This window comes from Mustela putorius, unplaced genomic scaffold (assembly GCF_011764305.1).
Source record: "Mustela putorius furo isolate JIRA1106 unplaced genomic scaffold, ASM1176430v1.1 tig00537227_pilon_pilon_pilon, whole genome shotgun sequence".
Taxonomy (NCBI): Eukaryota; Metazoa; Chordata; class Mammalia; order Carnivora; family Mustelidae; genus Mustela; species Mustela putorius.
In genome coordinates, this window is record NW_025422368.1 from 7114883 (window position 1) to 7186971 (window position 72089).

At 39.0% G+C, this 72089-nt stretch overlaps 1 protein-coding gene and 2 pseudogenes across 1 annotated transcript; all 3 read left to right on the plus strand.

Annotated features, from left to right (window-relative positions):
• The first annotated feature begins 2747 nt into the window (after positions 1–2747).
• On the plus strand, positions 2748–3653 carry LOC101676530 (annotated as a pseudogene).
• Positions 3654–12073: 8420 nt separating this feature from the next.
• LOC101676818 (olfactory receptor 8S1-like) lies at positions 12074–12985 on the plus strand. Its single transcript, XM_004781960.1, has one exon. The coding sequence runs from the start codon at positions 12074–12076 to the stop codon at positions 12983–12985; it is 912 nt and encodes a 303-aa protein (XP_004782017.1).
• A 564-nt stretch (positions 12986–13549) lies between these two features.
• On the plus strand, positions 13550–53985 carry LOC101677122 (annotated as a pseudogene).
• Positions 53986–72089: the final 18104 nt, after the last annotated feature.

The window sequence follows — 72089 nt, forward strand, 5'->3', positions numbered from 1 at the left end:
CAATCCATGTCCTCCTTAACACCCATCAGCACGCTCATCAATCCCCCCATTCTCTTCCCTTCTAAAACTCTCTGTTTGCTTCCCAGAGTCGATAGTCTCTCATGGTTCATTTCCTACTCAGATTTTCCCCCCTTCATTTTCCCCTTCTCCTAATACTCTCCACGCAATTCTTTATGTTCCACAAATAAGTGAAACCATATGATAGTTGACTTTCTCTGTTTGAATTATTTCACTTAGCCTAATCTCCTCCAGTCCCAACCTAGTTGAAGCAAAAGTCCTGGCACCACTTTAATTTTGCCCAAGGAATTATAGCAGCTGCAAGTCAACACAGAATGGGGAAAACTACATACAGAGAGGCCACTAATAAGGCTCTGGAGTCATTGAATGCTAGATGATGACTCCAACGCATAAATACTGTAGGAGGTTATTAAAAAAGGAAATTTTATAAGAATGAGGAGACAAAAGAGTAACAAAACATGTTAGGGAGAAATCTGGGAGACCACCCTGTGCTCAGAATCATGTTTAGAATAAACCAGAAGAATCAATAGACTTTAAAAAAAATTTCTTTTCAGTGTTTTAGAATTCATTGTTTGTGCACCACACCCAGTGCTCCATGCAATACATACCCTCTATAATGTCCATCACCAGGTTCACCCAACCTCCCATGCCCCCCCTTCCAAAATCTTCAGTTTGTTTCTCAGAGTCCACTGTCTCTCACAGTTTGTCTCCACCTCTGATTTCCCCCAACTCACTTCTCCTCTCCATCTCCCCATGTCCTCCATGTTATTCCTTTTGATCCACAAATAAGTGAAACCATATGATAATTGAGTCTCTCTGCTTGACTTATTTCACGCAGCATAATTTCCTCCAGTCCTGTCCATGTTGATACAATAGTTAAGTATTCATCCTTTCTGAAGGAGGCATAACATTCCATTGTATATATGGACCATATCTTCTTTATCCGTTTGTCTGTTGAAGGGCATCTTGGTTCTTTCCACAGTTTGGTGACTGTGGCCATTGCTGCTATGAACATTGGGGTACATATGGCCCTTCTTTTCACTACATCTTTATCTTTGGGATGAATACCCAATAGTGCAATTGCAGGGTCATAGGGAAGCTCTATTTTTAATTTCTTAAGGAATCTCCATACTGTTTTCCAAAGTGGCTGCACTAAGCATTCCCACCAGCAGCATAAGAGAGCTCCCCTCTCTCCACATCCTCTCCAGCACATGTTGTTTACTGTCTTGTTAATTTTGGCCATTCTAAAAGTGGAAAAAAGACAGTCTCATTCTAACAGTGTAAAAAAGACAGGAATAAATGGTGCTAGGAAAATTGGACAGCTATGTGTAAAAGAATGAAACTCAACCATTCTCATATACCATACACAAAGATAAATTCAAAATGGATAAAAGACCTCAATGTAAGGCAGGAGTCCATCAGAATCCTAGAGGAGAACATAGGCAGTAACCTCTTCTACATCGACCACAGCAACTTCTTTCAAGATATGTCTCCAAAGGCAAAGGAAAACAAAAGGGAAAATGAACTTTTGGGACATCATCAAGATCAAAAGCTTCTGCACAGTGAAGGAAACAGTCAACAGGAAGAAACTGAGGGTTTTGGAGGGGAAGGGGGTGGGAGGTTGGGTGACCTCGGTGGTGGGTATTATGGAGGGCACATATTGCATGGAGCACTGGGTGTGGTGCATAAACAATGAATTCTGGAACACTGAAAAGAAATTTAAAAAATAAATAAATAAAAATAAAACTAATCATGTAGTATGTGTTGGATAATTGAATTTAAATTAAAAAAAAATTATTTCAGAGCAAAAAATAAAAAGCATGTTGCCCATAAAGACTTCATGGACCACCAACATGGACCCCCAAGTGCCTGTGTGACCTCACAGTAACCCACATTTCTCATGTAGTTCACCTTGATGGAGCATATTCCTTATTTAAGCAATGAGGAGTTCATGGGATTTTCTTCCCTCCATAAAAATTACCCAGGATGTGAATAGACTCGTGGTAAAGACTGTGGTTTGTTTTTTTTTTTTTTTTTTTTTTTAATAATCTCTCTACCATCTTGTCACCACCCACATGATTGAGAACAGCTCAGCATGTAATTGAATGTTCAGTGAAGCTTCCTGTTTTTTTTTTTTTTTTTTTACTAAAGATGGCCTCTGTCTCCTTGTCTCCCCACACTTCTCCCCCCCCCAAAAAAAAGTTTTTAAAAATTATTAAATATTTGAATGTTTCTGGCAAAAGAAAAAAAAAACAGGCTTAAACTTTACCCCCTCTTTGTTCACCAGGTCATCCAGAGATAATTGATTATATTTGTGCCATAACTCTGTCCTATACATTATGTTTTACAGCTTTATTCTGCTTCTTTACATGTCTCTCTGCCCCTATTAAATTTTAAGCCCTTTGAGGGCAGGAATCATGTCTCAAGCAACTTTGTATCTTCAGGATCTGGTACAGTGCCCAGCACTTGGATGCTTATTAAATATTTCCTGAATAAATGGGTATTAAAATTCAAAGAAGTAATTACAGAGGAAGTACTTTGGAATGCTGCATGCCAAGAGAATTGAAGTAGTAATGGGGGTTATCCAAAGGGAAACTTCTTGACCTCATAGTTTTTTTATTATACCTTTAAGCTGGAAGTCACATTTTTTTTTTAAATTAGAGAGACAGTCTTATTCATCTGAGAGGACAATTGCATTATGTTTCTTTCCAGGGCCAGCATCTTTAGTCATGAAAAATGTCACCATCATTACCAAGTTTGTCCTCATAAGATGGTCCAGAAATCCTCAGATCCAGACCATGTTTTTTGCAGTGTTCCTGGTGATTTACCTCTTGACCCTGATGGGAAACCTGATGATGATCCTGGTGATCAGAAATGATTCTCATCTTAAAACACCCATGTATTTCTTCCTAGGTCACCTGTCTTTTCTAGATCTTTGCCTTTCTTCAGTAACCATGCCCAAGATGTTGCAGAATTTATTAACTCAAAGAAAACCCTTATCTACATGGGGCTGTGTGACCCTGAGTTTCTTTCTCATATTCTCTGGGAGCACAGAGGCCTGCCTGTTGTCTATGGCCTGTGACCACTATGCAGTCATTTGCCACCCTCTCCTCTACAGTGTGGTTATAATACGCCTCTGTGTGTTGGAATGATAATTGTAGCATGGGCAGTGGGGTTCCTAAACTCCTTGCCAAACACTCTTTTAACCTACAGTTTACATTTCTGTGGCCCCAGTGTCATACCTCACTTTTGTTGTGATCTTCCTTCACTCTTCCCTCTGTCCTGCAGTGATCCTACTGCCAACGAAGCCCTTGCTGGGTCATGTGCTTTGTTCAGATTTGTGACACTTCCCCTGATACTCTTCTCTTATTCTAGAATCATCTCTTCCATCCTAGTCATCCATTCTTCTGGGGCTCAAGGCAAAGCCTTCTCTACCTGTTCTTCCCACCTCACTGTGGTGCTTTTGTATTATGCCACAGCCTTATTCAGATACATAACCCTCCTCTCAGGCTCCAAGTTGGAACAAGTGGTCTCTGTTCCATACAATGTGATCACATCTTTGCTGAACTCCCTCATCTACAGCCTCAAGAACCCAGAAGGTGAAAGCAGCTCTACATAAAATGTTTAAGCAATAACTGTGTCTCTCTTTATATAAAAGATTCATACTGTATTTGGTTTGAAGACAATGAAAAAATGGGTGATGAAATATATTGATAATGGCTAACCTGATCACTTCAAAAATTTTTTCATTTGATGAAATAACCTCTTGGGTCTTGGTAATAGAGATTTAAGTGTGTGATTGCTTATTTTATTGTATTTGGCAAGAAAATTTAGTGAAGACTGAGAAATAAGTATTAGGATGGAGTAGTGTAGACAGACTAGGTCCAAATCTGTTTGTTTTGTTAAAGAGTTTTAGTATTATAGAGCTCAAAGTCGTGCATGTGTGTGTGTGTATGTGTGTGTGTTTAAAGATAAGAGTGTGAAACACATTTTAAAGTGGAAACTAGTTGCTAATTAAAGATGATATTGAATGAAGCTTTTTGTCCACCTAACCCAGAGTAATCTAAAAGATTGATATGCCTAGTTGCCAGAAAGCAAAGATAGAGATTGATGAGGACCTGCCCTAGACCATTCAAAAGAAAAAAAATTGTTCAGGTTTGCTGGTGGTGACCAATGTCTGGAATGAGATCAAGATGTTTGGCAACTAGAATAGAGAGACCTTGTTGGAATTCAAACTGGTAAATGTCTATGCTGCTCAAAATGATGTTTTCACTCAACCCTGAGGATATCAAGCCAGTTAATTCATTCAGTATCTGATGGTCTCACTCAGCCAAACCCGATCTGAGTCTACTTCTCATTGTTCCTTTGACATATATTCAAGCAAATAAACTATCTTCTTGTCACAAAAGATTCATGGGGTGGATGGCTCACAACCCAAAGTGTAGGCTGACTCATATGACCTCTTTAATGAAATGTTTAATATGAAACATTGTGTTTCTGCCCTTATAAGAATCAACCAAAACTAAGGTGAGTTTTTTTTTTGGCATTTTCTTAACTTCTTACAAATCAAAATAACAAATATTGTTGGTTTGTTTCACATTTTCATTATTAACTTTTAATCTTAAATATATAATAAATTCTATAAAAATTAGGAGAAATGTATAGCAGATGAACAAGAGAAGTATTTTATAATTTTTAGAGATGTAAATATGTAAAAATCATTTTTAAGAAAAATATACTTCAAAATGAAGTATATTATGGATAATGGTTTATATCAATAATTATTGCCCCTTGCATCAGTTATTCTAAAGATTGATATAATCTGATTTTGTCAAGGAAAACAGTGTTTAGTACAGAGCTTATGTAGTCTACCAGGTACCTCATGTGGAACACGGTTCTCCTTAAGTGATCTAAATTTGAGATATGGTAGGAATAGAATGAACATGACTTAATGACTTTTTAAATAAAGAAATAGTTAGTAATAACATCATTGTGCTCCCCCACCCTGACTTTTTAAATATTCTTAAGAGAAACTTTCCAAAGTGTACATATTTGGATATAGTTTATGGGCATAACAGGAAGGGCATCCTTATCCAGTTCAAACCCTAATAAAAGATAAAGTGAAATCACATAAACTGATGTAAACATGATGCAACCATTCTCTTCCTGGCCTGCATCTTTGAGAGATGGATTCACAGACCAATCTATGCTCAATCTCCCTTCCCTTAGAAGACTGAGATAGTTATTGGCATTCATGTACATGTGTGCTTGCAATTATGTGTGCTTGCTCCTTTATTTTCAATTCTTACTGCAGACCCTTATAGATCCATAGTGGAATAAAATCCAGAGTGGACTTCTCCACTCACCTCCCATATATACTTTATATGTATGAATTGTGTTGGTGAAAGCATGGCTTACACTCAAGCTGTAATCCCTTATCTTCTCACATTTCCACTCCTATCTTTGTGCTATAAGTACTTTATGATCTTGATTTATATTACCCATATGCTTGCATAAATATTTGCATTAATTTACAGCCAAACCAACAGAATATTAGAGTGTCTGACAATGTTTATTTGCCAGGCCTGAGAACAGTTTTTAAATTATATTTTAATCTTTATCAATTTGTTGGCATAAAATGCTACTTCTTTCATATATTTGCATTTATTTTTCATCATAAATAATATTTAACATTTCTCAAACAATTGTTAAACATTGGTATTTCCTCTTTTTTATTATTAGCATACCATTTTTCTGTTTGTTACTGCATTCATAGTATTTTTTTATTTGAATGGTGTATTTAAATAAGTTCAGATTGAACTCATTATTTAAGCTAATGGCACCATAATTCATCCAAAACCTGAGAATCATCTTTTGATTCCTTTTTTCTCTTTCTCCTCAACACATAAACAGATCCCATTTGTTCTGTTTTCAAATATATCCTGAATCTGGACACATCTCATCACCTCCACCTCTACCAACCTAGCTTAAGCCATCATTTTCTCCCACCTAGATTCAGGACTGGTATTCAAAATAGTTAATAACCAGAAGGTAAGAGTACAGAACAATTAAAATGGATTCCCAACAGATAAAAATGGATTTTGGTTTTGTTGTCTGTCATGAATACTAGCTGAATATTAGCTAGTAATAAGGCAATAACTTCCTAACTAGTCTCACTGCTTCTATTACTGTCCCTTAAAGCTACAAAGAAACCAGACAGATCAACTTTTTAGAAAAATCATAAAACAGATTATATCATTCCCATTAGAGGTAAAGAAGAAAAATCTATAGCTTCCTACCACATTTAAAATTCACACTTCCTTGATCTACAAGACTTACCAAATTTGGCTTTTGTGGGCTTGGTGACCTAATTTCTCTCATTTCTCCCTCCTTTACTATACTCCAATCACACTGACCCTCTTACTGTTTCTCAAAGACTCCAGATTTCTCCCCATCCAAGAGTTTTGCACTTGCTCTTTCCTCTACTGACACATTTTTCTCTGTATATTCACACGGCTTATTCCTTCTCTTTATGTAGGTCTTCCTCAAGAGTATTCTTCTCACAGAATTATTTCCTGAATACGCTATATTAAATATTCTACCCTCCCCCATTCTACCATGCATCACCAACTAACAATATTTATGTACATTTGTATTTACATTCTGTCCTCCCCAATATAATGTAAGCACCTTGAGAGCAGAGATTTCATTTGTACTTTATGCATCTGAAACAATATCTACCACATAGGAGACAATCAAAACTACTTCATGGGATTTCCATGACTAACTGTATGGAGTAACTGATGCCAGCTTTGTCCTTCTACCCATAAATAACAAGAAAAATGAACAAAATATCCGGGAAAAAAAAAGATCCCTTACTGGAAAACAGAAAGCTTAGGACTTTGAGTCCTGAGATACAGGAAACAGATAAGGTGAGTCCTACCTTTCCCACTGGAGGCACTTTTTAAACCATGATACAAGAGAAGAAAAAAAAAAAAAAACAGACAATGGCAGTGTTGCTGAGTTTAGGAGACACAGATTGAGTTCAAGAAGAACAAAGAGTGGGATTTGTGGGGTAGAGCTAGAAAGAAGAGATACATAGATGAAGAATTCCAGAAATTTGAATATAAATCTCCATGAGCCTTTGTTTCATATCATGCTGTGCATGAATCATTAATGAAATTGAAGTAGGTGAAGTAAGCACCACTACTGCAGGAGGCTGTGAAAACAACTCTAGTAGGAGATTCCACATGACTGAGAGCTACTAAGTAATGACCATCCAGAGTCCAAGAACCACATCAAACACTTGAGAATATAAGGGCCCATAAAAAGGTCACACTTTAGAAGTAGGGTTCTCCTAGTCTGCACAAGAATTAATACTAATTCTTCCCAAACTCTTCTAAGAAGCAGAACAAGAGGGAACACTTCCTATCTGATTCTATTAGGCCAGTATTACCTTGATACCAAAACCAGACAAAGACATCACAAGAAAACTGCAGACACCTAGGGAAAATGCTTAGGTAATGTTAAACTTAATGGTGAAAGATTAAATACTTTGCCTCTAAAATAAAGAACAAGAAAAGAATGTCCATTCTTGCCACATTTATTCAACATTGTCCTGGAGGGTTTGGCTGAGACTACTATGCAAGAATAAGGAATAAAAGGAATCCAGAAAGGGAAGGAGGAAGTAAAACTATGTTCATTTCCAGATGACATAATGATGTACATAGAAAAACTTAAGGGGGGTTGTATGGGTGGCTCAGTTGGTTAAGTGTTCTACTCTTGATTGCAGTTCAGGTCATGATCTCAGGGTCCCACATCTGGTTCTATGCTCCATGCATAGTCTGCTTAAGATTGTTTGTCCCTCTCCCCCTCCCCCTGCTTGCTTGCTTTCTCTCTAAAATCATCCTAATCATCATTGCCACTATCATCATCATCATCATCATCATCATCCCTGGACCTGGAGATCATGGCCTGGGCAAAGGCAGATGCTTAACCATCTGAGACATCCAAGTGTCCCTCAGTCACTTTCCTTCAAATACTTGTACTTTTTAATCTAGCAATACTAAATTTAATATAGCCATATCAAATTTATTTTGTGAAAAGTTAGTTTATGTATTAATAAACAAATAAGTAAATTGTAATGCTATATGTAATACTTCTAAACCTGATATCCCTAAACAAAGTGAATTGATATTTACATGTTTATGCTATGTTTATGCAATGTGATTACTTGTAGTCATCCATTATCAACTGGTGCCCTACAGCTTATAAGAAAGGTATCCATCACTAATGGAAACCACTCTTCCTCCTAATCTTATCCTATTGAGGAAGAATTCCAGACTCCTTCTAAAGTAAGGCCTTAATAAAAGGTTGTTTTCTTGATGGCTCAAAAAAAAAATCACTTCTTCTCCCCAACTTTTTCTTAACTATGCACAGTCCAGAGATGACATGTTTAGTAAACTCTAGAAAATGAGGACTGAAATGTAATGTCTCTTACATCCCAGTATCAGTAGAAAAATTCATATTGGTTGTAGAAGTCACTAGCAACATGAGAGAAAAGGAAAGGTGGATACAGAATTCGGAATGTTGTGGAATGAAAAGTAAAAATGCTTGGCAGGTAATATAGTGAAGTTAGACTTTCAGTAGAAGTGGCTGTGGGAGAAGTAGAGTAGTAAGTAATGAGATGTAAAATCAGTTCACCCCCAGTGAAAAATGAGGGTCAACTGGATACTTTTAAATATGAGGCATATTTTAATATGTTTGTATTCTTAGTACAAATGAGTAATAGAAAGAAACTGATGATAGGGTGGCTCAGTTGGTTGAGCAACCAACTCTTGATTTTGGCTCAGGTCATGATCTCAGGGTCCTGGGATCGAGCCCCATGTCAGGCTCTGAGTTCAGTGTGGAGTCTGCTTGTCCCTCTCCCACTACTCCTCCCCCAGTTTGCATCCACTCCCTCTATATATATCTCAAATAAATAAATAATCTTAAAAAAGGAAAGAGAAAGAAAGAAAGAGAAAGAAACAAATGACAAAAACAGATAATTGGCATAGTTGAAGGAGAAGAACCCAGAGGCTCAGGATGAAATGGGTGTTAAAATACACATACAGGTGTTAGTCTTGGATCCAAGGCAGATACATCTACTAAAGAAAGGTCAGAGAAATACATTTGTAAATGGGAAATCAAGAAAATTAAGAGTTCCTGCCTCATAGCTCTAATTGCTCTTGCAAGGCCATGTGAGGAGAATGTGATGGAAAAAAACATTACACATCTGAAGACAATAGAGTTTGGAATATATCCAAAAGAGAAAAGGGAAAGTTAGACTTTACATGAGTATGTAGGGGTGTATGTGTGTGTCTGTGTGTGTATATGTGTGTGTCTGTGTGTGTATATGTGTGTGTATGTGTGTGTGCGTGCATGCTAGCAGGCACACTCATGCCTCTCTGTGCACCTACTCATATAGCTAAGGTTGAGAAAACCTAAACTGAATTTTATTTGTCAGATTCTGCATCATGCCTTGTGCTCCTCCTGGAAATGTTTCTGTACCCTTACATCCAAATTACAGCCAACCTTTCAAAGTCAGCACAAGATCTCAAATGACTCTGATACTGCCCCATGGGCAGTGAACAGGTTCCCTGGTGTATTTCCTCATGTTCACCTCCCAGGGTTATCTTGGCAAAGAGATAGCCAAAGAAAATCAGGCTGGAGAAATATAAGACTCCTACATACTGGTCAGGAGCTTTTCTCAGGACTCAGGTAGGTTACTACAGAAAGACTGACAGGAACTGGTGGCTTTTAGCAAGGCCCAGAAAGTCCCAGTGCAGAGAATGCCAGCCCTTTAGGTGTGTGATCCTAGAAAATATCAGGTTATAAAATTGACTTTGCCCAAGACCTAGATAAAGCACTGTCTCGTCCCACTTGCCTAACTGTGTGAAATCCCAATTTTCATAGGTTTGCATAAGTGGGAGGAATCCTGACCTCATGGTATTGAAAAAGAAGCAAAATCAAGCATAAGAGAAATATCTTGTCTAAAGTAAATAAGTAGACCAATTTATTCCCCCCTAGGTGTAGAATCTTGTGAGATGTTGATTTATGTGCACTTCTGTTCATATGGGATCTGTCTCCTCTATTCATGTTCCTGGTTCCTGACACTAAAGCAGGCCTTCTTTTGGCATGGAGGAGCTGTCAAGGGGGCATTTAGATGGAAAACAGGACGGCATTCTCCCACATGGGTGTTATATGTAAACAATGAATCTTATAGCACTATATCAAAAACTAATGATGTATGGTGACTAACATAATACAATTTTTAAAAAATGGCAGGAGTAAAGGAAACAGAAGGAGTCCTTCTCCTTCCCTCTTACCTTTCACTAGAGTTCCAAGATCTTATGGCTTTAGGGATAGCAAGAGATCATTAAGCTATATTCCTTGTCTCTAAACAAGAATAATGGGCAGAGAGGACAGACTGGTAGTTCAGTCTCTTAGAAAGTTTCAGAGGTAGATTTCTACCAATAATGCCATTGCTATGATTAAAAAGTTTTATGATTGAGAAGTTTTCTTGATCTTAATAGCAATGCCACTAGCCATTAATATTCCCAAAAAAGGGCAAGGCTCACCCACTTCTTTCTATCCCTTCTTTTAGTAGTCAGTTCCTTTCCATGAAAGCTCCTCAGAATGGTTTCTTCAGAAATTTGTCTTTAACTACTGAAAAACCTTTTTAATAAGTTCATGTCAACCACATGAGACAGATCAAATTGTTCCATTTTGAACATGTGAAAAATTGTCCTTCAGAAGGGTTAAATGACTTGCTCAAGTTCACATAGCTCTCAGGTCCAGCTTTTTAATTTTAAGCATAGTGCTATATTTAAGACACAGCTATATAGTCCTCTAAGCATATTTTAAATGACTCAAAAAATATGTTAAGAGTACTTTAAATGACTCAAAAAATATGTCATCCCTCTGCTGGCTGTGTTGTGTTGGAAAGAGCACAAGACTAAGAACAGAGTGTTCTGTTTAATTCTTGTTCTGCTGATAAATTGCAAAGCAGAGAAAGTCACCTCATCTTTGTGAGCCTTCATATCCCTACTCTGAGATGCTATGAGAACTTGACCTCCTGGGCTTGAGGACAGAGAAAGCTTTCCTGGGGCATGTCCACCCATTCCCACAAACATTTCTCCAGCTTTGCCAGTACGGACTTGAATAGGCAGGGTACCCCTGAAGGATCTTGAAATGTTTGGAAAGTCCCATACAACCCCTACTAGCATTTTCTAAGTCCCTTTCCACATCTTTATCCAAAACTCAGACTGTCTACAATAGATAGTCAGTTCTGTAGTTTTTGGCTTTGTAATCCAAACCTAAATATAAAAAGACTTGCAACTAAATGTCTGTTTTCTGGAACAGTTGCATTTGAAGCATGCTGTTTATTTGTTTTCATAAGTATACTCTCAAGGGTCAAATAATGTAATTTGATTTAGGTTCCCAGATGTTTGCTATATTCACTGACAAAATTAATGAGATCAGTTAGGAAGGGCCAAGGGGCAGAAATCTTTAACATTACTGTTAATAGTTGCCTAGAGCTGTTCTAACGAAGTACCAAACACTGGCTTAAAACAATAGAATTTTATTGTCTCACAGTTCTAGAGGCTGTTACTCTGAAATCAAGGTGTCAGTAGGACTACTTCCTCCTGAAACTTGTATGGAAGAATCCTTCCCTGCCTCTTCCTCACTTATGGTGGTGGCTGTTAATCATTGGCATTCCTTGGCTTGCAGCTGCATCACTCCAATCTGTGCTTGTTTTATCACATGACTGTCTTCCCTTTGTGTGTGTGTTTTCACATGGTGCTCTCCTCTTTCTTGGAGAGGAAGGGATACAGTTCAACCCATAGCAGTCACAACTGGAAACACTCAACTTGTTTACTTTTTATATTTTTAAGCTGAAAGGAGTATTTCTTGAAAAGTTTTAGGGTGTGGGAGTGATATTCTGATTACTAGAAACTACTCGGATTCTGTAATACAGTTGATTCCTTTCTAGGAATGGAATTTATAAACGACCATGAACAACTTCACTTTCTTCACTGAGTTCATCCTCCTTGGGCTGTCTGCTAACTACCACCTCCAGACTCTGCTCTTTGTGCTGTTCCTGGGCATTTACCTCCTGACCCTGATGGGGAATCTGGTGATGATCCTGGTGATCAGAGGGGATTCTCACCTCCACATCCCCATGTATTTTTTCCTTGGACACCTGTCCTTCCTAGATATCTGCTTCTCTTCAGTTACTATGCCCAAAATGCTACAGAACTTCCTATCTCAGAAGAAAAGCATCTCAGTGTGGGGCTGTATCACCCAGAGTTTCTTTTTTCTTCTCTCTGGGTGTGCTGAAGCCAGTCTTCTCTCTGCCATGGCCTATGACCGCTATGCTGCCATCTGCCATCCCCTGCTCTACACCATGGTCATGAACAAGCCTCTCTGCATGGTAATGGTTAGTGCAGCATGGGTAATGGGTTTTCTGAACTCACTAGTAAATAATCTTTTTGTCCACAAGTTACGTTTCTGTGGGTCCAACATTATCTCCCATTTCTGTTGTGAGCTACCCTCACTCTTCCCTCTGTCATGTACTGATCCCACTGCCAACAAATTCCTTCTGTCAGGGTCCAGTGCATTTCTGGGACTGCTGACACTTCCCCTGATCCTCTTTTCTTACTCCAAAATCATTTCTGCCATTCTGAACATCCGCTCCTCTGAGGGCCAAGCCAAAGCCTTCTCTACCTGCTCCTCCCACCTCACTGTGGTGCTCTTGTTCTATGGGACAGCTCTATTCAGGTACATCAGCCCTGCCTCAGGCTCAGTGTTGGAACGAGTGGTCTCCATTCAGTACAGTGTGATCACATCCTTGCTGAACCCCCTCATCTACAGCCTCAAGAACCAGGAGGTGAAAGCAGCTCTGCAGAGGATGCTGAGGCAGTGAATGTGCTCCTCAGATTGGGGGGGGGGGGTTCTATGTGTAGTATTCAGTCAGAGAATGGGGAAGATAGATCTTCAGAAATACCTTGAGAGGATAAAACATTTGAGGTCAGTGGTTCTCAAACTGTCATCTACAAACCAGCAGAATCAACATTATCTGTGAGCTGGCAAGAAAGGCAGATTCTTGGGCCCAATCACTAATCTACTGAATCAACAGTAGAGCTCACAACCTATGTTTCAATTAGTCAGCCAGGTGAGTGTGAGAAAAAATGTTCTAGGGCAACTAATGTTTGATAAAACTGTGTTTGGTGAAAGATACAGTTCTGACATCTCAAAATGAAGAATCTCTTAAATGAGAGAGTTGATCTGTCAGGTAGTCAAGATGAGAATATTTGACTGTGTGATATGATCACATCCTCTGCAAGACTGTAAAAGAGAAAAATAAAAACCTACATTATTTTAAGACATTGAAAAGAGGGAAAGTGCTGGACTGTCTACTGAAGGCTGACCAGCCCATTCCTCCTATTGCCATTTGGAAGCTAAAAGATTCTCAGGAAGCCAGCACGGCATGAAGCCAAGGGACAGACGTTCCAGAACAGTGGCTCCCAAGCTTCCTTCACCTTACCTGAGAGCACTTGAGGCCATCAAACAGCCAGTGTGCCTGGGTAGTGGTCACTAGTTTGTCTTCGGAAGTAAAGATAGCCTGAGGCTAATGGCAGGAGTAACAGACAGGATGAGATAGCAGTTCCTGTGCAAGCACTTTCTCTAAGAGCCTCTGCTTCCTCACCTGGTTGCCTGGGCTATGCTGTCAGGAGCCCGGGGGCTGAGTTCTTGCTTCTGTATGTTTTGTCACAAGACTACCTTTATTTTTATCTTTCACCTAAGAAATAGAGCATTCCCAGAGCCTTAGAAGCTCCATATGTAGCCCCTTCATCTCACCCTTTTTCTCTCTCCAGGTGTAACCCCTGTACTGAATTGCACAATACTCATTCCACTGCTTTTATCCCTAAATAATTTTTTTAGTTTTACCTGTTCTTGAAATTTGTATGAGTAGAATCATACTGTAAGCTTTTTTCTATGACTTGCTTCTTTCACTTAACATTATTTATTCTGTGTTTTTAGGTATGTCTTTGTAAGCAGCACAGGGCTGCATTTTGATTATTTTATTCAGTCTCTTTAATTGTTGATTAAAAGAGTTTAATCAACAATTATTACACTAATTATTCGTGTGTTCAGATCCATTTCTTTCTTTTTTTTCTTTTCAACATAACAGAATTCACTGTTTATGCACCACACCCAATGCCCCATGCAATACGTACCCTCCATAATACCCTCCACCTGGCTCCTGCACCCTCCCACCCCCCAGCCCTTCAAAACCCTCAGATTCTTTTTCAGAGTCCATAGTCTCTCATGGTTCACCTCCCCCTTGCAATTTCCCTCAACTCCCTTCTCTCCATCTCCCCATGTCCTCCATGTTATTTGTTATGCTCCACAAATAAGTGAAACCATATGATAATTGACTCTCTCTGCTTGACTTATTTCACTCAGCATAATCTCTTCCAGTCCCGTCCATGTTGCTACAAAAGTTGGGTATTCATCCTTTCTGATGGAGGCATAATACTCCATAGTGTATAAGGACCACATCTTCCTTATCTATTCGTCTGTTGAAGGGCATCTTGGTTCTTTCCACAGTTTGGTGACCATGGCCATTGCTGCTATAAACATTGGGGTATAGATGGCCCTTCTCACTACATCTGTATCTTTGGGGTAAATACCCAGGAGTGCAACTGCAGGGTCATAGGGAAGCTCTATTTTTAATTTCTTAAGCAATCTCCACACTGTTCTCCAAAGTGGCTGCACCAACTTGCATTCCCACCAACAGTGTAGGAGGGTTCCCCTTTCTCCACATCCTCTCCAACACACATTGTTTCCTGTCTTGCTAATTTTGGCCATTCTAACTGGTGTAAGGTGATATCTCAATGTGGTTTTAATTTGAATCTCCCTAATGGCTAGTGATGATGAACATTTTTTCATGTGTCTGATAGCCATTTGTATGTCTTCATTGGAGAAGTGTCTGTTCATGTCTTCTGCCCATTTTTTGACATGATTATCTGTTTTGTGTGTGTTGAGTTTGAGAAATTCTTTATAGATCGTGGATATCAACCTTTTGTCTGTACTGTCATTTGCAAATATCTTCTCCCATTCTGTGGGTTTCCTCTTTGTTTTCTTGACTGTTTCCTTGGCTGTGCAGAAGCTTTTGATCTTGATGAAGTCCCAAAAGTTCATCTTTGCTTTTGTTTCCTTTGCTGTTGGAGACATTTCTTGAAAGAAGTTGCTGTGGCTGATATTGAGGAGGTTACTGCCTATGTTCTCCTCTATATTCTGACGGATTCCTGTCTCACGTTGAGTTCTTTTATCCATTTTGAGTTTATCTTTGTGTACGGTGTAAGAGAATGGTCGAGTTTCATTTTTCTACATATAACTGTCCAGTTTTCCCAGCACCATTTATTGAAGAAACTGTCTTTTTTCCACTGTATATTTTTTCCTGCTTTGTCAAAGATTATTTGAACCATAGAGTTGAGGGTCCATATCTGGGTTCTCTACTGTGTTCCACTGGTCTATGTGTCTGTTTTTATGTTAGTACCATGCTGTCTTGATGATCACAGCTTTGTAGTAAAGCTTGAAATCAGGTAATGTGATGCCCCCAGTTTTGTTTTTCTTTTTCAACATTTCCATAGCGATTCAGGGTCTCTTCTGATTCCATACAAATTTTAGGATTATTTGCTCCAGCTCTTTGAAAAATACCCGTGGAATTTTGATCGGAATGGCATTAAAGGTATAGATTGCTCTAGGCAGTATAGACATTTTAACAATGTTTATTCTTCTGTTCAGATCCATTTCTATGTGCCCCATAGAACTGTAACTTCCTTCCTCTTATTTCTCACTAATTTTCCCTTTCCATTTTTTCCTCTGCTTATCTGGTTTTTTTTAAGATTTTACTTATTCTTTATTTACCTGAGAGAGACTGAAAAAGAGAGAGAGAGAGGAAGAGAGAGAGAGAACTTGCACGCGCACAAGCAGGGGAAGTGGCAGGCAGAGAGAAAAAGAAAAGCAGGCTTTCTGCTGAGCAAAGTGCCTGATAAGGGATTCAATCCCAGGACCCTAGGATCGTGACCTGAGCCAAAGGCAGATTTTTAACCAACTGAGTAACCCAGGCATTCTTGCTTGTCTATTTTTGATGCTATCCTAAAGTTAGTACCTTTCTAACTAAAGTTTCCATCTAATTATCTAAAGTTATTATCTTTATCCTCTTCCAAAACAATATAAAGATCATAAAATACTTTAAGAAACAACATCCCAAATTTATATGCCACTTAAATCCAGTATTTTAGTTCTTTCCTTTTCCCCCACAAATTAGACATTATCATTACTATATTATTTAATCAATCAATTTTTATTTAGATTTACCCAGGTGAGACATTGGCTCATCATGTCTTTTTTAAAAAAATAATATGGTTGTTATTTATATAGTATTTACAGTATGCTGAGGAAACTTGATTTATGGAAAGTATATTTATGAAGGTATAATTATAGACAAAATGCAAGATTATATATAGCATTATAATGATATTTCATAACTTATAGGACAAATACAGAAAATTTCAAATGTTTTGTATTTTCCCTATACATTCTATAGATCACTATACTTTACTAAATTACAGAAAACTTTGTATTACAGTGTAAAATTAGAGGTTATTTATATCAATATTGCCCTTGCATGCCAACAAAACATCTTATAATAGAATTACCAACTACAAATATTGAATTCTCTGATAAAATTTATCATGACTTTGAGGATTGTTTTATTAAACTATAGCACTTGGGATCTTTTATTAAACCATAATACTTGGAATCTTTTATAGAAGGGACTGAAAATATTTTACAAATATTGAATATCATTTTGAGTATCAGTAACAAATTACACATTAATAATTGATTCCATTGGTGTACCCACCAGCCCACTTGCTCTTGAAACCTTAATGAAATGCAGGCAAGTTTACCATGTCTTTTTGCATCTTTCATTGTGATCATTTTCTCATGTCCATATCTGATCCTTTAGAATTCTCTGTGTCAGTCTTTTTGTGATGAATTGTTTTTGTTTGCATGAAAATTACTTTATTTCTTGGAAGGTAATTTTTCTGGCCATGAAATTCTAAATTGTAGCTTAAGTTAAGTTCTATTTTTGTAGAAAGGTTATCTATTTCCTTCAGTTACCTTTGAGTTAGCCCCACTTTAAATTAAATTCTCTGCTTGAGGTGTTTCAGACCACACACACAGACAGCATGAACTCAGACTTCACACTTGTCTGAGCACCAGCTGTAGTTATGAATTTGCAGGAAATATCCCTTTCCCTCTTTACCCAACTCCAATGTCAAAAGGGCCAATTTTCTCATGGCTCCATCCCCATGGCAGATTATTTCTTATTTATGTTCACACTGATATTTTAGCCCCTTATTTCTAACAATTATATAATTCTTGCTATGTACCAGGCATTCTAAGACCTTTATGTATATTAACTAATTTAATGCTCTGAACAACTCTATGAGACAGATACTATTATTTTCATAGATACTGTTATTTTCCTCATTTTACAAACTTAGAAACTTATACACCAAGAGGAAAAGTGACTTTCCCAAAGTGAGTGGGAGAGCTGGGATTTAAACCCAGGTAGTTTAGGTACAGAGTCCATGCTCACATGCTAGGCAATGTTGCTTCTAGGATTTATTCCAATGAATGTTTGTCAAATTCACTATTGGAGTTCTCTTACTGGAATTATTTCTATTAGGATTCTCCTATTAAACTCCCTAGCCTCGCTGGTTTCTAGATTTAACTCTTACTCTCTGTATCAAGCTGGTTAGAGTACTTGTTTAACTCCTAGGATTTCTTTTTTCACTTCATTTGTGAGCTCTGAAGAGCCAAAACTGTCATCTTGATAACCCATTAAGTTTTTTAAATTTAGTATGTTAATTATTCAAGCAAAGAATACTGTGAGACAATTAATCAGTTATAATGGTCAGAAGTAGAAGTCACCTCCTTAGTCAACAGATCTTGATAACTTTCATGTCCACCAGGCCAACCCAATTTCTGATCCAAGCCTCTCCTAATTTCCAAACTTGCTATCAACATCTTGAGTATTTTATGCTTTATTAAGATATATCATTGTGTTTTCAAAAAGTTTTTTTCAATATAATGTAGAAGTTAATAACTGCATTATATTGAGACATGATGCTCATAATAATGATTTAAAAAATAAAGAATGGGGTTGCCTGGATGGCTCAGTTGGTTAAGTGGCTGCCTTTGTTTGGCTCAGGTCATGATCTCAGGGTCCTGGGATGAAGCCCTGCATCAGGCTCCCTGCTGGGTGGAATGCCTGCTTCTCCCTCTCCCACTCTCTTGCTTGTGTTTCCTCTCTCACTATTTCTCTGTCAAATAAATAAATAAATAAAATCTTCTTTGAAGAATAATGGTGGAATTTTGATCTTAATAGCATTAAAAGTATAGATTGCTCTAGGCAGTATAGACATTTTAACAATCTATACTTTTAATGCTATTACGATCAAAATTCCACCGGTATTCTTCAAAGAGCTGGAGCAAATAATCCTAAAATTTGTATGGAATTAGAAGAGACCCCGAATCGCTAAGGAAATATTGAAAAACAAAAATAAAACTGGGGGCATCACGTTACCTGATTTCAAGCTTTACTACAAAGCTGTGATCACCAAGACAGCATGGTACTGGCATAAAAACAGACACATAGACCAGTGGAACAGAGTAGAGAGCCCAGATATGGACCCTCAACTCTATGGTCAAATAATCTTCGACAAAACAGGAAAAAATATACAGTGGAAAAAAGACAGTCTCTTCAATAAATGGTGCGGGGAAAACTGGGCAGCTATATGTAGAAGAATGAAAGTCGACCATTCTCTTACACCATACACAAAGATAAACTCAAAATGGATAAAAGACCTCAATGTGAGACAGGAATCCATCAGAATCCTAGAGGAGAATATAGGCAGTAATCTCTTCGATATCAGCCACAGCAACTTCTTTCAAGATATGTCTCCAAAGGCAAAGGAAACAAAAGCAAAGATGAACTTTTGGGACTTCATCAAGATCAAAAGCTTCTGCACAGCCAAGGAAACAGTCAAGAAAACAAAGAGGAAACCCACAGAATGGGAGAAGATATTTGCAAATGACAGTACAGACAAAAGGTTGATATCAAGGATCTATAAAGAACTTCTCAAACTTAACACACACAAAACAGACAATCTTATCAAAAAATGGGCAGAAGATATGGACAGATACTTCTCCAAAGAAGACATACAAATGGCTATCAGACACATGAAAAAATGTTCATCATCACTAGCCATCAGGGATATTCTAATTAAAACCACATTGAGATATCACCTTACACCAGTTAGAATGGCCAAAATTAGCAAGACAGGAAACAACATGTGTTGGAGAGGATGTGGAGAAAGGGGATCCCTCTTCCACTGTTGGTGGGAATGCAAGTTGGTGCAGCCACTTTGGAGAACAGTGTGGAGATTTCTCAAGAAATTAAAAATAGAACTTCCGGGCGCCTGGGTGGCTCAGTGGGTTAAGCCGCTGCCTTCGGCTCAGGTCATGATCTCAGGGTCCTGGGATAGAGTCCCGCATCGGGCTCTTTGCTCAGCAGGGAGCCTGCTTCCTCCTCTCTCTCTCTCTCTGCCTGTGTCTCTGCCTACTTGTGATCTCTCTCTGTCAAATAAATAAATAAAATCTTTGAAAAAAAAAATAGAACTTCCCTATGACCCTGCCATTGCACTACTGGGTATTGACCCCAAAGATACAGATGTAGTGAAAAGAAGGGCCATCTGTACCCCAATGTTCATAGCAGCAATGGCCATGGTCGCCAAACTGTGGAAAGAACCAAGATGCCCTTCAACGGATGAATGGATAAGGAAGATGTGGTCCATATACACTATGGAGTATTGTGCCTCCATCAGAAAGGACGAATACCCAACTTTTGTAGCAACATGGACGGGACTGGAAGAGATTATGCTGAGTGAAATCAGTCAAGCAGAGAGAGTCAATTATCATATGGTTTCACTTATTTGTGGAGCATAACAAATAGTATGGAGGACATGGGGAGTTAGAGAGAAGGGGGTTGGGGTAAATTGGAAGGGGAGGTGAATCATGAGAGACTAGGGACTCTGAAAAACAATCTGAGGGGTTTGAAGTGGCGGGGGGGTGGGAGGTCGGGGTACCAGGTGGTGGGTATTATAGAGGGCACAGATTGCATGGAGCACTGGGTGTGGTGAAAAAATAATGATACTGTTATGCTGAAAATAAATAAATGGAAAAAAATCTTTTCTAAAAAATTTAAAAAGTTAAAAAAAACACAAAAATGTACTTTGGAGTAAGCTCCTGGTTTATTTTGGAAGTAGCAAACTGTCTGATTACTTCAGAGAAAAAGGGTCTTGGTAAAGAACACAACCAGCCACAGGTCTCATTTAGAATATCTGGTTTCCCTAGAACTTCATCTTTAAGAAGTTAACGTCTCAGGGGCGCCTGGGTGGCTCAGTGGGTTAAGTCGCTGCCTTCGGCTCAGGTCATGATCTCAGGGTCCTGGGATCGAGTCCCACATCGGGCTCTCTGCTGAATTAAGATACTTGGTGACCTATTAAATCTCATGAACAAAGGAAAAGCAAGAATATGATTTCATTTGATTTGGGTTAATATGAATTATTTCAAAATTATCGAACAATTAGAATTTTTGTAAGGTTTTTCAATTATAAATAATTGTAACCAACATCTTTGTGCCTAAACACTGGTCTTCATTTTCAGTTGTTTCATTAGGAAAGTAGATTCACCTGTTCAAACTGTATTAATGTGCCATCCTTACTGCTCCTGGCCATTCCAGGGCTTGAAAGATGGAGTCATAACCAAAAATATCTGTAGAAGGAGACTCACTTTCATCAGCTACTATTGGATGTTTGTTCCCTTCCTCATGACCCGCCTTTATTTGTGGGGAAACCCCAGGGGTATTTATTTGTTTTTTAATCATATCTTCTCAATTTCCATGAACTGCCAAGAGCACATGCAAGGGAAATACTGAATGGCCCTAAACAATATCACTGATGCCTGTGACTGGAAAGAATTGGGTGTGGTGTATAAACAATGAATCTTGGAAAACTGAAAAAAAAAAAAAAGAACAGATATTTTTGCAACATTTTGCAACAGTCAGGATTTGGATCTAGGAAAATGAACCCTCTATTCGCTGAGATTTTCTACTTGGGAAACATGTGACTTTTCTTCACACTGATTATGTTCCTTCTTCAGGATTAATCTTTTTTTTTTTAACAGATAATGTAAATGAAATATCTTTTCCTATTATATCTTTTAAAGTATTACTGGCAAAGAGAATATATAATAATGAAAATTATGATGTACATGCCACATATATGATATTTATTATATATTGACAAGTAAATATATGCTGGAAAAACACACTGTGTTTTCTTTCACTCTCATACTCACAACACTTCCATAGCCAGAAGTGTGGATTTTTTTTCCCACACTGAGCAATTCTCTGCCATCAGCTAGGTGTACAATTCAATTCAGTTCTGACTCTGGGGTTAGCACAGACTTTGGAGGTGAAAGGCTTAGTCTGGCCCCCTTCCACAATTTCAGAAACCAATCGCAAGTCTAGTTGTTACCTGTGCTTCTGACAAAGCAGCTATAAATCAGAGGTTTCCACAATCCCTCCTTGGGTTTAGTAATTTGCAAGAGCAGCTCAGAGTGCTCAGGAAAACAATTTATTGACTAGATTAGCAGTTTATTATAAAGGAACAAAACTCAGGAAGAGGCAGATTAAAGAGATGCATGGGGAAAAGTATGTGAGAAGAGTTACTGAGCTTCCATTTGCATTCTAGGGCCACACTCCTGGCATCCCCACAAGTCTGGTAACCTGGAAGCTCTCCGAACACCATCCATTAGAGATTTTTTTTTCAAGATTTTATTTATTTATTTGACAGAGAGAAATTACAAGTACATTGAGAGGCAGGCAGAGAGAGAGAGAGAAGGAAGCAGGCTCCCTGCTGAGCAGAGAGCCCGATGTGGGACTCGATCCCAGGACCCTGAGATCATGACCCGAGCCGAAGGCAGCGGCTCAACCCACTGAGCCACCCAGGCGCCCCCATCCATTAGAGATTTTTATGAAAATGTCATCACATAGACCTAATCCATTCACTTGTTTTCCAGCTCCTCTCCCCTCTCCAGAGGATGAGGTGTAGGACTGAAATTTCCAAGTCTCTAATCACAGCTTGGTTTTTCTAGTGGCCAGCCCCCATCCAGGAGCCCACCAAGAGTTGGTGTGTTTATCATTCAGGACATTGTAAGGGACTTAGGAACTCTGTGTCAGATGTTCTTATCACTCAAGAAATTATAAAGATTTAGGAGCTATGCATCAGTAACTGGGGTCTAAGACCCAATACTAGCAGAAACAAGGAGCAGAGACCAATATATCCATATATTATTTCACAAGTAAGTAAATCACACACAACACAACACACACACACACACACACACACACACACACACACACACACCTAATTTTAAAAGTGTATATACCCTTTTAAATTAAAAAAACAAAACAAAACATTGGGGGTGCCTGTGTGGCTCAGTGGGTTGGGCCTCTGCCTTGGCTTGGGTCATGATCTCAGGGTCTCTGCTCAACAGGGTGCCTGCTTCTCCCCACCTCTTCCGCCCCCTCTGCCTGTCTCTCTGCCTACTTGTGATCTCTGTCAGGTAAATAAAATCTTTACTAAAAAAACACCCTTTTAATATTATCAATATTCTCTTAAATTATTTTATTATAACATTAAAAAATATTTTTAAACAAGATGTAACTTACTTACCTTTATGGCATGCAATACACTGTGAAATCAAGCTTATGAATTAAGCATGTACAATATTACAAACGTTAAAAAACTATAAACTAACCATGATAATAAGATAGATACTATCATTTGCTGTTAAAATATCATCTATGTTTGGTTTAGTAATACAAAGCTATATTTGTTTGCTTTTTGTTTGGCTGATTTTACTGATTCTGAGCATAATGGATTATCTTTTGAATCACAGTAATTATCACTGTTGTTTATTTTTCTTTTTAACAATTAACTCTTTTTATATACTATGTGCTATTTTAATTTTTCAAAAGATTTTATTTATTTATTTGAGAGATAAAGAGAGAGAGAGTGAGAGTCAGCACAAGTGGGGTAGGGGCAGGGGGAGAGGGAAAAGCAGACTTCCCACTGAGCTGGGAGCCCTACACAGGGCTTGATCCCAGGATTCTGAGATCATGACTTGAGCCAAAGGCAGACATTTATCTGATTGAGCCATCCAGGCGCCCCTACTATGAGCTATTTTTTAAAAAGATTTTATTCATTTATTTGACAGTAAGAGAGCACAAGCAGGTGGAGTGGCAGGCATATGGAGAGGGAAAAGGAGGCTCCTGGAAGAGGAGGGGAGAGCCTGATGTGAGAATCGATCCCAGGACCCTGAGATTATGACCTGAGCTGAAGGCAGGGATGGGATTGGGAGGGAGACAAACCCCCTCCCCCCAGCAAACCTCAGTTTGTTTTGTGAGATTAAGAGTCACTTATGGTTTGTCTCCCTCCCAATCCCATCTTGTTTCATTTATTCTTCTCCTACCCACTTAAGCCCACATGTTGCATCAACACTTCCTCATATCAGGGAGATCATATGATAGTTGTCTTTCTCTGCTTGACTTATATCGCTAAGCATGATACGCTCTAGTTCCATCCATGTTGTTGCAAATGGCATGATTTCATTTCTTTTGATGGCTGCATAGTATTCCATTGTGTATATATAGCACATCTACTTGATCCATTCAACTGCTGATGGACATCTAGGTTCTTTCCACAGTTTAGCTATTGTGGACATTGCTGCTATAAACATTCGGGTGCATGTGCCCCTTTGGATCACTATGTTTGTATCTTTAGGGTAAATACCCAATAGTGCAATTGCTGGGTCATAGGGCAGTTCTATTTTCAACATTTTGAGTAACCTCCATGCTGTTTGGTTGCAGAGTGGCTGCACCAGCTTGCATTCCCACCAACAGTGGAGGAGGGTTCCCCTTTCTCCACATCCTCGCCAGCATCTGTCATTTACTGACGTGTTGATTTTAGCCATTCTGACTGGTGTGAGGTGATATCTCATTGTGGTTTTGATTTGTATTTCCCTGATGCCGAGTGATATGGAGCACTTTTTCATGTGTCTGTTGGCCATCTGGATGTCTTCTTTGCAGAAATGTCTGTTCATGTCCTCTGCCCATTTCTTGATTGGATTATTTGTTCTTTGGGTGTTGCTAAGTTCTTTATAGATTCCGGACACTAGTCCTTTATCTGATATTTCGTTTGCAAATATCTTCTCCCATTCTGTCAGTTGTCTTTTGATTTTGTTAACTGTTTCCTTTGCTGTGCAAAAGTTTTTGATCTTGATGAAATCCCAATAGTTCATTTTTGCCCTTGCTTCCCTTGCCTTTGGCGTTGTTCCTAGGAAGATGTTGCTGCGGCTGAGGTCGAAGAGGTTGCTACCTGTGTTCTCCTCAAGGATTTTGATGGATTCCTTTCTCACATGGAGGTCCTTCATCCATTTTGAGTCTATTTTTGTGTGTGGTGTAAGGAAATGGTCCAAATTCATTTTTCTGCATGTGGCTGTCCAATTTTCCCAGCACCATTTATTGAAGAGGCTGTCTTTTTCCATTGGACATTCTTTCCTGCTTTGTCGAAGTTTAGTTGACCATAGAGTTGAGGGTCTATTTCTGGGCTCTCTATTCTGTTCCATTGATCTATGTGTCTGTTTTTGTGCCAGTACCATGCTGTCTTGATGATGACAGCTTTGTAATAGAGCTTGAAGTCCGGAATTGTGATGCCACCAACGTTGGCTTTCTTTTTCAATATCCCTTTGGCTATTCGAGGTCTTTTCTGGTTCCATATAAATTTTAGCATTATTTGTTCCATTTCTTTGAAAAAGATGAATGGTAGTTTGATAGAAATTGCATTAAATCTGTAGATTGCTTTAGGTAGCATAGACATTTTCACAATAATTATTTTTCCAATCCAGGAGCATGGAACATTTTTCCATTTCTTTGTGTCTTCCTCAATTTCTTTCATGAGTACTTTATAGTTTTCTGAGTATAGATTCTGTGCCTCTTTGGTTAGGTTTATTCCTAGGTATCTTATGGTTTGGGGTGCAATTGTAAATGGGATTGACTCCTTAATTTCTCTTTCTTCTGTCTTGCTGTTGGTGTAGAGAAATGCAACTGATTTCTGTGCATTGATTTTATATCCTGACACTTTACTGAATTCCTGTATCAGTTCTAGCAGTTTTGGAGTGGAGTCTTTTGGGTTTTCCACATATAGTATCATATCATCTGCGAAGAGTGATAATTTGACTTCTTCTTTGCCGATTTGGATGCCTTTAATTTCCTTTTGTTGTCTGAATGCTGAGGCTAGGACCTCTAGTACTATGTTGAATAGCAGTGGTGATAATGCTATGTTCCTCCAAAAAAGGAAAAGCTTTCAGTTTTTCTCCATTGAGAATGATATTTGCGGTGGGTTTTTCATAGATGGCTTTGATGATATTGAGGTATGTGCCCTCTATCCCTACACTTTGAAGAGTTTTGATCAGGAAGGGATGCTGTACTTTGTCAAATGCTTTTTCAGCATCTATTGAGAGTATCATATGGTTCTTGTTCTTTCTTTTATTGATGTGTTGTATCACATTGACTGATCTGCGGATGTTGAACCAACCTTGCAGCCCTGGAATAAATCCCAGTTGGTCGTGGTGAATAACCCTTTTAATGTACTGTTGAATCCTATTGGATAGTATTTTGTTGAGTATCTTCGCATCTGTGTTCATCAAGGATATTGGTCTATAGCACTCTTTTTTGAGGGGATCCTTGTCTGGTTTTGGGATCAAGGTGATGCTGGCCTCATAAAATGAGTTTGGAAGTTTTCCTTCCATTTCTATTTTTTGGAACAGTTTCAGGAGAATCGGAATTAGTTCTTCTTTAAATGTTTGGTAGAATTCCCCCGGGAAGCCGTCTGGCCCTGGGCTTTTGTTTGTTTGGAGATTTTTAATGACTGTTTCAATCTCCTTACTGGTTATGGGTCTGTTCAGGCTTTCTATTTCTTCCTGGTTCAGTTGTGGTAGTTTATATGTTTCTAGGAATGCATCCATTTCTTCCAGATTGTCAAATTTGTTGGCGTAGAGTTGCTCATAGTATGTTCTTATAATAGTTTGTATTTCTTTGGTGTTAGTTGTGATCTCTCCTCTTTCATTCATGATTTTATTTATTTGGGTGCTTTCTCTTTTCTTTTTGATAAGTCTAGCCAGGGGTTTATCAATTTTATTAATTCTTTCAAAAAACCAGCTCCTAGTTTCGTTGATTTCCTCTATTGTCTTTTTGGTTTCTATTTCATTGATTTCTGCTCTGATCTTTATGATTTCTCTTCTCCTGCTGGGCTTAGGGTTTCTTTCTTGTTCTTTCTCCAGCTCCTTTAGGTGTAGGGTGAGGTTGTGTACCTGAGACCTTTCTTGTTTCTTGAGAAAGGCCTGTACCGCTATATATTTTCCTCTCAGGACTCCCTTTGTTGTGTCCCACAGATTTTGAATCCTTGTGTTTTCATTATCATTTGTTTCCATGATTTTTTTCAATTCTTCTTTAATTTCCCAGGTGACCCATTCATTCTTTAGAAGGATGCAGTTTAGTCTCCATGTATTTGGGTTCTTTTCAAACTTCCTTTTGTGGTTGAGTTCTAGCTTTAGAGCATTGTGGTCTGAAAATATGCAGGGAATGATCCCAATCTTTTGATACCGGTTGCGTCCTGATTTAGGACCGAGGATGTGATCTATTCTGGAGAATGTTCCATGTGCACTAGAGAAGAATGTGTATTCTGTTGCTTTGGGATGAAATGTTCTGAATATATCTGTGATGTCCATCTGGTCCAGTGTGTCGTTTAAGGCCTTTATTTCCTTGCTGATCTTTTGCTTGGATGATCTGTCCATTTCAGTGAGGGGAGTGTTAAAGTCCCCTACTATTATTGTATTATTGTTGATGTGTTTCTTTGATTTTGTTATTAATTGGTTTATATAGTTGGCTGCTCCCACGTTGGGGGCATAGATATTTAAAATTGTTAAATCTTCTTGTTTGACAGACCCTTTGGGTATGATATAGTGTCCTTCCTCATCTCTTATAGTCTTTGGCTTAAAATCTAATTGATCTGATATTAGGATTGCCACTCCTGCTTTCTTCTGATGTCCATTAGCATGGTAAATTGTTTTCCACTCCCTCACTTTAAATCTGGAGGTGTCTTTGGGCTTAAAATGAGTTTCTTGGAGGCAACATATAGATGGGTTTTGTTTTTTTTATCCATACTGATACCCTGTGTCTTTTGACAGGGGCATTTAGCCCATTAACATTCAGGGTAACTATTGAGAGATATGAATTTAGTGCCATTGTATTGCCTGTAAGGTGACTATTACTGTATATGGTCTATGTTCCTTTCTGATCTACCACTTGTAGGCTCTCTCTTTGCTTAGAGGACCCCTTTCAATATTTCCTGTAGAGCTGGTTTGGTGTTTGCAAATTCTTTCAGTTTTTGTTTGTCCTGGAAGCTTTTAATCTCTCCTTCTATTTTCAATGATAGCCTAGCTGGGTATAGTATTCTTGGCTGCATGTTTTTCTCGTTTAGTGCTCTGAATATATCATGCCAGCTCTTTCTGGCCTGCCAGGTCTCTGTGGATAAGTCAGCTGCCAATCTAATATTTTTACCATTGTATGTTACAGACTTCTTTTCCCAGGCTGCTTTCAGGATTTTCTCTTTGTCACTGAGACTTGTAAATTTTACTATTAGGTGACGGGGTGTGGGCCTATTCATATTGATTTTGAGGGGCGTTCTCTGAACCTCCTGAATTTTGATACTCGTTCCCTTTGCCATATTGGGGAAACTCTCCCCAACAATTCTCTCCAGTATACCTTCTACTCCCCTCTCTCTTTCTTCTTATTCTGGAATCCCAATTAATCTAATGTTATTTCGTCTTATGGTGTCACTTATCTCTCGAATTCTCCCCTCGTGGTCCAGTAGCTGTTTGTTCCTCTTTTGCTCAGTTTCTTCATTCTCTGTCATTTGGTCTTCTATATCGCTAATTCTTTCTTCTGCCTCATTTATCCTAGCAGTGAGAGCCTCCATTTTTTATTGCACCTCATTAATAGTTTTTTTTTATTTCAACTTGGTTAGATTTTGTTCTTTTATTTCTCCTGAAAGGGCTTTTATATCTCTCGAGAGGGTTTCTCTAATATCTTCCACGCCTTTTTCGAGCCTGGCTAGAACCTTGAGAATTGTCATTCTGAACTCTAGATCTGACATATTACCAATGTCTGTATTGATTAGGTCCCTAGCCTTCGGTACTGCCTCTTGTTCTTATTTTTGTGTTGAATTTTTCCGTCTTGTCATTTTGTCCAGAGAAGAGTATATGAAGGAGCAACTAAAATACTGAGAGGTGGCAACAACCCCAGGAAAATATGCTTTATCCAAATTAGAAGAGATCCCAAATCGTGAGGGGGTAGAAAGGGGATAAAAAGAGGTTTAAAAAGGAAGGAAGAAAAAAAAAGAAAAGAATTTAAAAAAAGAAAACAAATAAGAAAAATATAAAAAAGAAAATATATATATATTGGATAAAGTAGTTTAAAAACGTTAAAAAAGAAAAAGGTAAAAGTTAAAAAAAAATTACCAGAAGGCGATAAAAAACAACAAAAATGAAAAAGAAAAAAATCAAATTAACTGCAAGACTAAAAAAATCACAGGGAAAAAGCCATGAGTTCCATGCTTTGCTTTCTCCTCCTCTGGAATTCTGCTGCTCTCCTTGGTATTGAAACCGCACTCCTTGGTAGGTGAACTTGGTCTCGGCTGGATTTCTTGTTGATCTTCTGGGGAAGGGGCCTGTATAGTGATTCTCAAGTGTCTTTGCCTCAGGTGGAATTGCACCACCCTTAACAGGGGCCGGCGTGAGTAATCCGCTCGGGTTTGCTTTCAGGAGCTTTTGTTCCCTGAGCGCTTTCTGTAGATTTCTGGAGGACGGGAATACAAATGGCGGCCTCCTGGTCTCCGGGCTGGAGGAGCTGAGAGCCCAGAGCCCCACTCCTCAGTGTGCCCTCAGAGAACAGCGCCCAGTTGCTCCCGTCTGTCTGACCTCCGGCCACACTCTGAGCTCACCGAGCCTGCGACCGGTTCAAGGTAACCCCGAGCTGTGATCTTACTGTTGGCTCTGTCTCTGTAGCCGGCTTTCCTGTTCCGATACCCGCGAGCTCTGCGACACTCAGACACCCCCGATCCTTCTGTGACCCTGCGGGACTTGAGGCCACGCTGACCCCACGTGGGCTTCGCCCCTGTTTAGCCTCTGAAGCGAAGTCCCTCAGCGGAACAGACTTTTAAAAGTCCTGATTTTGTGCGCCGTTGCTCCGCCGCTTGCCGGGAGCCGGCCACTCCCCCCAGGGTCTATCTTCCTGTCACTTTGAATTCACTTCTCTGCCGGTCCTACCTTTCAGAAAGTGGTTGTTTTTCTGTTTCCAGAATTGCTGTTCTTCTCTTCAATCTGCCGATGGATTTTCAGGTGTCTGCAATCTTTAGATAAGCTCTCTAGCTGATCTCCGGCTAGCTGAAGTAGTCTCAGCCTGCTACTTCTCCGCCATCTTGACTCCGCCCTCTCTTTCACTGTATTTTGATATCTTTTACCCTCCACTTAGCCCAAGAACTGATTAGTCTTCAAAATTTTGTCTTTTGCCTATAGCAATTAAAATGGCCCAACCCTGTGGAAAGATCTTTTAACTGTAAATTATCACTGCAAAAGAGAAATTAATTCTAACTAGTAACTATTAAAATAATTAAGCATGAATAAAACAATAGAAGATAATTGTAGGATTTCTACATTAGAACTGCCAACCTAATTGCGGCCAGACAGCTTAATGCATCAAATTTGACTTCCATTGTTATTTCTTCTCTGATCTGTGAGTATATGAAAGTATTGCTTATTATGCAAACATTTAAGGATTTCCTAGCCTTTTTTTAATTGAAATATTGAAATATTGAACTATTTCTACTTAGAAAGTACCATGCTCTGTCTGATTTCAGTTCTTTAAAATACACTGAGATTTTTTAATGTCCTAGGATGTAATGAACTTTAGAAAATGTTTCAGGTACATATGAATACAGTGAGCCTTCTGCAGTCGTAGGATACAATGATTTATGTATGCATATGTAAAGTCAAGATATTACTCATGTTTTTCTAATCTTTCATATATTTACTGCTTTTTGGTCTACTTTTTATATATTAGATGGTTATGAAGGGTGTATTTTGTCCATTTCTTTTAGTTTAATTTTTTACTTTATATATATTGAGGCTTTGTTAGAAGCTCTATCAGTCAACTACCATTGCACAATAAACAACCTCAAAATCTTTGTGATAGCAGTAACTAGTTGTATCATTTACAGGCACACAAATCAATTGAGATAGCTAAGTGTTGGGCTGAGGTCTGCAGATTGGCTAGACTTACTTCCCAGCTGCAGTGTTCCACATGTCTCATTCTAAGTAGGCAAAGCCTACCCAGGGTCATTATTCTCTTCATGGAAGTTAGAAACTCTTCAAAAGACAAACAGGAACATGAACATGCAATGCCTCCTAAAGCCTAGGCTCAAAGCTGGCAGTCTGCTACTTGTGCTTATATTTCATTGGCCAAAGCCGTCCATTCACACAGCCATAGCATTCCTAACTTCAGTGGAATGAAGTGCATTTCTCCATGAAGGTGATGGTGGTGGGAGAGGGATTTAGTGGACATTTGTTAAACAGTGATCTAATCTACAAGTGCTTACAAATTTAAAATTGTTATGTTCTTGTTGGATCAATTTTTCTCTCATTATTAAATGTGACTTATGTCCAGTTTTTTTGGTTTGTTTTTTGTTTTTGTTCAAACTTTGGTATTAATACAGTTTCACAAACTTTCTTTTGGTTAATGTTGATTTGCATATCATTTTCCATCCTAGTGTCATCCTTAAGTGTCTTTATATTTCAGATATGTCTCTTATAGGTAGCATACAATTGGGTTTCTTTTTAAAGATTTTTATTTATTTATGACAGAGAGAGAGAGAGCGAGAGAGGGAACACAAGCACAGGGGAGCTGGAGAGGGAAAAAGCAGGCTCCCCCCTTCTTCCTCCCTGACCAGGGAGCCAGATATGGGGTTCGATCCCAGGACGCTGGGATCATAACCTGAGCTAAAGGCAGATGCTTAACAACTGAATCTTCCAGGAACCCCAGTTTTTGTTTTTTAATCCAATATGATTATCTTTACCTTTTAATTGTGTTGAGTTGATTTACATTTAATACAATTATTTATATATTCTGGTTTACATTTACCATCTGACTGTTTTCTAAGTTCCATCTGTTCTGTTCCCTTTTTTCTCCTTTCCTGCTTTCTTTTGAATTTACTAAGAATTATTATTCTATTTTTCCCTTCCACTAACTTGTTTTATATTTTTAAAAATATTTTTAGTGGTGGCCCTAGAGATTACAACATGCATTCTTGTTTTATTGAAGTCAAATATAAACAGTATTTTGGCTGCTTTCTAAGCAGTGCAAAGACCCTAGAACCATTTAACTCTATTTTCCATTCCTATCTTTTGTGCTATGGCTGATATGTATTATATAGACACACACATTATTCATAAAAGACATTGTTTTCATTATTCTATACAATCAATATTCTTTTGGACTTACCCAGACATATACATTTTCTTGTTGATCTTCATTTCTTCTTGCTTCTCTGCTTCCAACTCCAAATCATTTATTTCCCTTTTTCCTGAAGGACTCTCATTAAATGTGCTGGTAATGAATTCTCTATTTTTTTGTTTGTTTGTTTGTTTTGGGGGGAATCTTTTGGTCTAAAAGTATATTTAACCTCTTTAAATTTAACTACTGTTTTCTTTTAACTTTTTATTTCTTTTCAGCATAACAGAATTCATTCTTTATGCCCCACACCCAGTGCTCCATGCAATCTGTGCCCTCTTTAATACCCACCACCTGGATCCCCCAACCTCCCACCCCCCGTCCCTTCAAACCCCTCAGATTGTTTTTCAGAGTCCATAGTCTCTCATGGTTCACCTCCCCTTCCTATTTCCCCCAACTCCCTTCTTCTTTCTAACTCCCCATGTCCTCCATGCTATTTGTTATGCTCCACAAATAAGTGAAACCATATGATAATTGACTCTCTATGCTTGACTTATTTCACTCAGCATAATCTCTTCCAGTCCCGTCCATGTTGCTACAAAAGTTGGCTATTCATCCTTTCTGATGGAGGCATAATACTCCATAGTGTATATGGACCACATCTTCTTTATCCATTCATCCATTGAAGAGCATCTTGGTTCTTTCCACAGTTTGGCAACCATGGCCATTGCTGCTATAAACATTGGGGTACACATGGCCCTTCTTTTCACTACATCTGTATCTTTGGAGTAAATACCCAGGAGTGCAATGGCAGGGTCATAGGGAAGCTCTATTTTTAATTCCTTAAGGAATCTCCACACTGTTCTCCAAAGTGGCTGCACCAACTTGCATTCCCACCAACAGTGTAGGAGGGTTCCCCTTTCTCCACATCCCCTCCAACACATGTTGATTCCTGTCTTGCTAATTTTGTCCATTCTAACTGGTATAAGGTGGTATCTCAATGTAGTTTTAATTTGAATCTCCCTGATGTCTAGTGATAATGAACATTTTTTCATATGTCTGATAGCCATTTGTATGTCTTCATTGGAGAAGTGTGTCTGTTCATATCTTCTGCTAATTTTTTGATATGATTGTCTGTTTTGTGTGTGTTGAGTTTGAGGAGTTCTTTATAGATCCTGGATATCAACCTTTTGTCTGTACTGTCATTTGCAAATATCTTCTCCCATTCCGTGGGTTGCCTCTTTGTTTTCTTGACTGTTTGTTTTGCTGTGCAGAAGCTTTTGATCTTGATGAAGTCCCAAAAGTTCATCTTTGCTTTTGTTTCCTTTGCCTTTGGAGACATATCTTGAAAGAAGTTCCTGTGGCTGATATCGAAGAGGTTACTGCCTATATTCTCCTCTAGGGTTCTGATGGATTCCTGTCTCACATTGAGGTCTTGTATCCATTTCGAGTTTATCTTTGTGTACGGTGTAAGAGAATGGTCGAGTTTCATTCTTCTACATATTAACTTCTGTTTTTACTATAGAATTCTTTTTTTTTTTTAAAGTAGGCTCCATGCCCTGTGTGGAGCCAAACATGGGGCTTGAACTCACAACCTTGAGATCAAGACCTGAGCCAAGATCAAGAGTCACACACTTAACCAACTGAGCCATCCAAGCTCCCCACCAGCCGTAGAGCTCTTGACAGTTCCTCATGATTTTGTCTTTCAGCTTCCATTAAGAAGTTAGCTGTAAATTTAATATTGCTAATTAGAAGGTAATATATATATATATATATTTTCCCCTAGGTTTTCCTATTATTTTTCTCTTTAAAAGCTATTTCATTATGATAGGTCTTGTTGTGGAATTCTTTGGTTTTATCATGCTTGGACCTTGGAGCTATACTTCAATCAGGAGCTCGATGGCAGCTTTGGTCAGTTTGGGATAATTTTCTTCAAATATTGTCTTCATCTATTCTCTCTTCCCTCTCCTGTGGTTTCAATTACTTGTGCATTATATTTTCACCATTACCTACATGCTTTTTATGCTCTTCTCTATATCTTCTATCCTATTTTTCTCAGTGCATCAGTCTGGATGCTTTCTTCTGACCCATCTTCTTCAAACTTCTGTTATGCTTGATATGTTGTTACATACATCCATTAAGTTCTTAAGTTGAAATATTTTTGTTTTTCACTTCTAAAAATCTCCTATGATTCTTTTTTAAATAGGTTCCAGTTTATCCTGAAAAGGTCTACATACTTTGTCCTCAAACTCCTTTTTAAAAAAATTTATTTATTTATTTATTTAAAAATATTTTATTTACTTATTTACTTATTTGAGAGAGAGAGAGAGAGACAAAATGCACAGAGGGAGAGGGAAAGAGAAGAGCAGACTCTTCCCTGAGCAGGAGCCTGATGCAGAGCTCGATGCCAGGACCCTGAGATCACGACCTGTGCCAAAGGCAGCAGCTTAACCTACTGAGCCATCCAGGTACTCCTGTCATCAAATTTCTTAAACTTCTTAGTTAGCAACATGGGAATCCATTCTGATCACTTCAATATCTGGATCCTGCTTTCCAATCATGTGGTATTGCCTTTGGCATATATTGAGAGAGATATAAAAATATATGAATTGATTTTGTGTAACAAACTATAGAAATCATTTTAACCTATTGGTGTCTTCTTCCTTCAGAGAGGATGTAGTGAAGAAGATGAAAGATAACCTTAATCCTGACAATCTTTCATGAGAACTGGTCTATTTTCAGTTTACACTTACCCCTAGGGTATATAGATCCTTGGAGGTCCCAACTAAAAATTTCAAGTGTTTATCAGATCCCCTCTTTTTTGGTGGTCCTGAGTTCCAGTTTTTGTCTCCCCAGACCTATAGAACTACAAGCAGTTCTGGTCAGCTTCTCAGATGCTGCTTACTACTCAGCTTCTTAGCCATTCTGCTTCTGTTTTTGCTTTCAAAATCAACAGATCCCTTAAAGCAGAAAGCAGTACCAAATATTTCCCTTCCTTTGATTATATTAACCCTTCAAATTTCAGCTGTTTTGCTAAATCTCTGATTTTAACTCCAATATTCAAAAAACTGTATGCTTATATATATATTTACATTTTGTTTAATTTTTTGACTTTTGGAAAGGAGATTTGGTCTGCAACAACACTGCTTTACCATTACCAAATAAGACATCAAATTTCATTGCTTTCATGTTAGGTGATAACTTGGCATCTTCACAATGATAGATTAGAATGCAAATTCAGGGGCTAAAATCAAATGCCAGTATCAGCTCTCCTATCCTTATCCAAGGATATAGAATTCAAGTTTGTTTTTTTTTACACTGTCTTTGGAGTGAAAACGTGCTACTAAAATTGTCATAAGGAAATACAGACATGACCACTAGACCAGAGAAGAATGCCACATTTGGGAGCTACTGATAGTAATACTCCATTTGAAATGGCAATTAAATAAGGTAATCAGGTTCTCTTAGCTTGAGGAGACTAAAGAGAAGAGGTAAGCCAGAGACTTAATATTAAAGGGATAATGTACATGAGAAAAAGTGGATGAAGATTGCCTTCAATCTGAAAGTACTCCAATTCCAATTCAACAACCCCTCTTTTATTTTCTTAAGCTGATCTGAGATTCTCTTTGCTCCTAAATAATCCTAATATGATATATGTTTTTATAAAAATGCAAGTTGAATATCCTTCTTTCTCATCCTTAAAATTTTTATTTATTATCCATATATTTTAACATAAGCCAATAATTCCATAATAGTAAAAAAAGTAATAGTTTGAGCAGGCATTTTTGTTTTGTTCCTAATTTTAATAAAAATGCATCTTGTCGTGTGCCTGGGTGGTTCAGTTAGTTAAGCATCTGACTTCGGTTCAGGTCATGATCTCAGAGTCCTGGGATGGAACCCTATATCAGTCTCCCTGCTCAGCAGGAAATCTGCTTGTCCCTTTCCCTCTGCTTCTCCTTTCTCTCTCTCTCTCCCTCTCTCTCCCCCAAATAAATAAATAAATAAATAAAATCTTTTGAAAAATAAAAATGTATCTGGCAAATCACAATAAGTGGTATATTAGATATCAGTTTGTGACCCATATTTTTTCACATTAGCTAGCTATCTGTTTTTGTTTTAAAGAAATACTGTCGGGGCACTTGGGTGGCTCAGTGGGTTAAGCCTCTGCCTTTGGCTCAGGTCATGATCTCAGGGTCCTGGGATCAAGCCCCACATTGGGCTCTCTGCTCACTAGGAAGCCTGCTTGCCCCTCTTTCTCTCTGCCTGCCTCTATGCCTACTTGTGATCATTGTCAAATAAATAAACAAAATATTTTTAAAAAATAAAGAAATACTATCAAAATAGGTATCAAATTTTATAAAGTAGACTTCCAACACTTACTGAGATTATCATATGTCTTTTTATTGGAGAAATTATAAAATTTTCTAAAATTAAATGATCATTACATTTATACAAAAACCTATTGAAGGATAATACATCTTTTCAAATAACATAAAATTAAATCAAATTAACTTGTATTGGGGAATGGATCATATATATTATAATTAATAGTGATTGTTATTTGGGTTTCAGGATCAAGTTTGTGTTATCTTACTGATTATATGTTCAAATCTTCTGCAGTATTGTTGATTTTCTCTCCATGTCATCCATCAAAGACTAAAAACTACATATGTACATATTTTTATGTATACTTTGATATATAGTTATATGTATTTGATATAGATATGTATTTGTTATATAGTTATGATGTATATGTATATGTCATCATAATTGTGCTTCTGGCTATATTTCCACATTTTTGCTTCATTCATTTTGAAATTATACTATGTAGCATAAAAAGGTAGCTTTGTCTTTATTGTGGATTATACCTGTTATAAAATGGAACTCTTTTTTGGCTTAATGGTTTTTATTTGAATTTCAGTTTCTGTGATATAAGTATTTCCACTTATTCTTTCATTTTAACTTTTTTTATTTGGACATAGTTGACACACAATGTTACATTTGTTTCAGGTGTACAACATAGTGATTCAACAAGTTTATACATTATACTATGTTCACCACGTGTGTTCACCATGTGTAGCCATCTGTCCCAGTACATAGTTATTACAGTATCATTGACTACACTTATGCTGTGTCTTTCATCCTGTGACTTTTTCCTTCCATAACTGGAAACCTGCATTTCCCACTCCCTTTCATCCATTTTGCGCATTTCCCCACCCACCTCCCTCTGGAAACCATCTGCTTGTTCTCTGATTCTGCTTTTTGTTTATTCATTTGTGTTTTTTTAGATTCCCCATATGGTATTCGTCTTTCTCAGTCTGATTTATTTCACTTAGCACAAGGTACCACCACTTTAGCTTCAGAAAGTTTGCCAGAACACTTCCTCCACCCCCAAAACATTCCACCCTCCAGTGCAAGCACTCAGGAAATTCTTGGCTGATTGCTTCAGATCCCGCTGCCTCATCAGGATGTCCCCTGCTTGGAGCACTCTGGGAAACTCAAGTCCATGCTTTCATCACTTTCAGCCAACCTACAAGGGCACCCCCCATGCAGAGTGCCCTGGAACGCTCCTGCTTGTACCAGCCTCAGCTTCAACCTAGCCAAGGCACTCCTTGTACTGAACACTTGAGACACACTGGCTTGCACTTCAGCTTCCACTCTCAGTGTGGAGAGCCCCAAGACAACCTGGCTTGCAAACACTCATTCTTTCTTTTTATGTATTTTCACTATATATATATCTTTGTCTATCACTTTAGTTTTAACAATTCTGTATTATATTGTTGTATGTAGTTTATCTTTAAGCAGGATATCATTAGATTTTTGTTTCTTAAACCTGTGCCTTTTAATGAGAATACTTAAAACTTCATATTTAATACTACTGTAATTTTTACACTTATGGTCATAAATTATGGTTTACTTTATTTTTAATGTCTTTTGCAATAATTTTTGTTGCACTCTTTCTTCTCTACTTTTATTTTTGCCATAAAAACGGACGTGAGAGCTAACATTTATCAAGCTGTTAGCCAGGACAGTTCTGGTATACTTTAAAGCAATCTTATTTATTCATTACAGCAATCTTGTAAGGTAAAAGGGGTAGTCCCTTTTTATAAATGAAGAAACTGAGGGTTGCACAGAATGAACTTACCTAAGGTTACTCACTTACTGTGATGAAGTCAGGATTGACACTCAGGAATTGTGCACTATGAGCCCAAATTCATGACCATTGTGTTTCCCTCCCTCTCCCTCTCTCTCATTCTCTCTCTCTCCCTCTCTCTACCCTTTTCTCTCTCTCTCTCTTTTTTTTTAGTTCCTTCACTTTTATTTTTATTTATTTATTTATTTATTTTTGATTTTTTAAAATTTTTTATTTTTTAGTTTTTATAAACATATATTTTTATCCCCAGGGGTACAGGTCAGTGAATCACCAGGTTTACACACTTCACAGCACTCAACAAAGCACATACCCTCCCCAATGTCCATAACCCCCCCCTTCTCCCAATCCCCCTTCCCCCAGCAACCCTCAGTTTGTTTTGTGAGATTAAAATCTCTTTTTTTAATCACCTCTGCTGAATTGAAAAATAAAAATTTCAACCTGATTTTAAAGGGTTTGTTAAGTACATAATGCAGTCTCTCTTCCAAAAACCAAACTCTGGAAAAATGTAAAAGGGACTATGTGTAACCTCTTTTTAATCCCACATAGAAGGAGTACTCAGAAATTTCATTATAGAAATAGTAATGTACTTAACTATGGGATACAACAGAGGTGTTATATACTATGTTGTATATACTATGTTACATAGAATATAGCACCTCTGTTTTATGTTCCATATATATCTTTTCTGAAGGATTGGCACAATCTTAGCATTGTATTAAAACATAGATGGTGCGGCCACTTTGGAGAGCAGTGTGGAGATTCCTCAGGAAATTAAAGATAGAACTTCTCTGTGACCCTGCAGTTGCACTACTGGGTGTTTACCCCAAGGGTACAGATGTAGTGAAAAGAAGAGCCAAGATTCCCTTCAACAGAGGAATGGATAAAGAAGATGTCATCCATATACATAATGGAATATTAATCATCAGAAAGGATGAATGCCCAATATTTGCATTCACATGGATGGGACTAGAGGGGATTATGCTGAGTGAAATAAGTCAAGCATAAAAAAATCAATTATCACATGGTTTCACTTATTTTTGGAAAATAAGAAATAGCATGGAGGGAATTAGGAGAAGGAAGGGGAAAATGAAGAGGGAGAAATAGGATGAGGGCAAGAATCATGAGAGACTAGACTATGGACTCAAGGATATAAACTGAGGGTTTCAGAAGGGAGAGGGTAAAGGGATGGTGAGCCTAGTGATGGGTATTAAGGAGTGTATGGATTGAATGGAGCTTGGGTGTTTTAGGAAACAATGAATCATGAAACACTACTTTAAAACTAATGATGTACTGTATGGTGTCTAACATAACATATTAATAATAATTAATAATAATAATTAATATCCGCCTTGAAAAAAAACATAGATGGTTGAGAGTAAAATTTTCACTAACTTGTACTTTCCTTTCTCAAATGGGAAAGCATCTAAATCTGTGTGTTTACATATAGAAGCCTTTAAAAGGAATTGACTTCTTTATTCATGGGAGGGCTGTAAATTTCTTTAAATCTTTAAGACTACTTATGGAAGAGAGGGTTTCTAATTGTCCTTGTTTTATTTTAAATAACATATATAGAATAAACATATGTAGTTTTTATGTATATATTGAGTGCAAAGTCTTCATGGACAGGAGAGACAACAGTAGAGAAAGATCATGGTTAATTCAGGGAGATGCTCAAAGAGAAGGGTCAGGCTGTGATCCAGAGCAGAGAGAGGCACTGACCATAGATGAAAGAGGGACTTTTCCTCAGACTGAAGGGGAGAAAAAAAGAGGAACTCCATGTGTGGGGATTAGAAAGTCAGAGATCACCTGTAGCAAGAATAGAACATTTCCTCTGGGAATTATCAGCTGAAAGTTAAGAGTGTCAGGTTAAAGGAGTAGGTAACTTCAGGAAAGTAATGAAATCATTGAACTAGTCACACTGGGAAAGATTATATATGCTTGGGCAGAAAGAGTGAGGGGGTGGGGACTATTAGAGACTAAAGAGGCTCTCAGTAGAGTCTCATACACCGGAGTTGACCAGTATGTATGTATGTATGTATCCTCTGTTCCCCTATCAGCAAAGCAGTTTGTAGCCAGGAGCCTTCTGCACTCCTGTGTCCTCCTCCAGCCACAACATTTTTAGCTTATCAATCTCTGGACAGAGGACTTCTTTGATTCTGGCTACTGCTGCTTCTCCTTTGAGCAGTGAACAGTGAACAGTTCCTGGCTCCCAGGAGTGCCTACTCAACATCCCTCTCCAGGGACTACCTGACACAAGATTGCCAACAAGGTGTTGAAAAAATATAAGTCATGAGAATTGGGCCTAAGCTCTCCTCAACACTGAGGAGACAAAAGAAGACTAAAATGATAGAGGGGTACCATATTATTATAGCTGAAACCAAAGGACTCAAAAAAGCATCAGTTAGATGACTGAACACTTGATCTTTTCCTAGAAGTGATCTTGAAGTGAGCTGTTTTGAGTTTGAATTTGACTCTGGACCTAGCATTGATTGGGAACTAAGCCTGCTTTGTGCTGAATCCATCTGGAGCCCTCTGCAGAAGACCCCTACTGCTAGAGTTTCTTTCACATGTTGGAGCCCTACTTTGGAGGTTTTAGACAGTCTGGTTCAAAGTGCAGGGTATATTTTGGGCCCAGGACAGGTCGGCTCAGTGGGAAGTTTAGTGAGTCAGAAAAACACTGAACCAGAAGGATGTGAATAGGGACTAGTTTTAAATTTCTTATTAGAAATAGAAATTGAACCCAAGATGGGGAAGATTATGGCTCAAGTCACAAAATGAAGTAGTAATTGTCCTGCAACTCTGAGGTCTTTACCTCAGATTTGGGATTTTGTGTTCTATTTCTTCATGCACAGGATCTGGACAATCAATCAATCATGAATACAGAAACCAAAGAGGGAGTCTTTCTCCCTACTTCTGTTCAAAGACTCCATAAGTCACTTGTTTTCAAAGCTATTTTATTAGTTAAATTTTTTTTTCACTGAAGAAAAAAGTAAACAGTAAATGAAGAGCTGTAGTGACTATAGAACAGGTGGGTGGGGATGGGAAAATGCCACATACTTGACTAGCCTCCAGAAAAGACTCCAGAAAACTTGTAGTAGAGTCTAGGATCCTAGGGATTTCTAAGGTTCCTTGAGGTCAGTGCCTGCCTTCAGATGGGATCAAAACAGCAAAAGTAGCTGTTGGACAAGTGTAATGAAGGGTGTGGAAGATTTTTTGTCTGCTGTTTTTAGGAAAGAGAACAAGAGAATTCCTCTTTGAATGAGTAAATCCTAATCTATCATGTCAACAGTAAGTTGATGTGTCACCATCAAGACATCTTCAGATGCTTCAGGTAGGGAAATGAGGGAAAACCAGAAGAGCCATCTCTGATACACTAATTGCCCCACCTCTGTAGATTTCTGCTTCTTTCAGCCTTAATTATTCTTAGTGCTCAGTTTAGCTTTTCCTTTAGTTTTCTCTTCTTGGAATTTTACCTGGCCCAGAAGTCCCCATTTCTGTTTCAAGAGTCATATCACTGATACCTGTATTGAGTATTGAGACATTCTGGGTAAAGAGAAATTCCAGACATAGTCAATGGCCCAAACTCCGAGACCACCTAATTCCTGTCTGAGTTGCCATGTTCCCCCAGGAGAAAGCACAGTCTCCAAATTAGGAAAGACTTACCCATAAGCAAACTGCTTGAGTGTTGCAAAGTAGGAAACATGTATGAATTGGACTCAGAGGACCTTGAGTGAGTCCCAACTCTACTTACTTTGTAAGGCCCATGACTGCATCACTTAATATTTCTGACCCACAGAAACGGGGTCAGTAATACCTATGTTACAAGGCTTTGTAAGGATTAAATGATCAAGAGCACATATAGAGCTTGTTACAGTACTTGGCATAAATTATGCATTAAATAAATAAGAGTTATTATCCTAGGAGTAGGCTTAAGTAAGTGTGGGTAGGAAGGAGAATGTATGAAATGACTTTGGGGGAAGGAAGGAAAAAAGGAAGGGAATTAAGGCTTTTCTCAATGGGGTACAATATAAAATGCAAGTGGTAAGTTAGTGTATCCTGGCAGGAGAGGGAGAACGTCTGAAGAGAAAAAAAGATGAAAAAGTCTTAGAAATCAGGCTGGGAGGGACTGGGAACCAGAAAGTACTTTTCCTATTTAAAAAAAAAATGCATTTGGTAAAAACATAATTTAACAGCATAGGTAAAATATTTAATGGGAAAAGTACATACAACCTTGACACTCAACAGATTACATTATTTTATTTGTCATTTTTCATTTCAGTGTTCTGCATAATAGAGTTTTTAAAACTTTTATAAAGCATTTCCTAGATTATAAAAACTATTCTCACATATTACTTCATTTTTATTCCCATTTTGTGTTTGAGAAGGTTAGGTCTTGACTGGGTTTCACAGCTGTAATCAGCAAGAACTTTCTGACTGAATCTAGTGCTCATTTTACTATCACAGAAGCTGTTTTAGAACCTTAGGACATATTGAAAACTCATAGGATCAAGGAATATTGGGGTCACTCATTCACACCAGTCTCAACCCAAAACTCCTTAAATCCACATATATTTATTGTCTTGTGTGAAGCACTGGAAAGAGAATTGAATGTAAAATCAGAACACCTGGGCTGGTCTTAGTTCTGAGACCATCTAGCTATGTGAACTTGTATAAGTCATGTTCTGTGTGAAGATGCTAAATGTACTTTGTTAGATACATTTTTTTAATTTGTTTTTTATTTTCAGCATAACAGTATTCATTATTTTTACACCACACCAAGTGCTCCATGCAATCCATGCCCTCTATAATACCCACCACCTGGTACCCCAGCTTCCCACCCCCTGCCCCTTCAAAACCCTCAGATTGTTTTTCAGAGTCCATAGTCTCTCATGGTTCACCTCCCCTTCCTATTTCCCCCAGCTCCCTTCTGCTCTCTAACTCCCCATGTCCTCCATGCTATTTGTTACACTCCACAAATAAGTGAAACCATGTGATAATTGACTCTCTCTGCTTGACTTATTTCACTCAGCATAATCTCTTCCAGTCCCGTCCATGTTGCTACAAAAGTTGGGTATTCGTCCTTTCTGATGGAGGCATAATACACCATACAGTGGAAAAAAGACAGTCTCTTCAATAAATGGTGCTGGGAAAACTGGGCAGCTATATGTAGAAGAATGAAACTCGACCATTCTCTTACACCGTACACAAAGATAAACTCAAAATAGATAACAGACTTCAACGTGAGACAGGAATCCATCAGAACCCTAGAGGAGAACATAGGCAGTAATCTCTTTGATATCAGCCACAGCAACTTCTTTCAAGATATGTCTCCAAAGGCAAAGGAAACAAAAGCAAAGATGAACTTTTGGGACTTCATCAAGATCGAAAGCTTCTGCACAACAAAGGAAACAGTCAAGAAAACAAAGAGGCAACCCACGGAATGGGAGAAGATATTTGCTAATGACAGTACAGACAAAAGGTTGATATCCAGGATCTATAAAGAGCTTCTCAAACTCAACACACACAAAGCAGACAATCATATCAAACAATGGGCAGAAGATATGGACAGACACTTCTCCAATGAAGACATACAAATAGTTATCAGACACATGAAAAAATGTTCATCATCACTAGCCAGCAGGGAGATTCAAATTAAAACTACATTGAGATATCACCTTACACCAGTTAGAATGGCCAAAATTAGCAAGACAGGAAACAACATGTGTTGGAGGGAATGTGGAGAGAGGGGAACCCTCCTACACTGTTGGTGGGAATGCAAGTTGGTGCAGCCTCTTTGGAGAACAGTGTGGAGATTCCTCAAAAAATTAAAAATAGAGCTTCCCTATGACCCTGCCATTGCACTCCTGGTTATTCACCCCAAAGATACAGATGTAGTGAAAAGAAGGGCCATGTGTACCCCAATGTTTATAGCAGCAATGGCCACGGTCGCCAAACTATGGAAAGAACCAAGATGCCCTTCAATGGATAAGGAAGATGTGGTCCATATACACTATGGAGTATTATGTTAGATACATTTTAAGTATTCGGTGTTTGCTGATGTGATTAAAAATGGCATTTTTATTTCATTTTGGAAAGTTTGCTTATTTATAAAAATACAAAAATTTAATTTTTATATATTGATACTATTAGTGCCAAACTTTCTAAATAACTTACTAATCTAATAATTTATCTATAGCTTCTTTTGACTTCTTATATAAAAAATCACATTATCTTGAGAAATGGCAGTTTTTGTTGCTTACAGCACTTACACCTTTTATTTCTTTTTCTTGCCTATTGCACTGGCTAGTATCTCTGATATAATGTTGAAGCTGTAACAGCAGACATCCATGTCTCATTCCCAGTCTAAGAGAAAAAGTTCTGAACATTTCATCATTAAGTTTGATTGCTGTAGATTTTGAGGACATTCATATCAGAGTGAGAAAATTCCCTATCTTTAGTTTTCTGACAGAAGTGAAAGGGTGATATACTTTATCAAATAATTTTTCTGCAACTATTGATACTATCTTATTATTTTTTCCTTTATTCTGATTGATTTTTCAGATGTTAAACCAATTTCTTTACAAATTCAACTTAGTAATATTGAATTATAATTTTTATATTACTGGATTAGATTTGTTAACATTTTGCTTTAGGGATTTTACATCTAGGATCATTAGAGAGACTGGCCTGTAATATTCCTTTTTTAAAAAAATTTATTTATTTGCCAGAAAGAGGGAGAGAGTGGGCATAAGGTAGGGGGACAGAGACAGAGGGAGAGGGAGAGGTAGACTCCCCACTGAGCAGGGAGCCCAATGAGGGGCTCAATCCCAGAACCCTAGGATCATGACCTGACCCAAAGGCAGACGTTTAACTGATGGAACCACCCAGGCACCACTGTAATATTCCTTTCTTATAATGATTTTGTCAGTTTTGGCGAAGTTATTTTGGCCTCATAAGACAAGCTGGGAAGTGTTCCTTATTTTCAGTCTCCAGAAGAGTTTGGTAATACTGGTATCACTACTTCTTTAAAAGTTTTGAATATTCACTGGTAAAGCCATTGAGCCTGGAGTTTTCCTTGTGAGAAGACACTTAATTTAAACCAATGATGACAAGATATAAAATTTTTGTCTCTTGTTATCATCTTTGTTTTAATCTTGTTTGGGGCACCTGGCCTACTCAGTCAGAGGAGTATGCACCTTTTGATCTCAGGATCATGAATTCGAGTCCTTTGTTGGGTGTAGAGATTACTTAAATAAGTAAAAACTTTTTAAAAGTCTAGTTTTTCCGATATAAGTATTGCTACTCCAGCTTTTTTTGACATCCAATTTTCTTTCTTTTTTGCCAAAGATTTTATTTATTTATTTGACAGACAGAGATCACAAGTAGGCAGAGAGGCAGGCAGAAAGATAGAGGGGGAATCAGGCTCCCTGATGAGCAGAAAGCCCAATGAGGGCTTGATCCCAGGATGCTTGGATCATGACCTGAGCTGAAGGCGGAGGCTTTAACCCACTGAGCCACCCAGGCACCCTGACATCCATTTTCTTGATAAATGTTTCCCTACCTCCTCATTTTCAATCTGCAGGTGTCTTTAGGTCTAAAATGAGTCTCTTGCAAAGAAGGTCACTATATCATATTAAAAAGGACAATCCAGCAAGAACATACAATTGTAAATATTTATGCACCCAACATGGGAGCACCCAAATATATTTAAAAAGTTATAACAAATATTAAGGAACTCATTGATAATAATACAATGTTAGGGGATATTAACCCCCACTTACACCAAATGGATATATCACCTAAACAGAAAATATGCACAGAACAATGTTTTTGAATGATATATGGGGCCAAATGGACTTAACAGGTATATTCAATACATTCCATCCTAAAACAGAAGAATATACATTCTTTTCAACTGCACTTGGGACATTCTCCAGAATAGATCATGTATAGGTTACAAATCAGACCTCAACAATACAGAAAGATTGAAATCATACCATGCACCTTTTTTGACCACAATGTTATGAAACTTGAAATCAGCCACAAGAAAACACTTGGAAAGACCACAAATAGATGGATGTTAAACAACATGCTACTAAAGAATGTATGGGTCAACCAAGAAATCAAAGAAGAAATTAAAAGTATATATGGAAACAAACGAAAATGAAAACCTTTGGGATGTAGCAAAAGGTGTCCTGAGAAGGAAGTATATAGCAATACAGGCCTACCTCAAGAAGCAGGAAATACCTCAAATAAACAACCTAACCTTACAGCTAAAGGAACTAAAAAGGACAACAAACAAAGCCTTAAGCTAGCAGAAGGAAGGAAATAATAAAGATCAGGGCAGAAATAAATGACAAACTAAAAAAAAAAAATAAAAAAAATAAAACAACAATAGAACAGATCAATCTGGTTCTTTGAAAAGATTAATAAAATTTATCAATAAAATTGATAAACCTCTAACCAGACTTTCAAAAAGAAAAATGACCCAAATAAATAAAATCACAAATCAGAGAAATGCAATTATAAGAGAAGATTATGAAAAATTATACACCAAAACAAATTGCTCAATCAGGAAGAAATGGATAAATTTCTGGAAACATGTAAACCACCAAAACAGAAACATGAAGAAATAGAAAACTTGAACAGACTGATAACCAACAAAGAGATTGAATCAGTAATCAAAAACTTCCAACAAATAAAAGTCCAGGGCCAGATGGCTTCACAGGTGAATTCTACCAAATAAAAAAATAGGAAAGGAAGGGTAACTTCCAAATTCATTTTATGAGGTCAGCATTACTCTGTTACAAAAACTAGTTAAATACTCCACTAAAAAAGAGAACTACAGACCAATATGTCTGAGGAACTTGTATGTAAAAATTCTCTATTAAATACTATCAAACTGAATCCAACAAGACATTTTAAAAAATCATTCACCACAATCAACTGGGATTTTTTTAATTAATTTATTTATTTTCAGAAAAACAGTATTCATTATTTTTTCACCACACACAGTGCTCCATGCAATCCGTGCCCTCTATAATACCCACCACTTGGTACCCCAACCTTCCACCCCCCCCGACACTTCAAACCCCTCAGATTGTTTTTCAGAGTCCATAGTCTCTCATGATTCACCTCCCCTTCCAATTTACCCCAACTCCCTTCTCCTCTCTAACACCCCTTGTCCTCCATGCTATTTGTTATGCTCCACAAATAAGTGAAACCATATGATAATTGACTCTCTCTGCTTGACTTATTTCACTCAGCATAATCTCTTCCAGTCCCGTCCATGTTGCTACAAAAGTTGGGTATTCGTCCTTTCTGATGGAGGCATAATACTCCATAGTGTATATGGACCACATCTTCCTTATCCATTCGTCCGTTGAAGGGCATCTTGGTTCTTTCCATAGTTTTTTCCTGGGTTGCAAGTGTGGCTCAATATTTGCAAATCAATTGACATGATAGACCACATTAATATAAGAAAGGATAAGAACCATATGATTATTTCAATAGATGCAGAAAAACATTTGACATAGTACAACATTCTTTCACGATAAAAATCCTGAACAAAATAGGTTTAGAGGAACATACCTCAACATAATAAAGGCCATATTTGAAAAACCCACAGCTAATACCATTCTCAATGGGGGAAAACTAAGAGCTTTTTCTCTACAGTCAGGAAAAAGACAGGGATGTACACTCTCACCACTGTTGTTTAACATAATACTGGAGGTCCTAGTCACAGCAATCAAACCAAAAAAAAAAAAAAAAAAAGGAAAGAAAGAAAAGGTATCCAAATTGACAAGGAAGAAGTCAAACTTTTACTATTTGCAGATGATGTGATACTCTATACAGAAAACCTGAAAGGCCACCAAAAAACTGCTAGAACCAATAAACTAATTCAGTGAATTTGCAGAATACAAAATCAACATAAAAAGTCTGTTGCATTTCTGTACACCAATAATGAAGCAGTAGAAAGAGAAAATGAGGAATCTATCCCATTTACAATGGTATCAAAATCCATAAGATACCTAGGAATAAACCTAACCAAAGAGGTGAAAGTTCTCTACTCTGAAAACTATGAAACACTGACGAAAGCGTGCCTGGGTAGCTCATCCATTAAGCATCTGCCTTTGGCTCAGGTCATGATCCTGGGGTCCTGAGATCAAGACCTGCATCATGCTTCCTGCTCAGCAAAGAGCCTGCATCTCCCTTTCCCTCTGCCTGCTGCTCCCCCGATTGTTATCTCTCCCTCTCACTGACAAATACATAAAATCTTTTTTAAATTGTTTAAAAGAAAAACACTGATGAAAGAAATTGAAGGTGACACAGGAAATGGAAAATTATTCCATGCTCATGGGTTGGAAGAACAGATATTGTTAGAATGTCTATACTACCCAAAGTAATCTAAACATTTAATGCAATTCCTATCAAAATACTGAAGGATTTTTCACAGAACTAGAACAAAAAGTCCTAAAAATTATATGGAACCACCAAAAACCCCATTAACCAAAGCAATCTTGAAAAAGAAAAGCATGGCTGGAGACATCACAATTCTGGACTCCAAATTATATTACAAAGCTGAAGTGATAAAATAGTATGATACTGGCACAAAAATAGACACATTGATCAGTGCAACAGAATAGAAATGAACCCACAACTATATGGTCGATTAATCTTAGACAAAGCAGGAAAGAATATCCAGTGGGAAAAGATCTTCAACAAATGGTGTTGGGAAAACTGGACAACTAAATGCAAAATAATGAAACTGGATCACTTTCTTACACCATACACAAAATAAATTCAAAATGAATCACACCTAAATGTGAGACCTGAAACCATAAGAATCCTAGAGAAGAACACAGGCAGTAACTTCTTTGCAACCCCTCGAGATTTTATAGTTGTTTATCAAACAGTTGCATAGATTTCATGTACTTCTTTTTGAACATCCCATAAATCATATTAAATATAACCACAAAATCCAAAAGATAAAAAATAAAATAAAGGCTGCTCCATAAGGCTAAATCCTGGAGTAAAGACTGTACTAACAAAAGCACTGCCATCTTAATAGACATGTAGCATCAGAAGTGAATCATTATTGTTGTTAGCCACTGAAATTTGGGGTCACTTGTTATCATAGCATAACTTGGCCTAGGCTGACTGCTACATTCAACTTCCCCTTCTGTAGGTCCATTAGCCTCTCTTCAATTCTGAGCTGCCTCCACTCCTCCTTCACCCAATATGGAGCTTACTGTTAACAGGTAATTTTTGTGAGGCCATTTCCATATGTGGGGCTCATAAAGTATCCCTAAGCCTCTTTTCCTAGTCCAGAATATCCTGGGCACCCAGTCTTCTGGGGGTCAAGGCAAAGCCTTCACTGAGTCCACCAGTGTTCACCAATCAACCATAGTCTTTATTTCTCTTGTGGGCTTCTGAATATAGTAGGTAACAGAAAAAAAGTTACCCAATAGAGGTAACAGAAAAAAAGGTATGCTGGTGGGCTGAGAAGTGAATAACGAGGAGACTACAGTGTAAAGTGTACTCCTACCCCCCCAAAAAGAAAAATTGGCAATAAAGAGAAAAAAAAATAAAGAAGTTCTTGGGAACTCCACCAGTCTGATGTCTTATATGCGTTCTTATATATTCCAGTTACCTTCTCTTTCATTCCCTGATACAGAGGAGTAAAATCTAGTTTGTAGAGGTAAGCCAAAGTTTTCATTTCATCTTTTCTTCTGACTATACTCACTACTTGTTTCCTTAGCAGAGTAGGTCCTTTACTGCTACAGCACTGGCCCTAAGGAAGCTGACTCCCTCTGGAGGAGTAAGGGATATTAATTCTGCCCACTATGTTTTCAAATGGGAATGACTTTAGCAATAACAGTGCTAAAGCCCCATAGAGAGCAATACAATAAAATTAGAGAAAGGAACATTTTCTCAATGAAGTAGGAGGCAAGACCCTAAGCTGAAAGCTGGAGAAGCAAGGGTTGAGAAAGGAGTGTCTTTATAGGAGTAATGAACTTTTAAATTGTATAGACCTGGTTATTTGTGTTGTGCACATTTTCACATTCAAAATCCAAAAGCTGTCGGAGAAAAGACAAATCCTTTACAGAGCCTCCTGATCCCCTGCTTCTTAGTTAGTAAAGCAATTTGTGACCAGAAACTTTCTGCACTTCTATACTTTCGGCCAGACTTCTTTTGGTAATAGCCATGTTAGTAGCCACTTTGTCCTATGATTGGTGACACCTTTGGCTCTGGTTACTGTTCCCTTCCCCATGAGCAGTGAACAATTCCTGACTCTCCAGAAGCTCTTCTCATTACCTTCCCAAGGCCTGCCTGGCACAAGATCCCAGAGATTTAATGAAAGAAGAAATACAGGGTGCCTGGGTGGCTCAGTGGGTTAGGTCTCTGCCTTTGGCTCAGGTCATGATCTCAGGGTTCTGGGATCGAGACCCGCATCAGGCTCTCTGCTCAGTGGAGAGCCTGCGTCCCCCCACCACCCCTGCCTGCCTATTTGCCTAACTGTGATCTCTCTCTATATGACAAATAAATAAATAAAAGAAAGAAGAAATACAACTCACACAAACTGGCCAGGAGCTCCTCTGAGTACTCAGAGAAAAAAGAAGAGAAAAATCCAAGTCTTAAGAGTCACCTCCAGAAAGACCTGCACCAGAATACTTTGACTTTTAACCACACCTGTCTGTATCTGTCTCTGCTCATATTATTGGCTGGAAAACAAAGTCTACTTTTCATGGGACCTGGCTTGAGGTCTCTCATCTCAAGCTGTTGGAACCACATCTCCTTCCAGCAACAGTGTCCTGTGGCAAGGCAGCCTGGCTGGAAAACCAGATGTTACATCGGACCAAAAGCAGTCCTGCTCAGTAAGGTTGGTGAAAGCCTTAGAGGCACGTTGGTATATGTATCTGGGGAAGATCTAGTAGACAGATCTAGTAGGGGCCCAACCCCCTCTAGTTTACACAGGACCTAGATTAGGGTAGTATCCTTCTCAAAATAAGACATAGCTACTTCTCATTAGAGCTGAGCTGTAAGTTTAAGTCTTCTGCCCTTTTGTCCATGTGGGGTCTTTCTGTTCTCTTTCTTTATGTATCAGGTTCTGGACACACACACACACACACACACACACACAACATTAGGCTTTTATTTTAAATGGGAATGTGTTACTGGCTACAAAGCCAGATGAAGAGTAGGAAAGTTTCCCCAGGGGATTAAAAATGAAAAAGGTGAAGAATAGAGAGTGAGAGATTCCTAGTGCTTCTGGCAATGGAATCCCTAGTTCACTGTGTTTTAGACAGCTTTTTGTAATAGAACCCTTTGCTTCAGTGAAATCCTACTACCAAATCAAGTATGATAAATAAATGAAAGGAGAAATGAGGCAATTGAGACAGATGCAAGGGCCTAAAGATGCCTCTAATTCCTTACCACCACAACACTTAGAGTGGCCCCTCAGGCATTACAATGGAATATATAGAGTTCCATTCAACAGACTTTGAAAACACAGCCCTGGTAGTGTTCTGGGATCCAAGGTATGAGGGATTTCAAGGGGGTACCGTTTCAGTCCATTTACCCAAGCAAAACCAAACTACCGAGATGCCCAGCAGTGACGGGGAAGAGACCGCAAAACAATTTGCTCTTTAGGAGTTCAGCTTCCTTTGCCCTAGGTCTTCTCTCTCACTTCAATCCAGTTTTCTCTCTGCCATCCTCCCTGGAGATAACAAAGTTAGGCTGGGAGTTTCCTGAAATTCTCCAAGTCATTTCTTTACAAAAAGAGAAATATGCAGTGGAAAAATAATTTTACAACATTAGAAAAACATCTTAAAAGAAAAAAGGCCATAGGGAATAACATGGAGGATATTAGGAGAAGGAAAGGAAAAGTGAATTGCGGGAACTCGGAGGGGGAGATGAACCATGACAGACTGTGGACTCTGAGAAACAAACTGAGGGTTTTGGAAGGGAAGGAGGTGGGGGGATGGGTGATCCTGGGTGGTTGGTATTAAGGAGGGCACATATTGCATGGAGCACTGGGTGTGGTGCATAAACAATGAATCTTGGAACTATGGTAAAATAAAATTAAATTTTAAAAAAGAAGAGAAAAAAGGCCATAAGCATACTACCCAATAAGGACATCTTTACTATTTCTCAGTACTCTGTATCAATCTTTAATCTTACAAACAAAAGTTTGATTTTTGCACATCATGTTATAAGCTATATGGTTTACAAAAGTATTTGTTTCATTTACTCAATATCACAGATGAATACAGTAAGACTTCAAGAAACAGTAATTTTTAACCTGATGATGCTATTAGATGTTAGAGCTGAGACTCAAACTAAGATTACTACTTTAAGACTAGTTCTTTTTCCACTTCAACAGCAGCTGTCATACAACTGTAGAGACCACTGTCTAAGTACTAGAGCCAAGAAATATTGAAATATATTTTAGGTGAACTCCCTACTTGAAAATTTTCTTATGACCCCAGAATCACACAAAACTCAACTTGTAACATTCAATTCAAAACACCAAGTGTAGTGCATTGGGAGAATACCACACTAGTCGAAATATCTGGTCTAGTACCAACCCAACATCATTTTGTTATGAGACCTTAGGCAATGCGTTCTGCCCATGTGTAAAATAAAGGCTGTAAAGTCCACTATGACACCACCCTCCCTTACTGTGAGTCTATGACCTTACTATTCTGAAGAGGAATCACTTGTCCATGGACCTCCTAGTCTTTAACCATAAAAGGTTTTCCAGGCTTAACCACTGGGGCTCTTTTCCCTTTTGATTCCAGGACATACCTGACTTACACATGCATGGTATTTTTATTAAAAGAGTGATGAAGGTATAGAGATCATGACAAAACAGTGCTACTAGTTCGAAAAGAAGGGCAAGTGAAGAAATTGTATTTGAGAAGATACTTCCTTATCCTGAGTTTCCCGCTTTGGTCCATAGGTGAGGAGGTATATTGTCTGTGAGTAGAAAACTCCTGTTCACTGAGAAAGACTCAGATCAATATCTTCCCAGTAGAAAAATCATTCATTTCTTTAAAGGGACTGAATCTCTAAGCAACCTTGAAAAATGTCATTATAATTACTGAGTTTGTCCTTCTGGGATTATCTATTGACCCCCCAGATCCAGACCATGCTCTTTGTGCTGTTCCTGGGGATTTACTTTCTTGACTTTGCTGGGGAATCTGGTGATGATCCTGGAGATCATGGTTGATTCTTGCCTCCACACACTCATGAACTTCTCCCTCAGACACCTATCCTTCCTGGATCTCAGTTTCTCCTCAGCCACTGGGCCCAAAATGCTGCAGAACTTCCTATCTCAGAAGAAAAGAATCTTGGAAAAGAAAAGAACTTCTTTTTCACTCTCTCTGGGGGAACAGAATTTTATCTGCCTTCTGCCATGGCCTACGATGCCATCTGCCACCCTCTGGTCTATACCATGGTCATAAACAGACCTCTCTGTATGGTGATTGTGAGCATAGCTTGGACAGTGGGATTTCTGATTTCCTTGATGAATAGTCTCTTCATCCATAAGTTATGTTTCTGTGAGTCCAACATCATCCCCCATTTTAGCTGTGAGCTACCTCCACTCTTTCCTCTGTCTTGTACTGATCCCATTGTCAATCAGATTCTTCTAGCAGTGTCATGTGTATTTCTAGGACTGATGACATTTCCTCTGATCCTCTTCTCTTACTCCAGAATCATTTCTGCCATTTTGAACATCCGCTCCTCTAATGGCCGAGCCAAAGCCTTCTCTACCCATTCCTCCCACCTCACTGTGGTGCTCTTGTTCTATGCGACAGCTCTATTCAGGCACATCAGTCCCACCTCAGGCTCAGTATTGGACTGAGTGATCTCCATCCAGTACAGTGTGATCACATCCTTGCTGAACCCCCCCCCCATCTACAGCCTCAAGAACCAGGAGTGGAAGGCAGCTCTGCAGAGGATACTGAAGCAACAAAAGAGTGCCTTAGGGTAGAAAAAAAGCTGTGTGATTCTGCTCAGGAAATAGAAGAAAATTATCTCTAAAGCAGATAGATTTTGATAGGCCTAGAGCACTTAGAGAAATTGCATTTCAGTTAAATTCAAGTATTTGCCTGGACTTCAAAGCAAATAAAGGATCACAAAAATGGAAGCTGGGGGAAAAGAGTTTGATGCACAGGCTCCTACTTATCAGCTCTTTGAAAAATATTCTGAGAGGGATCTTGGTTTCATCTGAGAAGATAGCAAGTGAAGTGTATTTGGAGCAGAGCAGGTGTCTGGCCAAAATGATTATTCTGGGTGTGTCTTTGAGGGTATTTCTAGAAGAATTTGAATCAATGGTGTGAGTAAAGAAGAGTGCCCTCACCAATGTGGGTGGTTATCATCCAATCTGGTGAGGGCCCAAATACAACAAAACTGCATTGGCAGGGTGAATTTGCATTCTCTGCTTGACATCCATCTCCTGCCCTCAGACATTGGTGCTCCTGTTCTTGGGCCTTCAGACTTAGATTGGAACTTACACCACTGGCTCCTCTGGTTCTTAGGCTTTTAGGTTTGGACTAGAATTACATTACTGGATTTTCTGGGTGCCCAGCTTGCAGACAGTAGAGCATGAGACTTCTCAGCCTCCCTAATCATGACAGACAATCTATCATAACAAATCTCTTATTCTATTCTATTGTTCTATTCTATTCTATTCTATTCTATTCACTCTGTTTTCTGGAAAAGCATGACCAATACAGCACAGAAAATTAAAAAATAAAAATTAATAGACTGTAAGACTAAAAGTCAGTATATTGTGCCTATTTTATTTTCCCTAAACTCTCCTGCCTGGGGGATTACATATAAAAATATAGTATGTGCATGTGCTTCTGTGAGTCACTATTTTTGTATCCTGTGAATAGATATTTAGTAGTGCAACTGCTTATAGTAGCACTATCCACAATAGCCAAAACATGGGAAGAGCCCAAATGTCCATCAACTGATGAATGCATAAATGATGTGATATATACATACACACACACACACACTGGAATATTATTCAGCCATCAAAAAGAATGAAAACTCGCAATTTGCAGTGATGTGGCTGGAATTAGAGTGTATTATGCTAAGCGAAATAAGCCAGTCAGAGAAAGATAATGCCATATGATTTCATTCTTATGTGGAATGTAAGAAGCAAGCAAGATGAATATAGGGGAAGGAATGGAAAGAAGATGATAAAGACAGAGAGGGAGGCAAACCGTAAGACACTCTTTTTTTTAAATTTTTTAAAATTTATTTATTTTAAGAAAAACAGTATTCATTATTTTTTCACCACACACAGTGCTCCATGCAATCCATGCCCTCTATAATACCCACGACCTGGTATCCCAACCTCCCACCCCCCTGCCACTTCAAACCCCTCAGATTGTTTTTCAGAGTCCATAGTCTCTCATGATTCACATCCCCTTCCAACTTACCCCAACTCCCTTCTCCTCTCTAATACCCCTTGTCCTCCATGCTATTTGTTATGCTCCATAAATAAGTGAAACCATATGATAATTGACTCTCTCTGCTTGACTTATTTCACTCAGCATAATCTCTTGCAGTCCCGTCCATGTTGTTACAAAAGTTGGGTATTCGTCCTTTCTGATGGAGGTATAATACTCCATAGTGTATATGGACCACATCTTCCTTATCCCTTCGTCCATTGAAGGGCATCTTGGTTCTTTCCATAGTTTGGCGACCGTGGCTATTGCTGCTATAAACATTGGGGTACACATGGCCCTTCTTTTCACGACATCTATATCTTTGGGGTAAATACCCAGGAGTGCAATGGCAGGGTCATAGGGAAGTTCTATTTTTAATTTCTTGAGGAATATCCACACTGTTCTCCAAAGAGGCTGCACCAACTTGCATTCCCACCAACAGTGGAAGAGGGTTCCCCTTTCTCCACATCCCCTCCAACACATGTTGTTTCCTGTCTTGCTAATTTTGGCCATTCTAACTGGTGTAAGGTGATATCTCAATGTGGTTTTAATTTTAATCTCCATGAGGGCTAGTGATGATGAACATTTTTTCATGTGTCTGATAGCCATTTGTATGTCTTTATTGGAGAAGTGTCTGTTCATATCTTCTTCCCATTTTTTGATATGTTTGCCTGTTTCGTGTGTGTTGAGTTTGAGGAGTTCTTTATAGATGCTGGATATAAAGCTTTTGTCTGTATTGTCATTTGCAAATATCTTCTCCAATTCCGTGGGTTGCTTCTTTGTTTTCTTGACTGTTTCCTTTGCTGTGCAGAAGCTTTTGATTTTGATGAAGTCCCAGAAGTTCATCTTCACTTTTGTTTCCTTTGCCTTTGGAGACATTTCTTGAAAGAAGTTGCTGTGGCTGATATCGAAGAGATTACTGCCTATGTTCTCCTCTAGGATTCTGATGGATTTCTGTCTCACATTGAGGTCTTTTATCCATTTTGAGTTTATTTTTGTGTACAGTGTAAGAGAATGGTCGAGTTTCATTCTTCTACATATAGCTGCCCAGTTTTCCCAGCACCATGTATTGAAGAGACTGTCTTTTTTCCACTGTATATTTTTTCCTGTTTTGTCGAAGATTATTTGACCATAGAGTTGAGGGTCCATATCTGGGCTCTCTACTCTGTTCCACTGGTCTATGTGTCTGTTTTTATGCCAGTACCATGCTGTCTTGGTGATCACAGCTTTGTAATAAAGCTTGAAATCAGGTAACGTGATGCCCCCCATTTTATTTTTGTTTTTCAACATTTCCTTAGTGATTCGGGGTCTCTTCTGATTCCATAAAATTTTTGGATTATTTGCTCCAGCTCTTTGAAGAATACCGGTGGAATTTTGATCAGAATGACATTAAAAGTATAGATTGCTCTAGGCAGTATAGACATTTTAACAATGTTTATTCTTCTGATCCAAGAGCATGGAATGGTCTTCCATCTTTTTGTGTCTTCTTCAGTTTCTTTCATGAGTGTTCTGTAGGTCCTCTAGTACAGATTTTTAACCTCTTTGGTTAGGTTTATTCCCAGGTATCTTATGGTTCTTGGTGCAATAGTAAATGGAATCGATTCTCTAATTTCCCCTTCTCTATTTTCATTGTTAGTGTATAAGAAAGCCACCGATTTCTGCACATTGACTTTGTATCCTGCCACATTGCTGAATTGCTGCACGAGTTCTAGTAGTTTGGGGGTGGAGTCTTTTGGGTTTTCAATATAAAGAATCATGTCATCTGCGAGAGAGAGAGTTTGACTTCTTCATTACCAATTTGGATACCTTTTCTCTTTGTTGTCTGATTGTTGTTGCTAGGACTTCTAATACTATGTTGAACAAGAGTGGTGAAAGTGGGCATCCTTGTTTTGTTCCCGATCTCAATGGGAAGGCTTCAAGCTTTTTCCCATTGAGGATGATATTTGCTGTGGGTCTTTCATAGATAGATTTGATGAGGTTCAGGAATGCTCCCTCTATCCCTATACTTTGAAGGGTTTTAATCAGGGACGGATGCTGGATTTTGTCAAATGCTTTTTCTGCATCAATTGAGAGGACCATGTGGTTCTTCTCTCTTCTCATATTAATTTGTTGTATCACATTGATTGATTTGCGAATGTTGAACCATCCTTGTAGCCCAGGGATGAATCCCACCTGGTCATGGTGGATAATCTTTTTAATGTGCTGTTGGATCCTGTTGGCTAGGATCTTGCTGAGAATCTTAGCATCCATATGCATCAGTGATATTGGACTAATTCTCCTTTATGGTAGGGTCTTTGCCTGGTTTGGGGAGCAGGGTAATGCTGGTTTCATAGAAAGAGTCTGGAAGTTTTCATTCTGCTTCAATTTTTTGAAACAGCTTCAGAAGGATAGGTGTTATTTCTTCTTTGAAGGTTTGGTAGAATTCCCCAGGGAATCCGTCAGGTCCTGGACTCTTGTTTTGGGGCAGGTATTTTTTTTTAATTTTTATTTTCTATAAACATATATTTTTATTCCCAGGGGTACAGGTCTGTGAGTCACCAGGTTTACACACTTCACCGCACTCACCAAAGCACATATCCTCCCCAATGTCCATAACCCCACCCCCCTTCTCACAACCCCCTCCCCCCGCAACCCTCAGTTTGTTTTGTGAGATTAAAAGTCACTTATGGTTTGTCACCATCCCAATCCCATCGTGTTTCATTGATTCTTCTCCTACCCACTTAAGCCCACATGTTGCATCAACACTTCCTCATAACAGGGAGATCATATGATAGTTGTCTTTCTCAGCTTGACTTATTTCGCTAAGCATGATACGCTCTAGTTCCATCCATGTTGTCTCAAATGGCAAGATTTCATTTCTTTTGATGGATGCATAGTATTCCATTGTGTATATATACCACATCTTCTTGATCCATTCATCTGTTGATGGATATCTAGGTTCTTTCCACAGTTTGGCTATTGTGGACATTGCTGCTATAAACATTCGGGTGTACGTGCCCCTTCGGATGACTAGGTTTGTATCTTTAGGGTAAATACCCAGTAGAGCAATTGCTGGGTCATAGGGAAGTTCTATTTTCAACATTTTGAGGAACCTCCATGCTGTTTTCCAGAGTGGCTGCACCAGCTTGCATTCCCACCAACAGTGTAGGAGGGTTCCCCTTTCTCCGCATCCTCGCCAGCATCTGTCATTTCCTGACTTGTTGATTTTAGCCATTGTGACTGCTGTGAGGTGATATCTCATTGTGGTTTTGATTTGTATTTCCCTGATGCCGAGTGATATGGAGCACTTTTTCATGTGTCTGTTGGCCATCTGGATGTCTTCTTTGCAGAAATGTCTGTTCATGTCCTCTGACCATTCCTTGATTGGATTATTTGTTTTTTGGGTGTTGAGTTTGCTAAGTTCTTTATAGATTTTGGACACTAGTCCTTTATCTGATATGTCGTTTGCAAATATCTTCTCCCATTCTATCAGTTGTCTTTTGATTTTGTTAACTGTTTCCTTTGCTGTGCAAAAGCTTTTGATCTTGATGAAATCCCAATAGTTCATTTTTGCCCTTGCTTCCCTTGCCTTTGGCGTTGTTCCTAGGAAGATGTTGCTGCGGCTGAGGTCGAAGAGGTTGCTACCTGTGTTCTCCTCAAGGATTTTGATGGATTCCTTTCTCACATTGAGGTCCTTCATCCATTTTGAGTCTATTTTTGTGTGTGCTGTAAGGAAATGGTCCAATTTCATTTTTCTGCATGTGGCTGTCCAATTTTCCCAGCACCATTTATTAAAGAGGCTGTCTTTTTTCCATTGGACATTCTTTCCTGCTTTGTCGAAGATTAGTTGGCCATAGAGTTAAGGGTCTATTTCTGGGCTCTCTATTCTGTTCCATTGATCTATGTGTCTGTTTTTGTGCCAGTACCATGCTGCCTTGATGATGACAGCTTTGTAATAGAGCTTGAAGTCCGGAATTGTGATGCCACCAACGTTGGCTTTCTTTTTCAATATTCCTTTGGATATTCAAGGTCTTTTCTGGTTCCATATAAATTTTAGAATTATTTGTTCCATTTCTTTGAAAAAGATGGATGGTACTTTGATAGAAATTGCATTAAATGTGTAGATTGCTTTAGGCAGCATAGACATTTTCACAGTATTTATTCTTCCAATCTAGGAGCGTGGAACATTTTTCCATTTCTTTGTGTCTTCCTCAATTTCTTTCATGAGTACTTTATAGTTTTCTGAGTATAGATTCTTTGCCTCTTCAGTTAGGTTTATTCCTAGGTATCTTATGGTTTTGGGTGCAATTGTAAATGGGATTGACTCCTTAATTTCTCTTTCTTCTGTCTTGCTGTTGGTGTAGAGAAATGCAACTGATTTCTGTGCATTGATTTTATATCCTGACACTTTACGGAATTCCTCTACAAGTTCTAGCAGTTTTGGAGTGGAGTCTTTTGGGTTTTCCACATATAGTATCATATCATCTGCGAAGAGTGATAGTTTGACTTCTTCTTTGCCGATTTGGATGCCTTTAATTTCCTTTTGTTGTCTGATTGCTGAGGCTAGGACTTCTAGTACTATGTTGAATAGCAGTGGTGATAATGGACATCCCTGCCGTGTTCCTGACCTTAGTGGAAAAGCTTTCAGTTTTTCTCCATTGAGAATGATATTTGCGGTGGGTTTTTCATAGATGGCTTTGATAATATTGAGGTATGTGCCCTCTATCCCTACACTTTGAAGAGTTTTGATCAGGAAAGGGATGCTGTACTTTGTCGAATGCTTTTCCAGCATCTATGGAGAGTATCATATGGTTCTTGTTCTTTCTTTTATTGATGTGTTGTATCACATTGACTGATTTGTGGATGTTGAACCAACCTTGCAGCCCTGGAATAAATCCCACTTGGTCGTGGTGAATAACCCTTTTAATGTACTGTTGAATCCTATTGGCTAGTATTTTGGTGAGAATTGTCGCATCTGTGTTCATCAAGGATATTGGTCTATAGCACTCTTTCTTGTTGGGATCCTAGTCTGGTTTGGGGATCAAGGTGATGCTGGCCTCATAAAATGAGTTTGGAAGTTTCCCTTCCATTTCTATTTTTTGGAACAGTTTCGAGAATCGGAATTAGCTCTTCTTTAAATGTTTGGTAGAATTCCCCCGGGAAGCCATCTGGCCCTGGGCTTTTGTTAGTTTGGAGATTTTTAATGACTGTTTCAATCTCCTTACTGGTTATGGGTCTGTTCAGGCTTTCTACTTCTTCCTGGTTCAGTTTTGGTAGTTTATATGTTTCTAGGAATGCATCCATTTTACCAGATTGTCAAATTTGTTGGAGTAGAGTTGCTCATAGTATGTTCTTATAATAGTTTGTATTTCTTTAGTGTTAGTTATGATCTCTCCTCTTTCATTCATGATTTTATTTATTTCGGTCCTTCTTCTTTTCTTTTTGATAAGTCTGGCCAGGGGTTTATCAATTTTATTAATTCTTTCAAAGAACCAGCTCCTAGTTTCGTTGATTTCCTCTATTGTCTTTTTGCTTTCTATTTCATTGATTTCTGCTCTGATCTTTATGATTTCTCTTCTCCTGCTGGGCTTAGGGTTTCTTTCTTGTTCTTTCTCTAGCTCCTTTAGGTGTAGGGTTAGGTTGTGTAACTAAGACCTTTCTTGTTTCTTGAGAAAGGCTTGTACCGCTATATATTTTCCTCTCAGGACTGCCTTTGTTGTGTCCCACAGAATTTGTACCATTGTATTTTCATTATCATTTGTTTCCATGATTTTTTTCAATTCTTCCTTAATTTCCTGGTTGACCCATTCATTCTTTAGACGGATGCTGTTCAGTCTCCATGTATTTGGGTTCTTTCCAAACTTCCTCTTGTGGTTGAGTTCTAGCTTTAGAGCATTGTGGTCGGAAAATATGCAGGGAATGATCCCAATCTTTTGATACCGGTTGCGTCCTGATTTAGGACCGAGGATGTGATCTATTCTGGAGAAAGTTCCATGTGCGCTAGAGAAGAATTTGTATTCTGTGCTTTGGGATGAAATGTTCTGAATACATCTGTGATGTCCATCTGGTCCAGTGTGTCGTTTAAGGCCTTTATTTCCTTGCTGATCTTTTGCTTGGATGATGTGTCCATTTCAGTGAGGGGAGTGTTAAAGTCCCCTACTATTATTGTATTATTGTTGATGTGTTTCTTTGATTTTTGTTATTAATTGGTTTATATAGTTGGCTGCTCCCACGTTGGGGGCATAGATATTTAAAATTGTTAGATCTTCTTGTTTGACAGACCCTTTGGGTATGATATAGTGTCCTTCCTCATCTCTTATTATAGTCTTTGGCTTAAAATCTAATTGATCTGATATAAGGATTGCCATTCCTGCTTTCTTCTGATGTCCATTAGCATGGTAAATTCTTTTCCACTCCCTCACTTTAAATCTGGAGGTGTCCTTGGGGTTAAAATGAGTTTCTTGTAGGCAACATATAGATGGGTTTTGTTTTTTTATCCATTCTGATACCCTGTGTCTTTTGACAGGGGCATTTTAGCCCATTAACATTCAGGGTAACTATTGAGAGATATGAATTTAGTGCCATTGTATTGCCTGTAAGGTGACTATTACTGTATATGGTTTCTGTTCCTTTCTGATCTACCACTTGTAGGCTCTCTCTTTGCTTAGAGGACCCCTTTCAATATTTCCTGTAGAGCTGGTTTGGTGTTTGCAAATTCTTTCTTTTTTTGTTTGTCCTGGAAGCTTTTAATCTCTCCTTCTATTTTCAATGATAGCCTAGCTGGGTATAGTATTCTTGGCTGCATGTTTTTCTCGTTTAGTGCTCTGAATATATCATGCCAGCTCTTTCTGGCCTGCCAGGTCTCTGTGGATAAGTCAGCTGCCAATCTAATATTTTTACCATTGTATGTTACAGACTTCTTTTCCCAGGCTGCTTTCAGGATTTTCTCTTTGTCACTGAGACTTGTAAATTTTACTATTAGGTGATGGGGTGTGGGCCTATTCATATTGATTTTGAGGGGCGTTCTCTGAACCTCCTGAATTTTGATGCTCATTCCCTTTGCCATATTGGGGAAATTCTCCCCAATAATTATCTCCAGTATACCTTCTGCTCCCCTCTCTCTTTCTTCTTATTCTGGAATCCCAATTATTCTAATGTTGTTCCGTCTTATGGTGTCACTTATCTCTCGAATTCTCCCCTCATGGTCCAGTAGCTGTTTGTCCCTCTTTTGCTCAGCTTCTTTATTCTCTGTCATTTGGTCTTCTATATCACTAATTCTTTCTTCTGCCTCATTTATCCTAGCAGTGAGAGCCTCAATTTTTTATTGTACCTCATTAATAGCTTTTTTGATTTCAACTTGGTTAGATTTTGTTCTTTTATTTCTCCAGAAAGGGCTTTTATATCTCTCGAGAGGGTTTCTCTAATATCTTCCATGCCTTTTTCGAGCCCGGCTAGAACCTTGAGAATTGTCATTCTGAACTCTAGATCTGACATATTACCAATGTCTGTATTGATTAGGTCCCTAGCCTTCGGTACTGCCTCTTGTTCTTATTTTTTGTTGAATTTTTCCGTCTTGTCATTTTGTCCTGATAAGAGTATATGAAGGAGCAATAAAATACTAAAAGTGTTGCAAAACCCCCAGGAAAATATGCTTTAACCAAATCAGAAGAGATCCCAAATCGTGAGGGGGGAGAAAGGGGATAAGAGGTTCCAAAATAAAGAAAAAGAAAAAAAAGAAAAGAATTTTAAAAAGAAAATGAATAAAGAAAAGTATAAAAAAGAAATATATATATTAGATAAACTAGTTAAGAAACGTTAAAAAAGAAAAGGGTAAAAGTTAAAAAAAATTTTAGTAGAAGAAGAGAAAAAAAATGAAAAAGAAAAAAATTAAATTTACTGCAAGACTAAAAAAATCACAGGGAGAAATCCATGAGTTCGGTGCTTTGCTTTCTCCTCCTCTAGAATTCTGCTGCTCTCCTTGGTATTGAAACTGCACTCCTTGGTAGGTGAACTTGATTTTGGCTGGATTTCTTGTTGATCTTCTGGGGGAGGGCCCTGTTGCAGTGATTCTCAAGTGTCTTTCTCCCAGGCGGAATTGCACCGCCCTTGCCCGAGGCTGGGCTGAGTAATCCCCTCGGGTTTGCTTTCAGGAGCTTTTGTTCCCTGAGCGCTTTCCGTAGAGTTCCGAAGGACAGGAATACAAATGGTGGCCTCCTGATCTCCGGCCCGGAGGAGCCGAGAGCCCGGGACCCCACTCCTCAGTGCGCCCTCAGAGAACAGGGCCCAGTTACTCCCGTCTGCCTGACCTCCGGCTGTGCTCCGAGCTCACCGAGGCTGTGGCCGGTTCAAGGTAACACCGAACTGTGAGCTTACTGTCGGCTCTGTCTCTGTAGCCAGCTTTCCCGTTCCAATACCCACGAGCTCTGTGACACTCAGACACCCCCAATCCTTCTGTGACCCTGTGGAACCTGAGGCCACGCTGACCCCGCATGGGCTTCACCCTGGTTTAGCCTCTGGAGCGATGTCCCTCAGCGGAAAAGACTTTTAAAATCCTGATTTTGTGCTCCGTTGCTCCGCTGCTTGCCTGGAGCTGGCCCCTCCCCCAGAGGTCTATCCTCACGTCGCTTTGGATTCACTTCTCCGCCAGTCCTACCTTTCAGAAAGTGGTTGTTTTTCTGTTTCTAGAATTGCTGTTCTTCTTCTCTTCAATCTGCTAATGGGTTTGCAGGTGTTTGCAATCTTTAGATAAGCTATCTAGCTGATCTTCGGCTAGCTGAAGTAGTCTCAGCCTGCTACTTCTTCGCCATCTTGACTCCTCCAGAACATATAGCTTCTAAGTCTTGACTATGGCCCTTCTGCTGGTCCATAAAGCAGTTCCAGTCCCTCTTGACTGTGGTCTGGAAGCCGATCAAGAACACTATTTTAGACAATCCCTGCAGAGCCTTTGTGAAAGTCCAGGAGTCTAACAGAAGTTCTGGCACACTGCTTACGTCCAGGTCCACAGGGGACTCCTTCATTGTCTACCGCAGCAAAGCCCCTTTTGGGAGGTTTTTGATCACTGCTTCATCTCGTTATTAGATATCGGTCGATTCAGGTTGTTGATTTCTTCCTGTTTCAATTTTGGTAGTTTCTATCTTTCCAGGAATGCATCCATTTCATCTAGGTTGCTAAGCTTAATGGCATATAACTGTTGATAATAACTTCTGATGATTGTTTCTACTTCCTTGGTGTTCGTTATGATCTCTCCCTTTTCATTCATAATTTTATGAATTTGGGCTTTCTCTCTTTTCTTTTGGATTAGTGTGGCCAATGGTTTATAGATCTTATTGATTATTTCAAAAAACCAGCTTCTAGTTTCATTGATATGTTCTACTGTATCTCTGGTTTCTACCTCATTGATCTCAGCTCTAATCTTGATTATTTCCCTTCTTATGTGTAGAGTTGGTTTGATTTGTTGTTGATTCTCCAGTTCTTTAAGGTGTAGAGACAGCTGGTGTATTCTGGATTTTTCAATTATTTTGAGGGAGGCTTGGATGGCTATGTATTTCCCCCTTAGGACAGCCTTTGCTGTATCCCATAGGTTTTGGGCCAAAGTGTCTTCATTCTCATTGGTTTCCATGAATTGTTTCAGTTCTTCTTTGATCTCCTGGTTGATCAAAGCATTCTTAAGCAAGGTGGTCTTTAGCTTCCAGGTGTTTGAGTTCCTTCGGAACTTTTCCTTGTGATTGAGCTCCAGTTTCAAAGCATTGTGATCTGAGAATGTGCAGGGAATAATCTCAGTCTTCTGGTATCGGTTGAGTCCTGATTTGTGACCCAGTATGTGGTCTATTCTGGAGAAGGTTCTGTGTGCACCTGAGAAGAATGAGTATTCTGTTGTTTTAGGGTGGAATGTTCTGTATATATCTCCAATGTGTCATTCAATGTGTCATTCAATGCTCTTGTTTCTTTATTGATTTTATGCTTCGATGATCTATTTCTGAGAGAGGCGTGTTAAGATCTCCTACAATTAATGTATTCATATCAATATGACTCTTTATCTTGATTAACAGTTTTCTTAAGTAATTGGCTGCTCCCATATGGGGAGCATAGATATTTACAATTGTTAGATCATCTTGGTGGATAGTCCCTTTAAGGATTATGTAGTGTTCTTCTGTATCTCTGACTACAGTCTTTAGTTTGAAGTCTAATTTATCTGATATGAGAATCGCTACCCCAGCCTTCTTTTGAGGCCCATTGGCATGAAAGATGCTTCTCCATCCCTTCACTTTCAGTCTGGGTGTATCTTTAGGTTCAAAATGGGTCTCTTGTAGACAACATATGGATGGGTCCTGTCATTTTATCCAATCTGCAACCCTGTGCCGTTTTATGGGTGCATTTAGGCAATTCACATTGAGAGTGATTATTGATAGATACGTTTTTATTGACATTGAGTTAACTTTGAAGTCTTTCTTTCTGTAGACTGTCTCTATATTTCTGTTCAATGCTATTTTTGGGATTTTTCCTCTTTTATAGAACCCCCCTTAATATTTCCTGCAGTGTCGGCTTGGTGGTTGCATAGTCTTTTAAGCCTTGCCGGTCTTAATAACTCTTCACTCTCCATCCATTTTGAATGTCAGTCTTGCTGGATAAAGTATTCTTGGCTGCATGTTCTCATCATTTAGTGCCCTGAATATATCTTGCCAGCCTCTTCTGGCTTGCCAGGTCTCTGTGGACAGGTCTAACGTTATTCTGATGGGCTTCCCTCTATAAGTAAGGAGCCTCTTTGCCCTGGTGGCTTTCAAGGGATTATACCTACAGTTATAATTCCTCAATTTGATTATCAGGTTTTGTGATTTTTTTTGGAATGAATAATCTTGGGTGGAGACCGTTCAGCCTCTAGTACATGAACGCTGGTTCCATTCGCGAGATTGGGAAAATTTTCATGAAGGACTTGTTCCACTATATCTTCTAGACTTCTTTCTTTCTCCTCCCCTTCAGGGATTCCAATAATTCTGACGTTGGAACGCTTCATGGCATCATTTATTTCCCTGGTTCTGTTTTCTGGTTTCTAAGCTGTTTGTTCCAGGCTTCCTCCTGATCCTTTCTCTCTATCTGTTTGTCTTCCAAATCACTAATTCTATCTTCTGTCTCAGTTACCCTAGATTTGAGAGAGTTTAGATTAGATTGGAACTCATTGAGAGCATTATGAGCCTCCTCCCTAGTAGCTTTAAGCTCCGCCCTAACATTGTGAACATCCTGTCTGATCGCTTTCAGTTCAGCCCTAATCAATTCCATTTGGTCATCCATGGCTTTCTCCAACCTAGCTATTGCCTGGATAATTGTTATCCTGAATTCTCTTTCCGACATATTGTCTATGTTGATATCCGTTAGCTCTGTTGCAGAAGGTCCATCCTCTGTATTTTTCTTCTGTTGGACATTCCTCCTCCTAGTCATTTTGGTGGGAGATAACTGAACACATGTAGCTGGATGTATCAACTGTGGTGCAGTCAAGGTGCACCCTGGAATACTTCTGAGCAATCAGGGTTCCCCACCCAAACGAGAGACAAAAGAAAAGAAAAAGAAAAAGAAAAAAAAGTAAAAGAAGAAAGAAAAAAAAGAGAGAGAGAGAGAGAAATAGGAAAGAAAGGGAAGATGAAAAAGAAGGTTCAGCCCAGATGGGCCCCAAGGTAAGATTTATGAAGTAGACAAACAAAAAGAGATAAAAAGAGTGATACAAGTATATGACAAGAGAAAAAATATATATATATGCAAAAAAAGGAAGAACCTCATCAAAAAGAACCCCACGTGTAAAATTTATATGCTATCAGGACAAACACAAAAAACACAGAAACACTGGTGGAAGAAGATGGGAGAGTTCCTATAAATTCTCAGTGTGTGTGAGAAAGGTTGTTTTGATTCTTCCTGGATGTATATTGATATCTTTGTTAAGGACTCAACTTTCCTAAGATAAAGGGGATTAAAATTGGTTTACCTATAGGGGTAGTATTGATTGGGGAAAGGGGATTACTTTGAAGTTTAACTCTATATAAATATTAGAGGATAAAAATAAAAATGAATAAACTAGACTAAACTAAAATTTTAAAAAAGGAATTCAAAAAATAAAAATGCAAAAGAAAAACATAGGTGTATGTATCAAATGTTCAGGTTAGAAAGGTATTATGGAATTTGATGTACTGTACAGCTCACTGTGATGGTAAATAGGTTACCTATGTGTAAAAAAAAAAAAAAAAAAAAAAGAACCGTAATAATGGTTACCAGTGAACATACAAGTTTTCCTATGAAGTAGTGGTTGTTCTCTTGTAGTCCTTTTTTTTTTTCTTTTCTTTCTTGGTTTGTTTTCTGGGGGAGGGGCCTGCCACGTGGGTAGTCAGTCAATGCTGTTTCCTGAGTTAAGTCCTCCTGTCCCCCTCAAGGGGGTGGGCTCTGAGGAAACTGGGTTTTTTTCAGGCTTTTGTTCTCTGGCGGTTTTTATGCTTGTTCACTTTTTTTTTCTCTCACCTTGACCGCCTTTGTAGTTTTAGAGGAAAACAAACCACACCCTGATCTCCCTCTCAGAGAGAAGCCTCAGTCTGGGTGCAGAGCCTAAATAAGTTCCCCCTTGGCTGCTGGCAGAGCAGGTTCCAAGTTGCAGACCCTGTGGCGCAGGATCTTTTGCTTATACCCAAAGCCAAGGCACTGGCGGCTGTCTGGGACCTCCCGACCGCCAGAGAGGTTCCAAGCAGCGATCACACACTGAGATTTTGCCACTGGCCCGGGCTGGGAGTGCTGGGCTTGTGCGTACCTCGCGGCTATGGGTCGCACGCACGTCTCAGGCACTGAGAACAGGCGCAAGTCCCTAAGCACCAGGCTGGGCTTTTGGGTACCTCTGTCAGGGGAGAGTTTGGGTGTGGCTTAGGCTTTGAAACAATGGCGTGGGTCAAAGAGCTCCAGCTGGGCCTTTGTAACTCAGGCGAGCATGAAGGACATGCACGAGTATCTCAAGCTTTGTGGTAGGGCTCGCGCGTTCTGCCCACTGGTGTGGCTCCCATCCCCTCACAGGAGCCAGAACCCACACATTCTCGGGCGCGCTGGTGGCATAGGGACCAAGAGCTGGTTTATCTGCCGCACTCTCTCTGCCTTGGCGCCAGGGAGGCTGTCCTGGGACCGGGGACTTAAGCCCCTGTCCCTAGCCGCCCCGATTCCCACAATTTCCCCCCGCGATCCTTTGCTCTTTTGGAGTGCTTTCAACCAGTCTCCAAGTTAATGCTGGTCCCCAGATGCAGGGCACTCTCGCTCCTATTGGGGTATTACTTTCCAACCGGTCGCCTCTGGTGGCTCCCTCCCCCTTTCTTTTTTTTTTTTTAATTTTTAATTTTTTATAAACATATATTTTTATCCCCAGGGGTACAGGTCTGTGAATCGCCAGGTTTACACACTTCACAGCACTCACCAAAGCACACCCTCCCCAAAGTTCATAACCCCACCCCCCTTCTCCCAACCCCCCTCCCCTCAGCAACCCTCAGTTTGTTTTGTGAGATTGAGTCACTTATGGTTTGTCTCCCTCCCAATCCCATCTTGTTTCATTGATTCTTCTCCCTCCCTCTTTTGTTTATCTTCCGATATCAGTCCGCTGTTCCCACTCTGCTTTACCTGCCCACTGGCGTCTTCTGCCCCTGTAGAGATCCAGATGTGTATAATTCTGATCTCAGGCTGATTTCATGGGTGATTGGAGTTCTTTGGTAGGTAATCAGCTCACTTTGGGGTACTGGCTGAAAAGGCGCTTCCTCCTACTCCCCCGCCATCTTGTCCCCACCCCCAGCACTGGCTTTTTTATGCAAATAATGGATCACTAAATTCTACCACTAAAACTAATAATACACTATAGGTGAACTAACTTGAACTTAAATAAAATTTTGAAAAATGTAAGTATAAATATAAATATGTAGTACATGAAGTTGATCCAAATGCATATTGTATACCAGTATATGGAGAGGGGGATAGATATGAACCATTCTAGAAGCAAAATTAAAAGATCAGGAAGGTACTCTTTGGATCTACTTAATAAACATAAATATATAACAGCAGCTTATAGAGAAATGTTATAGAGGAGCTAATTAAATGGAACTAATATACTATGTGTATGAACTAGTAGACTGGGTTTTTTAAAAATATTTTATTTATTTGCCAGAGAGAGAGAGAGAGTACACACAAGCAGGCAGAGAGACAGCAGAGGCAGTGAGAGAAGCAGGTTCTCCACCGAGCAAGGAGCCAATGTGGGACTCGATCCCAGGACCCTAGGACCATGACCTGAGCTGAAGGCAACGGCTTAACCAACTGAGCCACCCACGCATCCCCAGACTGGGTATTTTAAAGATGTCAATTGCTCCAAATTGATGTATATATTCAGAATAATGTCCGTCAAAAATCTAGAATAGTATTCTAGACAAGGTACCTTCTTATAAATTTAAAAAGTTGATTCTAAAATTTATCAAGAAGTAAAATGGTCCAAAAAATGCCAACCTACTCTTGAGGCTAAGAATAACAACAAGATAGATGATCATGTTCTACTAGATATCAAGATTTATTATAAAACGATTTAATTAAGGTTTTCTATTACTAACACAGAGACAGACAAATTCAGCAATGGAAAAGGAAAGAAAACTCAGAAATGGGCCCCAAATACCGAGATGACCAGACATGTCAATTTGTTCAGGGTAGACTTTTCAGTCAATACAGATGGATGATTAGCTCTTCATGTATAAAATTAATGAAATTTTATCCTCACCCACTGTCGGGAGCCAGTACAGGAGGCCTACTCTAAGAGCTGTAAGGGACTGAATATGATTGGCTGTTCATTTAGGTCCACTCTCGCGGGAGGTGCATGAGCACTGCATTGTGATTGGGTAACACTGCCTGTATAAAAACGCATGCGCCGAGGGTAGAGGGAGAGAAGAAAAAAGCGATTAAAGAAGAAGGTTCGCCGCTACGTGAGTCTCCGAGTCGTTCTTGCGGGCCGAGAGCGACAAGTGGTGCCGAAACCCGGGAATCTCATCGTGAGAGACGCATGGAGTCGGCGACGATCAGGTAAAGAGTGCACCTATTTCTGTCTAGTGACAGGGAAAGTTCCTCAAGTCGAGGACGAGCGTAGAAAGCTTTCCGGGATGGGAAACGAGATGGCTGCAAAGTTCCTAGGATAAGGACGAGAGTAAAGCTTTCCGGTATGGGAAACGAGATGGCCACATATAAAATGCTGGGGCCGCTTTCTGATATCCTTAAAGCAATTGGTACTCCTTTAAAAAATAAAACAGCTCGTTTGTTTTTGAGAGAAGTGGGACAAACGGCTCCCTGGTTTTTGGAAAGGAGCAGAGGAGGGAAATCGCCCAAAAGCCAAAAGGTGAGCAAGATGCAAAAGGAGCTTGCAAAAAAGGAGGAAAAGCTAAAAAAGGCTATGGCGCAGCTCAAAATGCAGGGGGAAGTTATGGCGCAGCTGAAATTAAAAGCGGAAGAAGGAGCTATGGTGCAGTTACAAACAAAGACGGAAGTGGTAGATAACTTAGATCCTGTGCCCACACGCCCAGCCCCAACAGCGCCACCTTACGAGGGGCCTCCTCCATATAAACCTTGCTGCACCAAGGCCTGCTATTGTGCGAGCTGCACCACACGAGTGGCTGCCATAGTAGCCTCTCAGGAGTTTGGGTGGGAACAGGATTCTCATTCAGTCCTAAAATTCCCACTTACTCTAACTCCACCTTTTTTGGCTATAATTATACCTACCAAGACCCGGCGCAAGGCGCGTCAGCTCACCTTCTAGATAGGTGGCTGCTCTGCAATGCTGCACAGGCATGTACAGGCTTGGAAAGCCTTCACTTTATTAATGGGTCTACATGGTGTAACTGTACATACAACTATCACGTAGGCTCTCGATTTGAAACAAGTGTTACTTGCAATTGCACCTCAGCTAAGCACATAAGTTACTCACCAATGCCCATCTGTGTTAGAGCTCCCTTTCTCTTCATAGTTTTTAATGCTTCTACTATTAACAAGTCATCTAGTCTCTCTTGTGAGTCCCAGAATTGTCTGCTATCAGAATGTTGGAACGCCACGGTGGGAGACTCGGCAGTAATAGCCAAGATACCGACGTATATCCCGATACCAGTACAGGTGAACCCTGACAACCTGCCGGTGCTGCTTCAACATAAACGAGACTTTGGAATAACAGCAGCCATTATTGCAGCTATCGCAGCATCCACCGCCGCTGCTACTGCTGCCGCAGTAGCGTTGACAACCTCGGTACAGACAGCAGCTGCGCTCAACAACGTCACAGGAATGGTCGCTGAAGCATTGGCTATGCAAGAACAAATTAACGGACATTTGCATGCTGGGATCCTTATTGTGAATCAAAGGGTTGATCTTGTACAGGAACAACTTGATATCCTAGAGTCAATTGTGTCAATAGGATGCATACATAATATGGCCGGACTTTGTATCACCCCTATAGCTCATAACAACTTATCCTTAGCAGCTAACCTCTCTAGACAGTTAGGAAATATGCTTAATGGTACCTGGAACCGTCAATTTCAAAATTTAACTAGGCAATTACGAGCTCAAATTATATCCATATATTCTACCAAAGTAACTATTGCACCTGTTAGTGAGTGGAAAAAAAATGTTACAG

Coding starts and splice junctions, on each gene's coding strand:
- LOC101676818 (XM_004781960.1), top strand. CDS start 12,074: ATGAACAACTTCACTTTCTTCACTGAGTTCATCCTCCTTGGGCTGTCT.